A 67,635-nucleotide genomic window follows, 5' to 3' on the forward strand; every position below is an offset into this window, starting at 1 on the left:
GGTTAGATTGGGGGAGTTGTATAGAGAGCTGGCCCCTTGTCCAAAGGTGGCCAGAAGACTCCACGTGCTGAGACAGAGACCCTGCCCCTTGTAAAAACCTTCCAGCAAGGCCTGGACAGGTCCTTCAGGAACAGACACTACCCCTCAGGACACCCAGCACCTCCTTTCCAGAGACCCTGCCCCTCCTGGATCCAGAACCGCTCAACCCTCAGAAATCATTTCCCACAACCCCCAAAGGAAATCAAACCCCTCCCATCTAAGTCCCTAAAGTCTCCCATTGCACAAGTCACCTCCCTCTATTCCCAACCCTTCCCCTTATGAGCCCTTGTCTTTAGGAACTAGGTCCCCTACCCTCTGCATCGCCTTCCCACCCCCCTTCCCACTAACCCCACTCAGCCTTCCCCTCCAAGGGCCACGCTTCCTTCCCAACACCCGTTTTCCACCCAGACCCCTTCCTTCTTCCCCCCTCTCAGTACCTTCTCATGCTGAGACCCTCCCCACCTCACCCCCACTTTTGAGGATGCCATGACCCCCTCACAGATACCAAACTCCCAACCTTCCCCACTGAGACCACCAAACCCTTCTCACCCAGTACCCCAGCCTCTCTATTCTGTGACCCTCTCCTTCCCTTTACAGATCCCAGATCCTTCTCCCCCGGGGAAACCCACCATCTCCTTTCTGGGGTCCGCCCCCCCTCTCAGGCTTGCTGGGGTGGGTCTCAAGAGGCCTGCTCAGCACCAGGTGCAGCCGGGGGCCACCCCTGCGAATCCGCTCCACGACCTGGGCGTGGGTGAGACCCTGAGTTGACTCTCCGTTGACTTGAAGCACCAGGTCACCAGCCTGTGGGAGTACAAGGCGAGGGGTGTTGTAGGAAGGGCAGGTGGAGAGCACCCTGACCGAGGAAGAGGGCAGGCTCACCTGCAAGCGACCACTGCGCTGTGCTGGCCCGTCCTTCAGCAGCCCCCGCACCGCTAAGGGGGTGTCCCTGGCCGCATCTCGGCCTCCACTCAGTGTGAGGCCAAAGCCTGCAGACCCACGCACCAGCTCCACACAGAACGGACCAGAGGCCTGGGGCGGCTTTGAAGCATAACGTGGCTTCATCTGAGTCACTTGGGGCGGCACAGTGCGTGTCCCCAAGGTCTCTGACCGACGATGCTAGAGTAAGGACAGGAGTGTACATACATTGCCAGTCTCGAGGCAGGTGCCCTGGATTAGGAGGACTAGGTGGTACCTGGGGCCGGTGTTCCACGAAAGTGGGATTAGGCAGGCGACTGTCCGTGACCTCTATGTCCGCAGAATCCAGCTCGATAATGGCTGGGGGGTGAGTGGAGGGAATCCAGGGTTGACTTCCATGTAAACTGCCTAGGTCCTGCCCCGTGAGTTGCCATTCTAGCCTCATCTCATTGACTTGCCTCTAGACTGCACAGACAGAATTGCCTGCCCATTGAACTAGTCTCCACACACTCAAATGACTGTCCTGATCCCGATTTAATAATCCCGGCCCTGGCTCTTTGAATCATTCCCCACACCTTCCTACCTCCTTCTAATTACACTGGGACCTTGCACCTCAAATAAACCACAGGCCCACCTTGGAGAGTGCAACTCCAGGATTTGACTCCTGAACATTCCAGGCTCCACCCTCTAATAGCCTATAAATCTCAACCAATTCCTGACATTTTGAAATCCCAGCCACAATGCATTTATAGGCTCCGCCCTCCAGGCCCGCCCTTAACTCAGTGCTCGCTCTCCACATTCTCCAGGCCCTGCTTCCTCAGGAATGACATTCAAAGCCTCCCTGCTGGGGATCCTCGCACCCTCAACCAATCTTCCAACACTCACCTACTGCCATAACCCTCCCGGTGTCACCTCCTAGGAATATTCTAGAATAACCCAAGGCCCCCCGCCCTCGAATCTCCCTCCAAGCCCTGTCCTCCTAATTCACACCGGCCCCCTGGGAGCCCAGATCCAGTCCGCCCCCGCTCCCGCCGCCCCCCGCCCCGCACTCACCATCTTTGGGGCGTAGACCCAATGTGGCCCCCGCCCTGCGTACCAGCGCCGCCACATCGGCCGCGGCTCTGGCCGCCAGGGGGCGCGCGTCCAGCCGCGCCAGAAGCTGCCTAGCGCTGGGGCCCACTGGCTGGGGAGCGCGGCGGCCTGTTCCGGACGGATGGGGGAGAACGGTTGAGCGAAACCCCGAGCTCGGCGAACCCCCACACTCCCCGACGTCCAAAGACCTAGAAGGCCTCTCAGGATCCCCGGAGCCCCTCCCACTCCCGCGGGAGTTCCGGAGGTCGCTGACTGTCCCTCTCATCCTCTGTGAACCCCAGCATTTGCGGGTACGCGTGTGGACCACCCCCACCCCCGCCTCCACGACATCCCTGGGGACAGCTGTTTGGCCCAGTATTCCTGCACCCTCCGAAGGCCCCATGACTGTCTCTGCAACTCTCCGAATGCCCCTTCCTCACCCTCATTCCAAACTCTTACCCCGCAATACGACAGGGACCCCGACTTCCCCAGATGTCCCACGAGAACACGGTCTCTCCCCCCCCCCCGTGGCCCGGGACTCCCGACTCCCCCTCCAGATGCCCTGGGCAATGCCCCGGATTGCCCCTCTGCTTATCCCCACGGGCCCGCGCCTAAGCCCCCGAAATTCACCAAAGACCAGTAACCCTGTGCAGGCCCCTCCCGCACATCCCCCCAGAGGCTCCTGAGAGCCCCCCAACTCCTAAGCTGGCGCGCAGCCCCGTGGCGCGGGTGCGGTAGGGGGCCTCGAGCTCAGCCCGGGTCGCTGGGCCCCTGCCTGCCGCCGCCGCCCGGGTACCAGGCTGCTGTTTACCACCTGTCAGAAGGCACGGGAAGGAGCGCACAGGCGGGGCGGGGTGTGCGGGAGACGCGCCTACCCTCCCCCCTCTCCCCCCCCCCCCGCCCCCCGCCACCGCCGTACCTCCTCTGCTCCCCCTAGGGTCCGTGGCGCCCCTCGTGCGCGCCTCCATGACCCAGAGTCGCCCCGGTGGCCACACAGCCTCCCGCGACGCGTTCGGAGCGCCCGCGCGCACTCACCTGGCTGCCCGCCCGGCCTGGCCGAGGTGAGGCCGGCCTGTTCCGTGCCTAGCGCCCCAGCCGGCGGGGTGACCTACCTGGCGGCAGGCAAGGAGGCCTGGCTGTGGGCGCCAGCGCTTGGCCTCGCTCTGCCTTCTGCCTGAACCCAACCTCGCCAGCATTCTCTGGGACCCGAGCACCGCTCGCTCAGCCCTAATCCTTGTTACTTTCCCCAGGTTTGCAGCCCTGGTGGCATGCCTCTCTGAGAACCCCTGCCCATCTCCAGGGCCCCTGCCCCTACAATTCATCCCCGAGGCTGTCCTTGTACCCCCCATTCCTTCACAAAATCCCCAGGACTAGCCATCTTCCAGTTGAAGAAATTCCCCACCTGCAGACCCTTGAGCACCCACCCATTGGCAAGCTCCCCGTCCCATTTCTTTCTTTTTTAAAAAATATATTTTATTGATTTTTTACAGAGAGGAAGGGAGTGGGTTAGAGAGTTAGAAACATCGATCAGCTGCCTCCTGCACACTGCCTACTGGGGATGTGCCCACAACCAAGGTACATGCCCTTGGCCGGAATCGAACCTGGGACCCTTGAGTCTGCAGGCTGATGCTCTAACCACTGAGCCACACCGGTCAGGGCTCCCCGTCCCATTTCTGAAGCATTGAGGCTTCCCGTGCTTGGCAGCCTGCCCTCATCATCCATGCATTCTGGCCTTTCAATAACGCCCCAGTTTGCAAGTCCATCCCACTCAGGGATCTACAGAGCCTCAATCTCCCGTTCCCCAACCTGTAAGGACCTCCCTACCCTATCCACCAGTTCAGGAAACCCCCAGCACAGGAATGGAAGCTGCCCTCTGCACCTTTAGAGCTGGGAATATTGAGAGTGGGGTAGAGCAGTGAAGGAGGTTCAGTGTGCCCCCCCCTCGGCGCAGGGGGCTGAGCTTGAGGCCCCTTGAGCAATCTGGGGCCACAGCTTGGGTCTTGAGGATTGCCTAGGCCCTAGAGCCATGGTCGGCAAACTGGCTCGCAAGCCACATGCGGCTCTTTGGCCCCTTGAGTGTGGCTCTTCCACAAAACACCATGGCCTGGGGCCTGGACGAGTCTATTTTGAAGAAGTGGCGTTAGAAGAACTTTAAGTTTAAAAAATTTGGCTCTCACCCTGACCGGTTTGGCTCAGTGGATAGAGCGTCGGCCTGCGGACTCAAGGGTCCTAGGTTCGATTCCGGTCAAGGGCATGTACCTTGGTTGCGGGCACATCCCCAGTAGGGGGTGTGCAAGAGGCAGCTGATCGATGTTTCTCTCCCATCGATGTTTCTGACTCCCTATCCCTCTCCCTTCCTCTCTGTAAAGAATCAATAAAATATATTTTTTAAAAAATTTGGCTCTCAAAAGAAATGTCAATCGTTGTACTGTTGATATTTGGCTCTGTTGACTAATGAGTTTGCCGACCACTGGCCTAGGGTATCTGGTCAGGTCAGAGGTGGGGGAGGCAGGGGACCACAGGGGGAATGAAAGCAGAGACCATGCAGCCCCGGTCACCTATGACAGCACTGGGACCAAGAAAGGTGGATGAGAGAGGTTGCCCAGCCAGCCAGAATGGACGCCAGGACACCGTGCATCCACAGCCTATAGTGAAACAGTCAGGGGCCAAGTGAATGCTGGGGATGAGTTGCCGGAAGCTGGTGCTGTTGTCACCTGGCTGCTGGGCCCTGGGCAGGTGCCCGAGCCCCTGCAGCCCTGCTTCTTCCTCCATGAAGTGGTAGTCACAGGCTGTCTCTCACTGTCCCCATTTCCCCTTCCACCTCAGTAGCTCTGCGCCCAATTGCTCCCCCTCTCGGGCCTCTGTCCCCAGACATCCCACACCTTTTCAAATCCGGAAAGAGCTTCATTTCTCCCCTCTCATTGGCTGGTGTCCCCTTCCACCAAGGTGCCTTTAAAGCGTCCTCAAGTCCAGGACCCAACTGCCTCTCGACTCTCCAGGGGACCTGCCCTTCCCCGGTTTTTGAGCCCCCAACCCTACCAGGCTCAGGGCCCTAAGCCCTCCCATGGCCCCAAAGGTTCCAAGGGCAGCCCCTCCCCAGCCCACTAGTTCCTCAGTAGGGACTGGCTTAGGCAGACATTCACTGCACAGTTACTGAGTGCCTACTTGTGCTGAGCTGGCATGACCATGGGTGAACCTGAGAGGGGGCGGTGAAGGATGGAGAAAAGACAGACAAGAGAATAAAGCTGGGGCTAGGTGGGACGCTCCTCTCTGATGGAGAGACAGCCTACAGCCTGCAAGCCCAGTCTTTATTTTATAGCCAGATTCCAGGAGGCAAAGTAAGGGCGTGGTCAAGATGTTTACAATGTTCTGGGGGTGGGGGGGGGGAATCTACTCAATTACATGCACCTGATCAAGCTTTGTTTCCTTGCTGCACCTCCCACAGCCCATGTCACTTAGCGAAGTGGGACCACGGGTTCGGACCATAAGGATAAGCTTACAACTATAGCCTTTGGCTATAATTGTGCTGGGACTTGCACGTGGCTTTGCCACAAGAGGATCGTGCCCTCTCACTAGTCCCAGGCTTGAACCTGTCCAAACGCTGTAACCGCTCTCCACACCTACTATGTGCAAAGCTCTGTTGGAGGCTGCAGAGTTCCCAGGTAACTTGGGCTCCAGTTCTGCATCTCATTTTTAGGTGTCAGGTCTGGGCACGGAGTCTTTAACTTCTCTGCACTCGACTTCCCGACTTCCCCTTCTTACATGTGGAATAACAACGTCCCCTGGGTGGAAGAAGGGCCCCAGCCCAGGGTCCAGGCATAAGAGAGGCACCCCGGGGTAGAGCGAGGCCAAGCGCTGGCGCCCACAGCCAGGCCTCCTTGCAGAACGCCAGGTAGGTCACCCAGCCCGGCTGAGGCGCCAGACAGAGAACAGGCCGGCCCCACCAGGTCCAGGCCAGAGCGGGCGGGCAGGTGAGTGCGCTCCAAATGCGTCCTTGGCGGCTGTGCGTCCACCTGGGCGACTGGGTCATAGAGGCCCGCACGGGGGAGGGAGGGCAGGCGCGTCTCCCGCACACCTCGCCCCGCCTGTGTGCTCCTTCATGTGCCTTCTGACAGGTGATACACAGGCAGCCTGGTCCCAGCGACCCGGGCTGAGCTCGAGGCCCCCTACCGCACCCGCGCCACGGGGCTGCGCGCCAGCTTAGGAGTTGGGGGGCTCTCAGGAGCCTCTGGGGGGATGTGCGGGAGGGGCCTGCCCAGGGTCACTGGGTCTTTGATGAATTTCGGGGGCTTAGATGCGGGCCCGTGGGGATAAGCAGAGGGGCAATCTGGGGCCAGGGCGTGGGCCTGGGGCATTGCCCAGGGCATCTGGAGGGGGAATCGGGAGTCCCGGGCCACGGGAAGGGGGCGGGGGGAGCGGGAGAGACCGTGTTCTCGTGGGACATCTGGGGAAGTTGGGGTCCCTCTCGTATTGCGGGGTAAGAGTTTGGAATGAGGGTGAGGAAGGGGCATTCGGAGAGTTGCAGAGACAGTCACGGGGCCTTCGGAGGGTGCAGGGATACGGGGCCAAACAGCTGTCCCCAGGGATATCGTGGAGGCGGGGGGGGGGGGGTGCATGTCAAGGCTGGGGTTCACAGAGGATAAGAGGGACAGTCAGCGACCTCCGGAACTCCCGCGGGAGTGGGAGGGGCTCCGGGGATCCTGAGGGGCCTTTAGGTCTTTGGACGTCGGGGAGTGTGGGGGTTCGCCGAGCTCGGGGTTTTTCTGACCCGTTCTCCCCCACCCTCCCGGAGCAGGCCGCCATGCTCCCCAGCCACTGGGGCCCAGCGCCAGTCAGCTCCTGGCGCCCCCTGGCGGCAGGAGCCGCGGTCGATGTGGTGGCGCTGGTACGCAGGGCGGGGGGGCCCCAATGGGCCTGCGCCCCAAGGATTTGCGTGTCATTGTTCCCTACTGGACTATAAGCCTCTAAAGAGGAGGAGGTCTATTTTATTTATTTATTTTTTAAATTATTATTTTATATTTTTATTGATTTCAGAGAGGAAGGGAGAGGGAGCGGAAGACAGAAACATCAATGATGAGAGAGAATCATTGATTGGCCGCCTCCTGCCCATCCCCTACTAGGGATGGAGCCTGCAACCAGGGCATGTGCCCTTGACTGGGAATCAAACCCGCGAACCTTCTTTGCGCAGGCCGACACTCTAACCACCGGTCGGGGCTATTTTATTAATATTTGAACCTAAAGCTTGTCAAGTATTAAATCTTGCATCGGTGGGCATTATTTACAAGTCTATTTTGTATTATTTTACACAACTGGTATTCACAGATCCCCCCCCCCCTTAATTATTTATCTTACCTACACTTTCCACACCAGTAGGGCACAGTAACATGTACACAGTAGGCGATCAATAAATACTTGCCAGATACCTACACGAAGAAATAAATGCAGGGCAAGAATGACACCACTCGTATCACGCCTACCTCCCGGAGGAATTACATTTCCCGGCATGCTTGGCGCTAAGTGCGTCTCTGAAGTAAAAGCGGCAATTACTTCCCACGGCCCCTGATTCGTCTTCGCGGGTAGATGCCGCGGTGCTTCATGGGAAATGTAGTTCAAGCGCCCGTCCTCCGGCCCCCGGCAAACTGGGCCCAAACTAAACTTCCCAGCAAGCAGCGCGCGGGCCTGGGAAGAGGAGCAAGATGGCGGACTCAGAAGAAGGTGTTTCGCGGCCCGTGGGACCCTCTACTGCCCCAGTTTCGTTTAGCTTCAGTCGTACGGTTGCCCGAAGACGGCTGGCCGACCGGGGAGACGACCGGGGTACGGCTGCGGAAGAGAAGGATTTCTTGAAGACCGTGGAAGGGAGGAAGCTGCAGAGGTGAAGCGCTGGTTCTTTCAACCCTTGGAAATCGGTGCGGTGGGTGCAAGGGGGAGGGTGCAGTCTGAGTTGGCTGTCTCGGTGCCAGTGGCCTGGAAAGCCTGAGTGCCGCGTGAGGAAATTCGTGGAGGAGAGAAGGCGGGAGTTTGTAGGACAGGAAGAACTGAGCCTGATGGCCCTGGGGATTGACGAGAGAGAATACATCCTGAGAGGGGGGCGTCTTTAGGATTTGGGAGCCCTGAGGTGTGTGCGTTCTGAAAGAAGAAAAGGAGAGAATGACAGGACCCTAGTGTCTCAACTGAAATGGTGGGGCTTCTCCGATATGGGAACGGAATGAAGCGGCAGATTGAGGTTGGGGGAGGCCATCCACGGCCTAATTTGGAAAGGCGGGTGTGGAGCCTGGAGCTCTGGAGAGAGTCTGGACTGAAGATGGTGATTTGTGGGTCATTGTGGAAGCCATTGACTGAGGACTGATTACTGAAAGGCACAGGTAATTGTTGGGGGTGGAGGAGGGGATCCAAAGAAGGTTCTCCGGTTATATCCAGAGATGTAACTGAAGAACCAGACAGAGCCTGGTCCGTGGGCCTGTGGGTGAGTTTGGCTCTGTGTTTTCTCTGAATGAAGGGTTGTGGCTCAGCACCACTGATCATGCTACTCTTCCGACTTAATCCCTCTGTGTTCACATCAGCGTGAATCCCTCAGAAGCCCCCAAGGAGCTCGTCATCCCTTTGATCCAGAATGACCTTCGAAGGCAGCCACTAACCCAGGCCCCTGGCCTATCCACAGATACTGAGGTCACTGGGGATGGGGTGCTGACCCAGGCTGTGAAGGAGCTCATTGAGGGTGAGTGATCCCTCTTTGCCTTGCCCCGGTGAAGGAAGAACACTAGAAAAGTGGAAGGGTATGGTGGGACCTCATTGCTCCCTCCCATTCTTCCTTAGAATCCAAGAAGTCTCTGGAGGAAAGAGAGAATGCGGGTGTCGACCCCACGCTCGCTATCCCCATGATCCAGAAAAGATGCACCCCCAACGAGGAAGGGGCAGGCAGCGAGCCCCGGGCTGAGACAGTGAGCTGGCCCCTCACCCCCCTCCTGCCCCAGCTGCTCTTTTCCCTATCTGCCAGGCCTTCCCTGCACAGAGCAGGGAAAGTCTGTGTGTGTAGTAGAGGCCTGCTGCCTACCCCTTCCTCCCATCCTTTGGAGTGTTTGAGGAACACCAAGGAGATTGATGTAACGGGATTGGAATGAGTGAAGGGGAGGGGTAGTAAATGAGGTCAGAAATGGTAGCTACATCAAGCAGGCCCTTGTGGGCCATGGTGAGGGCTTTGGATTTACTCTGAATGGGATGAGAGCCATGAGAGGGCCCTGAGCAGAGAAGGGACAAGGCATGATTTCTCTGGCTGCTGCGAGCAGAACAGACTAGTAAGCAGATGGAAGCAAGGAAACCTACTGGCTACAGATGATGAAGACTGAGACAAGAATCGTAGGAGAGAGACTTGGAAGGACAGCTAGGGTTTAGTGAGAAAAAGAAGAGCAGGGTGAGTACTCCTAATGGCAGCAGCAACCCAGACAATGGCATTTTGGCAGGAAATCTATGTGATAACGTATCTGACATGGAGGCAACTTGTGTGTCTGGAGTGAGTATAAAGAATTGAGGGAGCCCGGCCGGCGTGGCTCAGTGGTTGAGCGTCGACCTAGGAACCAGGAGGTTACGGTTCGATTCCCGGTCAGGGCACATGCTCGGGTTGCGGGCTCGATCCCCAGTGTGGGGCGTGCAGGAGGCAGCCGATCAACGATTCTCTCTCATCATTGATGTTTCTATCTCTCCCTCTTCCTTCCTCTCTGAAATCAATAAAAATATATTTTAAAAAAAGAATTGAGGGAGTGATGATGAGAGGTAAGACCATGAGAGGTGAGGGTTGTGTCTACAGAAGGAACCAAGTCTGTCTTTCATACCCAGAGACCTACATTTTACCTCTTCACTCACAGTTTTTTGCAGTGCCTTTTGTTGTTTTGTTCTGAAATTTTTATTTATTGGTTTTAGAGAGGAAGGGAGAAAGAAAGAGAGAAACATTGGGTTGTTATTCCACTTACTTATGCATTCATTGGTTGATTCTTTATGTGTCCTGACTGGGGATTGAACCCACAACTTTAGCATAGCAGGATGATGCTCTAACCCAGTGGTCGGCAAACTCATCAGTCAGCAGAGCCAAATATCAACAGGACAACGATTGAAATTTCTTTTGAGAGCCAAATTTTTTGAACTTAAATTTCTTCTAACGCCACTTCTTCAACATATTCTCGCCCAGGCCGGGGTGTTTTGTGGAAGAGCCACACTCAAGGGGCCAAAGAGCCAGCCGCATGTGGCTCGCGAGCCGCAGTTTGCTGACCACGGCTCTAACCAACTGAGCTACTCGGCCAGGGCTGCAGTGCTTCTTTGAAGCCTAGTTTTCTTTTCTTCTTTCTTTCTTTGTTTTAATGCTCACCTGAGGATATTTTTCTACTAATTTTTAGAGAGAGTAGGAGGAAGAGGGAGAGAGAGAAACATCAATGTGAGAGAGACACATTGATTGGTTGCCTTCCCACACTCCCCAACCAAGGCTGGGGATTGAGTCTGCAACCCAGGTACATGCCCTTGACCGGAATCAAACCTGGGACCCTTCAGTCTGCAGGCCGACACTCTTTCCACTGAGCCAAACCAGCTAGGGCTGGAGCCTAGTTTTCTTACAGCCCCAGACCACCATCTCTTTTGACTGAACTGTTCTCATCAGCCTTCAGATGTCTTCTGGTTTCTCTCATCATAAAAAACAAAAAACTTTCACTTCACTCTCCATCCTGTTCTAGCTTTGGCCTCATTTCTCTCGTTTTCCCTCCTCTTGCAGTTTCATCCATCCTTCCTCTCACTCAGCCTAGAAACCTTATCACCACCTTTGACTCCCATCTTTATTTCATACCCTGTATACAATCTGTCAGCAGAATCCTATCATGTCCCTTTTCAAAATACATCTAGAATCTGACCACTTCTCCCCATCCACTACTGGCATGCTGGTCTGAACCACTAGCATCTCTCATCTGATCTATTATAGTTACTCACTAGCTGGTCCCCCTTGGACCTGCCACCCTCTTGTGACTCCTGACCAGCTCTCTTAATTAATTTCTTGCCAGCCCTCTCTGCCTCTGCATCTCTGTTTCAGTCAGGTTGACTTACTTTCATGATGGTTTACACACCTACCAGATCTTATCTGCCTCAGGGCCTTTGCATCTTCCTTCTCACATCCTCATGGCTCCCTGTTATCTCCGTCTGGTCTCTCCTCAGAATGTCAACTCAGTGACACTCCCTTCTTCATCTTTCTCATCTCCTTAACCTGCTTTCCTTTCCTTCATATACCTTATTGCCACCTGACATACCATGTTTTATGTATTTTACTTCTTCTGTGTCCTACAATTAGAACATAAGCCCCACAAGGTCAGGATTTTTTTGTGTGTCTGTTTTGTTCATTGCCTTATCCCCAGCACCTAGAACAGTACCTGGCACTGAATAGGTGCTTTGTAAATATCTGTTGAAGGACTGAACTAGAGGCGTAAAGTGAGGGATGGCAAGAGTCAATCAAAAGTTACACTTAAGCTGATTGGAAAAGAAGCATTGAGGGTTACCCAGTAGGGGGTAGCAAATGCACTTCAGAGGCCTGCTACTGTGAGCAAAGTCTGACTGTTCTTCCTCCTCCTGAACCCGCAGGTGCCCAAGGAGGCCGATTACGAGGCGGTCCCTGTGGAGGCGTATGGGCTGGCCATGTTGCGGGGCATGGGCTGGAAACCTGGCCAGGGCATCGGTCGCACCTTCAGTCAGTGAGTTCTGGGGTAGGGCCATGGGGACAACAGACAGAATAGTAAACGAGACCCTTGCGGTTACTGCCCACCCAGCACCATCTAGGCATGGGAAGGGCACATTACCACCCTAACCAATTCAGGAGTCTCTCACACTGCTGTTTCAAACTCCTTTTTGCCCTTTGAAACTCCATGATTGGATCCCATTTATGGAAAGATTGCCTCTCTGGGCATCAGCTTCCTTGTCTGAAAAACGGGCATAATAACAGCATTGACCTCCAGGGTCTGTTGTGAGAAATTAGTGAACTTATACATGTAAAGCACTCGCAGGAGGTCCTGGCCCCAAATAAGCATAGACTAGACATTTGCTATTACCACACAGACTTACAATCCCTCTCCACAGTTCTAAACTCCAAAACAATTCTGAAAACCAAACTTTTTATCGTAATTGTTTTGGCAGCCAAATGTGACCTGAATTGACATTGTTTTGTATTTCTCCTGCTTGGTATGAATATTTGTATGATTTCCCCTGTACAAATATTAGTGTATTTGGTTATACTAAGGATCTTCTGTAATGGGTGGCATATGTAACATGTTACTGGGTTGAATCTAATGAAATTGCCATTTCTGTAGGTCAAAGTGCTCCTACCATCAGATGGGGAAGTACACTCTTAAACATTTTGAAAGGGTGGGACTTGGGTAGGGGTTGGGGGGGAATGGAGCATTGAAGACCTTTACATACCCCACCACGCCCATATTTTGTGCTCTCTACAGAGTGGTGAAGCCCCCTGTCAACTCACTGAGACCTAAAGGGTTAGGACTGGGCGCCAACCTGGCTGAGGTCCAGGCCCTGGCCCCCTCCGGCCCCCACCGCCCGCCGAGGCCAGGTGAGGAGCAAGAGAAGGATAAGGAAGACCAGCCTCAAGGACTGGTAGCTGGAGGAGCTGTGGTGGTTCTTTCTGGCCCTTACCGAGGACTCTATGGGAAGGTAAGGAACCGAGATGTGCCAGGAGCCAAAGACGGGCAGCAGGAAATATTGATGTGAGGGTCAGAACGGAGAAGAATTGGGTTTGGGATGGAAAGGCTGGGAGTCCTTGTCTTTTAGGCCTTATTTGCCTTAGTTGGTAACTTGGGGCCACTTGCTGGGCCTTTCTGAGCCTCAGTTTCTAACTAAGGGGGAGAGAATGCCATATGCCACAAGTGCGTAAGGATTAAATGCTTAAAATATGTCCCAAGCCCCACAGTCTGGTGGGGGGAACACAGGGACTAGGCCTGGTCCAAGCCCTCAGGGGTCATAGTCTGGTGGAGGAGACACAGGGACCAGTCCCAGACCTCAGGGTCAAAGTCAGCCTTCAGATGTCAATGGCCATCCGTCAGACTCACCTTCCAGGACCTGGCCTGGGCCAAGCTTGGTCCCCACTCTCAGGGGTCACAGTCTGCTGGGGGAGACACGGGTCAGGCCGATTAGAGGTAAGGGTGGAAAGCTTGGTCCTAGGAATGTAGGTCGAGTCCACTCAACCTTTGCCTAACTACTTCTTCCCAACACTTTAGGTGGAAGGCCTGGATCCTGACAATGCCCGGGTCATGGTTCGCTTGGCCATGGGGAGCCGCATGGTGACTGTTAGTGAGTACTGCCTACGGCCTGTCTCCCAGCAGGAATTTGGCAAGAACTCCAAGAACTCCTTGGATCCCAGTGAGTGAGCCTTTTACCTAGCTGGGGATGAGAGGGCTTGTCTTGGGCTCGCATGGTGTGTGTGTGTGTGTGTGTGTGTGTGTGTGTGTGTGTGTGGTGTGGAAACCATTTCCTACCCTCGGGAGGTCTATTTAGGGTGGTGAACCTCTCTTTTGCTAGGGGGTGAGAGCAGCTAGGACTATGGCATAACCATAACGAGGCCGAGACAGTTGAGAGGAAGGGGAGAGCGTTCTAATAGTCCAGGCAAAGGCATGCTTGGAAGAAGGGACACTTTGGCAGATGGGAGGTGGTCTGAGGCTGAGGTGAGACATTGAAGGTCTTTCCTGGTTCTCCCCCTTGAACAGGCAAAACTTCCTCAGGGCAACAGAACGGAACAGCCTCGTTGCGGAAGGGTTCAGAACTTTCCACCCGGCAGGGAGCAGAAGAGAAGCGGAAACACCTTCCAGACCGGTGGGGCCCTGGGCATCTGGGGTGACAGAGGAAGGTAGGGGTGTGGGGAGGCTCCGGCAGTCAGAGAAGGCTTCCAGGGCAAGGCAGGTGCATAGAAGGAACTAGAAACGGTACTCTGGGTGGGTTTTACAGCATCAGCAAAGGTGGGGCGGCCAGAACACACATCTGACCAAGCCTGGTGTCTGCCCTGTCTCCACAGACAAGATGAGCCTCCAGCCAAGAGTGAGAAAGCAGCCTCGAGGAGGCAGCACTGGTTGCACAGGGACCTGCGTGTGCGCTTTGTGGACAAACTGCACAAGCGCGGCCAGTATTACAACACCAAGGTAGGCACCCGCAGCCTAGGTCCCCTTCCTCCCCCAGGGACTGGCCCCCTTCACTCGCTAACATTCTCATGTCCCCTGACCCTCTCCCCAGATGATAATCGAAGATGTCCTCAGCCCAGATACTTGTGTGTGTCGAACAGATGAAGGCCAGGTCCTAGATGGTGAGTCTGAGGGATGGCCACTGGGTCATCATCCTGGAGGCTGATCAAGAAGGCTGTCTTAGCCCTAGCCAGTTTGGCTCAGTGGCTAGAGCATCAACCTATGAAGAACTGAAGGGTCCCGGGTTTGATTCCAGTCAAGGGTACATGCCTGGGTTATGGGCTCGATAGTAGGGGGCATGCAGGAAGCCACCAATCAATGATTCTCTCTCACCATTGATGTTTCTCTCTCTCTCTCTCTCTCTCTCTCTCTCTCTCTCTCTCTCTCTCTCTCTCTCTCTCCCTCTCTCTCCCTCTCTCTCCCCCCCTTTTCCTCCCTCCCTCCCCCCTTCCTCTCTGAAATCAATAAAAAAAAATATACACACACACACACAAAAAAAAAAAGAAGGCTGTCTTAGCCTGGCTGCCATGGCTCAGTGGTTGAGCATCAACCTACGAGCCAAGAGGTCACGGTTCGATTCCTGGTCAGGGCACATGCCCGGGTTGTGGGTTGTGGGCTCAATTTCCATTGGGGAGCATGCTGGAGGCAGCTGATCAATGATTTTCTCTTATTGATGTTTCTTCCCCCCCCCCCTCTCTCTCTCTGTCTCTGTCTCTCTCTCTCTCTCTCTCTCTCTCTCTCTCTCTCTCTCCCCCTCTCCTCTCCTCTCCTCTCCTCTCCTCTCCTCTCCTCTCCTCTCCTCTCCTCTCCTCTCCTCTCTTCTCTCTTCTCTCTTCTCTCTCTTCCCTCCCCCTTCCTCTCTGAAATCAATAAAAATGTATTCTTTTAAAAAGGCTTAGTCCAACAGCCTGTCCAGGCGAAAGCTGGGAGGTTGGGCAGAGTTGAAGTTTTTTGCAAGGCCCAGCATCCTCTAACACGGTGTTAGATACTTATCTGAGCCCCGCTTTCCACATCTGCAAAAGTAGCCTGGAAATGACCCATGTCTTCCTATTGTGACTGAAGCCTTATGTGGGTGTGTGTTGAACTCCCCATGCAGGGCAGGGCTTAAACATGGTCATAGTAGGCAATGTCTTGTTATCACCACCACCCATCATCCTTGTATGTAAATGCTCCCTTTGGTACAACATTGCTAGGAACTGCTCCTTAGGTATTCCTCGTCTGTGAAATGGGTATAGTAGGACTCCCATCAGTCAACAGGGTACAGGTGGCTCCAGGGAATACATGAAAGACCATTCTGACAGGACCCTGGCTGGGCTGGCCCTTGGCTGCCGCCCTCACCCCCCCTTTCCTTCTCTGCAGGCATCAGGGAAGACATGCTCGAGACCCTCATCCCCAAGGTCCAGGGCAAACGGGTGATGGTGGTGCTGGGGCCACAGGCTGGAAGGGTGAGTCCCAGACCTGGGAATGGGCAGTGGGAGCATGCAAGGGGTGTCCCAGGGTCTGGGTTGGCCTGGCTGACGTCAACTCTCCCTACTCTAGGTGGGCCATCTGCTGAGCTGGGACAGAGAGAAGAGCCAGGCTGTGGTTCAGCTGCGGAGAGAGAATCGGCTGCTGGAGCTTCACTATGATGCTGTTTGCGAGTACATAGGCCCCACTGACTCAGATGAAGACTGACCCGTGGACCCATTCCATTCCCCAGTTGCCACTTATTGTTTGGTGTTGTTGTTGTTTTCAGTTACCAGTTCTGTACATTGTCAAAAGCCTGCCTTGTCACTGCCCTGTCCTGCACTTGCAATTCAGCCCTGGGACAGGGACAGGGCATGAAATGGATGGACCAGAAGGGAGGCCGGAAACAAACGTAGTATTTATCAGCAGTTTGTATAAAATAAAAAGCATTTCAAATACTTAGACGAAGAGCTCATAAATGGTATGCTGAGCTGTGAGTGGAGGTGGGAGGTGCGCCGAGGTGGGAACCACTTCATTTTTTCAGCCCTACTGCCCTGCTTGGGCTGCCAGACCATTTAAAGGATCCATTCGCTCACAAACTCACTCAGAACACGGAAGCTATGAAATCTGTCCCCTAAGCAGATACTATGGAGTCTGGAACACCACATCTCTGGACAATTTTCTGAGCAAGAATCCTAGCAGTGGCTCTGCTTCTCATCTTGGTTCAGAGCATAACTTGAGTCCAATGATGGCAGTGAAGAGGAACGGAAGCATCTACCCATGAGTGGGATATGTTAGCACTCCTTTCCAAAGGAGCCAGTTATTTTCATGGACCCCATTTTAGCCCCAAAACTTTGGCTTGAAGGTAAAAAATCTTTTGCCTTGCGGCTAGGTAGCTCAGTTGATTAGCGTCATCCCAATAGGCCAAGGTTTTGGGTTTCATCCCTGGTTAGGGCACATAAAAGAATCAACCAGTGAATACATATATAAGTGGAACAACAAATCGATGCTTCTCCCTTATGTTCTCTAAAAAATAAATAAATAAATAAATAAATAAAATAAAATAAAATAAAAAAACTGAGAAGGGCTCTGTCTCAGGTAGAATTTGGTTGCTCCAGGTAACTGGATTCTCAAAAAGGTTATTGTCAAAGAATCCTCAAACTTTTCTGTTTAATGGTCTGAGATACAAAATCAACAAGGGAAGTCGGAGTTTAGGCACAATTGCTTTTTTTCTTTTTTAAAAATTGTTATTGAGCCCTAGCTGGTTTGGCTCAGTGGATAGAGCATCGGCCCGCAAACTGAAAGGTCCCAGGTTCGATTCCGGTCAAGGGCACTGCCCGGGTTGAGGGCTCCATCCCCAGTGGGAGACTTGCAGGAGGCAGCCGATCCATGATTCTCTCTCATCATGGATGTTTCTATCTCTCCCTCTTCCTTCCTCTCTGAAATCAATATATATTTAAAAAATTGTTGATTTTAGAGAGAAAGAAACATCCATTTGTTATTCCATGTATTTATGCATTTATTGATTGATATATGTGCCCTGAGCAGGGATGAAACCCAAAACCTTGGCCTATCAGGATGACCCTAACCAACTGAGCTACCCAGCCAGCGTGGCACAATTGTTTCTAAATCATCCCCAGTCACTAAGTCATAGATGTAATAAGTAAGATTTGAGTTAGATCTAGGCCACTGGTACAAAGTCCTGATGGGTCAGAATGCGGCACAGTGCTAGAGAACTTAAAACACCCCTAGAGCAGGATAGTAAAGATAAGTTGCTGCCCCCACTGCCAAGCAGGGGCAGACTGCTGTTTAGAGCCACAATGAGAATAGCCATGTGCTCCTAAGGTAAGAGATGATTACGGAACCTTCCAATATTGACTAACCCCAACATGAAGTACACTTGCACAGACTGACTTTTTTGTCATTCCCTAATTCCAGAACTCCTCTGTTTTCAAGATTGACCAAACAGGCTTGTTAAGGGAGATAGCAGGCACAAACCCTACTCCTAGTTCACCTATATCCAGTCATTGTGAGTGCATACACTACCCTTGGAATTCCAGGCTTGGTAGTATTTTTTTTTAATTTCTTTATTGATTAAGGTGTCACATATTTGTCCTCATCCCCCCATTCCCATCCCCCACCCCTCCCCACGGATGCCCCCACCCCCCTGTTGTCCTTAACCATTGGTTAGGCTCGTATGCATGCACACAAGTCCTTTGGTTGATCTCTCCCCGCTACTCCCACCCTCCCCTACCCTCCCTCTGAGGCCCGACAGTCTGATCGATGCCTCCTTGTTTCTGGGTCTGTTCTTGTTCATCAGTCTATGTTGTTCATCATTTCCCCTAGATGAGCGAGTTCATGTGTCACTAGAAATATACTTATAAGAACCGAATGTGAGACGAGCAATAATAGTTATGCTGACAGGCAAATGAATCAGTCTGTAGTAAGTTTCTTTCTGGACCAACAGTTCTTTGGAGACCCAATTTCAATGTCCACCAGTTCCTTATGTGTACTTGTCGGCACTGACTTTTCAGCTCTGGATGGTGGATAAATGGTGGTAATGCAGGTCCGACTCCCTCTGGTTTGGTCTCGCCCGGACTCAGGGGCGCGCGGCCTCACCCGGACCTGGGACCTAGCATCACCCAGGCCCCGGGGCGCGTGGCCCCACCTGGACCCAGGTATGCGCGGCCTCACCCGGTCCCAGGATCCAGCCTCACCCGGAACCAGGGGCGCATGGCCTCACCCGGACCCAGGGGCGCGGCCTCACCCAGACCCAAGACCCAGCCTCACCCGGATCCAGGGGCGCACGGCCTCACCCAGACCCGGGATCCAGCTTCACCCGGACCCGGGACCCAGCCTCACCCGGACCCAGGGGCGCGCGGCTTCACCCGGACCCGGGATCCAGCTTCACCCGGACCCTGGGGCGCATGGCCTCACCCGGACCACTTGGTAGTATTTTTAATCCGGGGGAAGGGTTGGGATTCTAGAGTTTGAGGATTCTTTAACAATAACCTTTTTGAGAATCCAGTTACCTGGAGCAACCAAATTCTACCTGAGACAGAGCCCTTCTCAGTTTTTAATAATCTTGGCATAGCCAGACAGTGCTCTAACCAAAGGCCCTACCCAGCCAGGGCTTCAGAGCTTTTCAAATACCCCTCTGGACATTCTATTCCCTAGCTCTGACTTTCATGTTTATTGGTCAACCTCTTGTTTGCTCTAACTCTTATCACCAATTTGGCATGTCCAGTACTCAGCTTCCTCTGCTGTGTGTGCTTCACCCAGTCAAGAAGGCCTACTCCTTTCTCCAAATCATAATAAATCCATCTTGGTAACACCCTTGAGAAGGGCTCAGATCTCCCTGGGGAAGGGCACCAGTCCCCTGTGTCTGCCCTGCAACATGGCATAACCTGGGAGTTGTGGACAATCCCTCCAACTCCTCTGTGCACCATGATACTTAAAATAGATCTTTCATCAGATTCTGATTTCCTGGAGTTAACATTTCTCCCAAGCCTGCCTTTGAAAACGGGGCCTAAAGTTAGTGAGTACTGCCTTATGTCCAGAATGCCTAGCCTACTCTGCCTCAGCCTTCACTCTTGCTCTCACAGAGCCTCAAGGTTACACAGAGGTGAGAGCCTAGGGCCGCCTCAGTTCTTTTCTGGGTCTGCTTACAGCCTTGCACATGCACCTGCATCTGTCCTTCCAGATCCCCAGGAATATGTCAGAACTTTTCTCTTTTTAAAAAATTTTATGTATTGAATAGAGAGAGAAAAACATCGATATGTTGTTCCACCTATTTTTGCATTCATTGGTTGATTTCTTGTATGTGCCCTGACTGGGGATCGAACCCATAATCTTGGCATAGCCAGACAGTGCTCTAACCAAAGGCCCTACCTAGCCAGGGCTTCAGAGCTTTTCAAATCCCCCTCTGGACATTCTATTCCTTGGCTCTTACTTTCATGTTTATTGGTCAACCTCTTGTTTGCTCTAACTCTTATCACCACTGCAGGCAACTGTGGAGTTAAACAATGACCACCAACTGTTTTTGAAATGGCTATGCAAACAGTTCTGTGTCAGGTCAAACAAAGATGAGTTCTGTAAGGGGAAGTGTCTCAGGAACTGCCATACAGGTGACAATTATCTGGGTCTCACTCCCACTAGGATGGGTTCTATTTAAAAAAAAAAAGATAAGTGTTGGTGAGGATGTGAGAAATTGGAACCTTTATGAACTATTGGTCGGAATATAAAATGGTGCAGCTGCTATCGAAAATAGTATGGCATTTCCCCCCAAAATTAAAAAAACAGAATTACTATTTAATCCATCAATTCCACTTCTGGATATATAGCCAGAAGAATTGATTTTGCACACCCATGCTCATAGCAGCATTATTCACAATAGTCAAAAGGTGGAAGCAATCCAGTGTCCATTAGTGAATAAGCGAAGTGTGGCATATATATATATATATATATATATATATATATATATATATATATATGCCTAAGTGACCAGAACAACTGGAATGACGGGTCGCTATGAAGTGCACTGACCACCAGGGGGCTTAATGCAGGAGCTGCCACCTGGTGGTCAGTGTGCTCCCACAGCCAATATCCTGCAGCTGGCCAACCTACCACCGTTCCTCTCCCCTGCCAGCAGGCCTGGCCAGCAGCTGACAGGAACGCCAAAAGGCCCTGATCGGCCTTGATCACCGGCCAGGCCTAAGGACCCACCCATGCACGAATTTCGTGCACAGGGCCTCTAGTATACAAAATAAACAAAAAAGGGGGAAATGTGGTAATACATGCAATGTTATTTACCTTTTAAAAGGAAGGAAATTCCAATTAAAAAAAAAACTAAATAAAAGGAAGGAAACTCCAACACATGCTGCAACACAGATGAACCTTGAAGATATTTTGCTAAGTGGCATAAGCCAGTCACCAAAAGACAAAATTTGTGGTATCTAGAGTAGTCAAATTCATAAAAATGTAAAGTAGAGGGTTCCAGTGGCAGTGACTGCAGCGCATGGCGACCCTAGGACATCCTGCTCAGGAGACACCAGCGGCCCCAGCCCCAGGACACCCCATGTGCAGTGACACCTCCAGGGTGAAGGCAACGCAGCATCTAGGAAGCAAAAGAAGAAGAAAAGCCAGATCGGGGCCTCTGTGTCGAATGGAGCCGGGAAAGCCTGCTCAAAGCCGGCCCCAGAGGAATCCCCTCCAAGTCCGGAGGCCCAGGCGGAGCAGCTGGCTCGGGAACTGGCCTGGTGCGTGGAGTAGCTGGAACTGGGCCTCAAGATGCAGAGACCCAGCCTGAAACAGAAAGAGCAGGCTATTGGGGCAATCGGAACCCTGCACAGCTAAAGAATCCCTCTGCCCAGGAAGAGGCAGCTGATGCGCTCCTTGTTTGGGGATTACAGGGCTCAGATGGAAGCCGAGTGGTGCGAAGCCCTGTGGGCTCTCAAGACAGCAGCCCACTCAGCCCACGTGCAGCCTGCAGGTGAGGCCACCAGAAAGAAGAGCTGAAGGGTCTGTAGGCCCCGCCTAGAAAGGGGAACCAAGGCCACCCTGGACATTCCAGATGAAGAGTTTAGGTTCCATTTCTTTTAGTCTCTCCTCCCATCCCGCAACTGCCCCCTTGCCCTCTAGGGTGTAGGGGTTTGCCTGGAGTGCACTTAGAAGGAGGGATGTGGGGTTGGTCTGTGCGTGGAGTGTCAGTTAACCTGGTGCCATGGCTGCTGGGCAGATGTGAGGCCAGCGTATTGAATACTGTCTGACAAGCACAAGACCCCATTTGTAGGTTTTCAGATGAATGGTTCCTGCTGCTAGAAGAAGATTGTCCATTTAAAGGGCTTCTGCAGTCAACTGAAGTGTCAGCATGTGACAGGAATGTCTTGCTCAGGTTTCAGGGTTAGACTTTGTGGCTGAGGGTGAGGGGGAAGCTGCATAATTGCACATTGGTGCTCACTTAGGAAAGGCATGCTGTTATACCGGATGGTGCTTAAGTAAAGAAAAAAATAGTAAAAACAAAAACAGAAAGAAACAAAACAGTAACAATGTAAAGTAGAATGATGGTTGCCAGGAGTTAGGGGAGAGGGAAATGGGAGTTGTTTAATGGGTATAGAGTTTTGCAAGATGAAGTTCTGGAGATTGGAAGTAGAACAATGTACCTGGTAAATATCCTTAACACTACTGCCTAGCTGGTTTGGCTTGGTGGATAGAGTGTTGGCCTGTGGACTGAAGGGTCCCAGGTTCAATTCCAGTCGGGGGCATGTGCCTTGGTTTCGGGCACATCCCCAGTGGGGAGTGTGCAGGAGGCTGTTGATTAATGTTCCTCTCTGATCGATGTTTCTAGCTCCCTATCCCTCTCCCTTCCTCTCTGTAAAAAATCAATAAAATATATTTTAAAAATATATATCCTTAACACTACTGAACTGTACTCTTAAAAATAGTTAAGATGGTAAATTTTATGTAAGGTGTATTTCATTACAATTAAAAGTACATGCCCTAACCAGTTTGGCTCAGTGGATAGAGCATCGGCCTGTGAGCTCAAGGGTCCCAGGTTCGATTCCGGTCAAGGGCATGTACCTTGGTTGCGGGCACATCCCCAGTAGGAGGTGTGCAGGAGGCAGCTGATTGATGTTTCTCTCTCATTGATGTTTCTAACTCTCTCTCCCTCTCCCTTCCTCTCTGTAAAAAATCAATAAAATATATATTTTAAAAATATATACATGAGCCTAGTCAGTGTTGCTCAGTGGTTGAGCATTACCGATGAACCAAGTGATTTCCGGTATGATTCATAGTCAAGGCACATGCCTGGGTTGCAGACTTTATCCCCAGTGGGGGGCATGCAGGAGGCAGCTGATCAATGATTCTCTTTCATCATTGAGATTTCTTTTTTTAAAATATATATTTCATTGATTTTTTATAGAGAGGAAGGGAGAGGGATAGAGTTAGAAACATTGATGAGAGAGAAACATCGATCTGCTGCCTCCTGCACACTCCCTACTGGGTATGTGCCCACAACCAAGGTACATGCCCTTGACCGGAATCGAACCTGGGACCCTTCAGTCCGAAGGCCAACGCTCTATCCACTGAGCCAAACCAGTTAGGGCTCGGCTCATCATTGAGATTTCTATCTCTCTCTCCCTCTCCCTTCCTCTCTGAAACCAATAAAAATCTTTTTAAAAATAAAAAGTGTACAATTGTTTTTTTTAGTATACTTACAGAGTTATACAAACATCACCACAATCATTTTTAGAACACTTTCATAACCCTGTTAACATAAAAAACCATTGAAACCTGTAAAGAATTTTTGTGAGTTTATTTGAGCCAAACTGTTGACTTAGGCCGGGAAGCAGAACCTCAATGAATTGAGATAATGCTCCGGAGAATGGTGGGTTACATTTGTATTTACCGTATTTTCCAGCGTATAAGACGACTTTTTAACTCAGGAAAATCTTCTATACGCCCAGTTGTCTTAAAGATTTTCCTGAGTTGAAAAGTTGTCTTATACACTGGAAAATACGGTATACATTGCAATCAAAGGAGGGACAGAGGTGGGTTACAAGAAATCCATTGGTGATAGATTAAGGAGGTGGGATAAAACAAAGCGGGGGGGGGGGCTGGGATTGGATAAAAAGTAAAATGATGGACACATACTTAGGTGGGTGAAGGAACAAATAACAAGATAATGAAGGAATTTGTGGTATCTTTCCTGGGACCCACCACAGTTGGTTGTGCCCCAGGGGCTCCAGAAAAAGGGAAGTTACACCAGGGGCTCCAGAAAAAGGGAAGTTACAAGTTACCTAGATATTTCAAGGGTATCTTATCATAGATGCAAAAAGACAGATAGGCTCAGTTAAGGTAAAGGTTGACCTTGTCAAGGAAGATACTGGCCTAGGATCTAACTGGCCACCATAACTGCGTTGAGTTGAAGTTTAATTTCAGACCATCCTTTGTGGTTACTTTAAGTTTCTGAGTTTGCAAGACTGCTATGCAGGCCTCCCCTGAGCTTGTTATGTCAGCATATGTCCCCTTTCGTCCACAACCCTCAAAAGAAACCCCATACCTCTTTTCAATCATTGCCCTTTTTCTTCCTCCTCCTACCTCAGCCCCAGGCAACCACTAATCTACTTTTTGTCTCTATGGATTTGCCTATTCTGCACACTTCATACAAATGGAGTCATACATGTGAGGTTCGAGGGGCAGGGAACAAAGACAGAGTCCAGGCCAGTCAAAAGGAAGTTTAGTCTTGCACTCCCGGGAGAGGTTCACCGGTCCTGAGGGTAGGGCCGGAGAAGTCTCGCTGGACGGGAGCTGAGGCACTTTTTTTATACAGGTGTTCAGTGAGGGTGGAGGACCAGGAGCTGAGGGTGGGTGGAATTTCTGCCGGGGGCAGGGGTTCCAGGAATGGAGCCAATATCTGCGTCACCATTTGCCTGGAGCACTGGTCCATCACGGGTTCCAGGAAGGGACCAGCATTTGTGTCGCCATCTGTCTGGTGCACTAGTTTGTTATCTGCCTCACCACCGGTTGCATGCATGGCTTCTGGAATTCCTCTGACCTAACAATACAATATGCAAGTGGTACTTTGTGACTGGCTTCTTTCACTTAGCATACTGTTTTCAAGGCTCTTGCCATTGGTTGAGATGACAGAGACAGGAGGGTATTTGAGCCAGGGAAATTCCAGAGATCTGTTTGGATGGTCTACATTTGAGATGCCTTGAGACATCCATGTAAACATGTCAAACAGGCCATAGCATATATGAGTCTACTGTTCAGGAGAGGTCTGGCATAGAGGCCTAAATTAGTGGATCTCCCCCAAAAATTGCAATAATTAAGGCTATGATACAAGATGAAGTCACTTCAGGGACAATATTGTCTACAAAATTAAGGGGGCCAGGATCATCCCAAGGATACTCTAATATTTGGAAACTGGATAAAGATGATTAGCTAGAGATGTCAGAGAAACCCAAGAGAGTTGAGAGCAAGAGACTGTGGAATGTGCTGGGCAATCACAGGAGAGGATAGGGAAGTAAATGCTGCTTTGGCAAGATTATTACTCATCGGTGATCTGGTTGAGCCATCTCAGAGATATGGGAGTGACAGAAGCCAAACTGAATGGAAGTTAAATATGATCTGGGACACGAAGAAATGTAGGATGAAGAAGGCTAGAAGCCTGGCTTTGTTGAGGAGCATAGCAATGGAGTCCTCCATGATGTTGACAACACAGTACATGAAAGCATTTGGCCACAAGCAGGGTAACAGCTGAACACTGCTACATTTATTCCATGGAATGCCATGAATCAGCTTAAAAGGATAAATAAAACAGATGTCCACTAGATATAAATAACTTTTGAAAGAGACAGACAGACACATTGACTTGTTGTTCCACTTATTTATGCACTCATTGGTTGATTCTCGTATGTGCCCTAAACCGGGACTGAACCCGTAACCTTAGTGTAATGGGAGGACGCTATAACCAACTGAGCTACCTGGGGAAGGCAAAACACCATTTTCACTTTGTAAATAAAGAGCTGGGTGGGAGAATTCCATCCCAGGTTTCTCACAGCCAAGGGTGGATAGTCTCAGCTTTCAAGCTCTCCAAGACAGCCCACCTCCGCCCGAGGGTTCCCACCCTGTCTTCTCTCTAGGAGTCTGGGAAAACAAGGTATTAACAGAGCGCGGCCACTCTAGCCCACCTCGGAGGTCCAAGTCTCGTTTGCCCAGAAAGTTAACTCCTCTAGCTCTCCAAGCTGAACCAAGTGGGAAATCCTCGGCCCTTTCCCACTTAGCCAGGGGAAGGCTCCCTCGCCCACCCCTCTTCATTTCCCTCAAACACTCATGACCATGCGAAGCTTCCTCCACTCTCTGCGCCCTCTAAGAAGAACGCAGTTTTCATTCGCGTTGCTCCAAACCCGGAACAAGGAAGGCTGTGGCCTCACCTTCTAGCCAGGATGTGTCATTTCCGGTGCCAGGCTCCCTCCCCCGGAAGTGAGACCTGATGTAAACAAGGGAGCCGGGTGTCAAGGCCCTGGAGGTCAGAAAGCTGTGCCGCGGGCGGCACCCAGACCTGGGCCTAGGATCGGGAGGCGGGAGCGGAGGTCAGGTCAGTACAGGTGGCGGGGAGCTGGGACATAACTCCAGAACTGGTCGGAGTTTGGGGGGGTGAGCTGGGAGGCCTTTTGAGCAAGGGTCTTGGTGGTTGAGGGGATCTGTGACAGCGATCTTGAATGGGTGCTGGTGGTGGAAGGAGTATGAGTGCTATCTTGGACATGAAGAAATGCTGGGGAGGAGGGGTCATTGTGCGAGGCATCCCTGGGCAAGGTTCTTGGGTGGTTCGGATCTTTGGAATGGGAGTCCAAAAAAAAGTGTGGTCCTGGAAGGTGGGGCTGTCAAAAGAATGGGTCTTTGGGGAATGAGGTGGTACGGGGCAAGAACGGAGGTTTGGGCTCCTGGAGGATGGAGAAGGGTATGCCTGGGCAAAGTTCCTGGGGAGATCAGGGTTTGAAGGGAGTATGGGAACTCTAGGATGGGAAACTTAAGGAAGTCCGGGGCAGGAGCGGGGGCGGGGGTAGGGGTTTTGGGAGGTGTGCCTGGACAATGGTCTTAAAGGGGTAGATGTGCTCTGGGGCAGGATCATGGGGAGAGGATAAGTGGTATGGCGGAAGAGTCTGTCGACATAAGAAACGTCCAGACCTGTTGAATTTTTATTTTACTTAAGCCAAAACTGACTGCAATTGCCAATACACAAGATCTCAAATGTTTCGGAGAATAACAGTTTGCAGTTTCTTTCATGCATTTGAGATTCAGGCAAGAACATAAGGAAGATTACATGAAGGTGGGAGAAAGCAAGGTGGAGTTCGGATTAGAAGGAGGGAGGGGTCTGAAAGGTGGCATTTCAAAGGTATGTTATCCTAAATTAGCAGAAACAATGGACAGGGCTTGCTTAAGACAAAGATAAGCCTTTTACTGAAGAAGTTATATGCCTGTGGTGTGACTACCCACCATGACCTGCCCAGTTAGGAATTTATAATCAGATTACCCTGTGGGGTTACTTTCTGTAGAGCCCCTTTTTTGTCCACAAAGCATAGGGGCCCTGGCTGGTCTGGCTCAGTGGATAGAGCGTCGGCCTGGGGACTGAAGGGTCCTGGGTTCGATTCCAGTCAAGGGCACATGCCTGGTTTGGGGCTCAATCCCCAGTAGGGGGCGTGCAGGAGGCAGCCAATCAATGATTCTCTCTCATCATTGATGTTTCTCTCTCTCTCCCTCAAAAAAAAAAAAAAAAGAGAGAGAGAGAGATTAACAAAGCATAGGGGACAGGATTCCTGGGGGTAGGTCCAAGCCAACCCATGTTGGAGTCATGGACAATAGAGCACATGGAAGAAGCTGTCCTCCAGGGTTAGGGGACTTGGAGTGATAGGGGATTCTGAGGTAGGGTCTTTAGGGCATAAGGGGATCTAGGGAAACATCCAGGCTGGTCCTGGTGGGAGGAAGTTAGCATGGCATGAGAAGGGGTCATCTGGAGGTAGGCTGGGATCCTGAAGGAGTTTGGGGAAGCCTGTGAGGAGGGAAGGTGTGAGAACACTAGAGTGGTGGAATAGGTTGCAGGGGTTCTGGACAGTGGACCAAACATACTTGGTCTCAGGCCCAGGTCATGGAGGTGCAGGAAGAGATGGATGTTCTAGCCCCCTCTCCCCATTTGTTGACTTGTGGAGTTGGGTGCTAGGTTCAGGTGTGAAGATGGGAAGTGGGTGGAGGGTTGACTCCAGGCCATGTTGGGTATTGGGGCCAGGATTGCCTGGGTATAGGGAGGAGATATCACTGGAGAAATTACTTTCTTACTACTTTCTGACAAGAAGCTTGTGAGGGCTGGGGAATAAGAAGGAGGTAAAGGGTCCAAGTCAGGGTAGCCAAATGTGAGAGGTTCCTGGCCATGCTGTTTGGGGTCTTGGGAGCTTAGAGTGGAGACCCCAGGACTCTCTGCCCCGATTTTGTCTTCTTTGCAGTCATGCTGTGGTTAGTTGGTAGCAGAGTGGGAGGAGAAAGAAAAAAATTAATTAGGGAAAGGAGTTCTAAGACTTGGAGGGCAGACCCCAGGACTCTTTCCAACCCTATCCCCATTTGTGTCCAGGGAAGCAATCCTGAATCATGACTCAGCAACCACTTCGAGGGGTGACCAGCCTGCGTTTCAACCAAGACCAAAGTAAGAGACTCATACCTGTAACCTTGTGGGAGAGAGGGAGGAAGGGATAGAATGGTTAGAGATGGGTGTTAGGCAGCCTGTCCTAGCTTCCCACGTGGACATCTTTTGAGGCAGCCTGGATTCCTCCTCTTCCCCAGGCTGCTTTTGCTGTGCCATGGAGACAGGCGTACGCATCTACAACGTGGAGCCATTGATGGAGAAGGGACACCTGGGTGAGCCATTGGTGGGGAAGAGGCAGTGGGTAGAAGGGATGGACTGGGCATTAGCTTTCACCCTTGCTGACACCCTGGTCCTTGTCCAGACCATGAGCAGGTGGGCAGCATGGGCCTGGTGGAAATGCTGTACCGCTCCAACCTGCTGGCCCTGGTGGGCGGTGGTAGCAGTCCCAAGTTCTCAGAGATCTCAGGTAAGTGCCCTTATCTCATCTGCCCTTGGCCCAGATTCCCTGGAATCATGGCCCCCTCCAGGAACCCCAAGGCACTTGAAGATGAAGACATCAGAGCACCTGAAAGTCTAACAGTGAGGCCTACAGCTTAGAAGTCATGACTATTATAGCTTAAGAAGCTTGATGTTTTGTCTTAATTTAACAAACATTAATTGAATGTCTCCTGTACACCATGTCTTTACCTATAGGGTACTTGTTGTGAGCCTGGTACTGTTCTAAGCACTTTATGTGTATTAACTCATTTAACTCTCACTGTAACTCTATATGGTAGGAAGTATCAATATCCCATTTCTACAGATGAAGAAACTGAGGACCAGAGAGATTGAATGACCTATCTAACCAATAGGTTTTAACATAATTTTTTATGTATATGTTTTTATTTATTTTTAGAGAGAGGAAAGAAGAGGGATAGATAGAAACATCAATGAGAGAGAAACATCATTGATTGGCTGCCTCCCGCATGCCCCCTACTGGTGATTGAGCCCACAACCCGGGCTTGTGTCCTGACTGGGAATCGAATTGGTGACCTCTTGGTTTCTGAGTCAGTGCTCAACCACTGAGCCACACTGGTCAGGCTAGGTCTGAATATCTTGAAGCTGTCTCCCCAATGCTCACTTGTCTTGAGTCTCAAGTGCCATCTTGTTTTAAAGTGTTTTTTTGTTGTTGATCCCATTGGGACATGGCAAGAGACTTGCCCTAGGCAAGTCAGGGAGTCTAGGATTTCTCACAAATCTCGGGAGTATAGGGGCTAGGACCCTGGAGGCAGAAATAGTGAAAGGATTAAGTCCCTGCTTGCTGGCTGATGGGCCGTGAGGTCCTTGAGTGAATACTCAATCCCTTCAAGCCTCAGTTTCCTCACTTGTGAATGGGTATAACAGTTCTCATGCTGTGTGAGGCTCACATCGGATGTTAGTGAAAGGTTAAACAAGTGGGTGGAAGTCCCATGGGGAGTAGGGTGGGTTTTGTATCAGCAGGGCTGTCCCTCAGCTTAAACCTTGGCCCCCACAATGCGCCCAACTTCCCAGCAGTGCTGATCTGGGATGATGCCCGGGAGGGCAAGGACTCCAAGGATAAGCTGGTGCTGGAGTTCACCTTCACCAAGGCAGTGCTGGCTGTGCGCATGCGCCATGACAAGTGAGCCTGAGGAGGACTGGGGGTGGGGGAGGTAGGAGGTCCCCTTGGCAGATGAGAGGGTTAGTTCTGCCTGAACATCTGCCCTCCCCTCATGGCTGTTGTGTTATGTGATGCCTACAGAATTGTGATTGTGCTGAAGAACCGCATCTATGTGTACTCCTTCCCTGACAATCCCCGGAAGCTGTTTGAGTTCGACACCCGGGACAACCCAAAGGGTAAGAAGACCCAGATATGCAGGAGTAAGGGCAGGAGGCAGGGGATGAGGTGGAGGGGAAGAAATGAAGAGAACATGGGAGGGGTACACAGAGAGAAGCGGGGGGAAAAGAGGCATGGAGAGTCTTTGCACGGAGATACTCAGATGGCCTGGGATGAACATACAGGGGTGGGCAAAAGTAGGTTTACAGTTGTTCATATGAGAAAAGACATGCAAGTTCTGATAAGTACAAGAGACAGGATTCCTCAAAAGAATGTCACAATGCAGCTGTAAACCTCCTTTTGTTGCCAACCCCTGTACTCCCCATCTATTCATCTTCCCATCCCTTAGCCAGTTCTCTCTCCCAACCCTTAGCCCTGCCCCACTCATGTGCTCCAGATGGTAGAGCAAACATACCTAGTAAGCCGAAACCGGTTTGGCTCAGTGGATAGAGCGTCGGCCTGCGGACTCAAGGGTCCCAGGTTCGATTCCGGTCAAGGGCATGTACCTTGGTTGCGGGCACATCCCCAGTAGGGGGTGTTCAAGAGACAGCTGATCGATGTTTCTCTCTCATCGATGTTTCTAACTCTCTATCCCTCTCTTCCTCTCTGTAAAAAATCAATAAAATATATTTTTTTAAAAAAACATACCTAGTAAGCACGTGGGTGGGTGGATCAGGGATCCTTGGGCCTCCCGGGGCTGCCACAGCTGCATAGGGAAGAAGGGGATCTAGTGGGGATCACAGCTGAGGACAGCACCCTGAGGGTTCTATAGGTAACATGTATCATGGAAGGTTCAAGTCCAGCCCTTACCCAGCTCTGTCCATTCTGAGACCCTGCCTGGCCACTGCCTCCCCTTCACCAGAAACCCTCCCCCTACTTCATCCTCACACCCTAGGGCTCTGTGACCTCTGCCCCAGCCTGGAGAAACAGCTGCTAGTGTTCCCAGGACACAAGTGCGGGAGTCTGCAACTTGTGGTGAGTTGTCCAGTGGGCAGAAGTGAGTAGGGGGTAGGCAAGTTCTCCCTGTAGACTCTGGGACCCTTCCCTCCATACTCTACCCCAAGCACAAACTGCTCCTTCCCATCATAGGACCTGGCAAGCACAAAGCCAGGCACTTCATCTGCGCCATTTACCATCAACGCACATCAGAGCGACGTGGCCTGTGTGTCCCTGAACCAGCCAGGCACCGTAGTGGCCTCGGCCTCCCAGAAGGGCACCCTTATTCGCCTTTTTGACACACAGTCCAAGGAAAAACTGGTGGAACTACGCCGAGGCACTGACCCTGCCACCCTCTACTGGTGAGCACAGGGTATACATGGTGGGCCAGCGACTCCACGCCATATGACAGGTAGGCATAATGGCTGGTTTCTCTTCCAGCATCAACTTCAGCCATGACTCTTCCTTCCTGTGCGCTTCCAGTGATAAGGGCACGGTCCATATCTTTGCCCTCAAGGATACCCGCCTCAACCGCCGCTCTGCGTGAGTACCCCCTGCCCCTGCCCCACCCTGCCATGTACCCATACCCCTGCCCATGTACCATACCTGGGCTTAGTCAGTACTGCCTGCAGGCTAGCTCGAGTGGGCAAAGTCGGGCCTATGATTGGACAATACGTGGACTCTCAGTGGAGCCTGGCGAGTTTCACAGTGCCTGCTGAGTCGGCCTGCATCTGCGCCTTCGGTCGCAACACTTCCAAGAATGTCAACTCTGTCATTGGTAAGTGGGACGAACCCTTGACTGGGGGTATTGCATGGGCAAAGGCCTGCAGGTTGGACCTGAAAGAATTTTAGGGAATAGGAAGCCTAAAGAAGCTGGAATGGGTGGTTCAACTCCATTATCAGTGAGGGGAGTGGCATGCGGGCAAAAGCCTGGAAGGAGATTTGTAAGCCATGGGATGCCTGTATTCAAGTGTGTGGCTTTGGCAGCCTCTAACTTTTTTACTGATCTTCCCCCCCCCTCCTCCAGCCATCTGTGTAGATGGGACCTTCCACAAATATGTCTTCACTCCTGATGGAAACTGCAACAGAGAGGCTTTCGATGTGTACCTTGACATCTGTGATGATGATGACTTTTAAGGACCCCGTGGGTTGTGCTAGGGACCTGCAGTGGCAAAGTGCAAAGCATTTATGGGAGTGGGAGTGCCGAAAGCCACCAGCCAGCAAGCACTAATGGGGCAGGTGCACACTTTCCACTCCTCAGAGCAATGCCTAAACAGCTCATTTCTCCCAAGCACTTCTTGATTGTGTCCTTAAGGACTGTGTGCACACAGGGCCAGGCCAGAGACCCAGAGGAGCAGCAGATGCCCTGGGGCTCCCAACCTGGAGAAGAGTACTAGGTCCCCAGAGGAAGTGCCCTAATCCAACCTGTGGGGATAAAAAAAATTTTCCCAGAAAGAGCCAATCAATGATATGATGAATTTGAATAAAAATGAATAGTATTTATGGCTGGACCTCGGGGGTGGGGCCTGGAGGAGATGAGGCTGAAAGGTACTGCAGAAGTGTCCAGGAAAGGTGTGACCTACTTGGACAGGAAGGAGGTGGGATCCTGCTCCGGTCCTTCTGACAGTCCCTGCCCTCATCCCTGCTTAGTCCGGATGTCTGGCTACGGTTGTGCTGCCGGCGCCTCCCAGAACAGGGCCCCTTGGCGCCCCCACCTGGGAGTGGATGGGAATGCCACCCTACGCTGCCTATATTTAGTTTCATGGCAGTTCCGGTTTTGGCGGTTGCATTTCCGGTCACGTGTTTTGCGCCTGCGCCGTCCACCTGGGTGGATAGGGTAGCAGAAGCCCCGCCCAGACTCCATTTCCCAGTGTCCAACGCGGTGGCGTGGGGTGTAACGGGTGTTGTAGTTCGGCTGCTCTCCTGGCTGGTCCAGCTACATCGACTAGCAGGATGTCGGAGGTGCGGCTGCCACCGCTACGCGCCCTGGATGACTTCGTTTTGGGGTCGGCGCGTCTGGCGGCCCCGGATCCATGCGACCCGCAGCGATGGTGCCACCGTGTCATCAACAACCTCCTCTACTACCAAACCAACTACCTTGTCTGCTTCGGCTTCGGTCTTGCCCTGGCTGGGTGAGGGAGGGAGGGAGGGAGGGAGGCGCCACTTGGCCGGGGACGCCTGCAGGGCATGGAGGGTGGGCCCGCGGGATTCTGAGAACCGGGAAGGGTAACCTGGGGTGGGGTGGCTGCAAGGCACGGAAGGGCAAATTCAGCAGAGAGAGAAAGCCTGAGGGCCTTGGGAGTGGGGACTTGGAGGGAGTGGGACCTAAGTTATAAAGAGGCCCTGGGGCTGGTTACAGCCTAGCCGAAGGGGTTAGTGGGACTGGAAGGAAGACCTGGGGAGGATGGAGAATGTGGAGCTGAAGGGGAAATGCCTGGAAGGTGGACCTGAAGATAAGGAGGACTTGAAAGTGGGACGTGAGTGTGTCTGGGATGGTGGGGCTATGTGAGTGACGAGGCTGGAGGCCTTAGGGCAGGGACAGGGATCCCTGTAGGAGCAGATACTTGGGGAATTTGGGCCAAGAGGGAGGATCCAGGGACTGAAGGCCTGAGACCAGACGGGGTTGGAGAGCCTGGAGGCGGGACTTGGGTGGGGATGTAAGATGAGAGTAGGACCTAAATCCTGGAAGAGGGTCCTGTAAGGACCCAGGGCCTGGGAAGAGGGAAATAGAAGGCCTGGAAAAAAATCTGCAAGGGTTGTGTTCCAAGGGTGGGTTTGGGGGCAGGATGGGGTGGAGTACTGGAGGGACAGAAGGAAGGAGCCTATCTGGATGGGAGCGCCTGGAGCTCAAAAAGATGGGGCTGTAGGATTGAAAAGAAAGGGCTCAGGGCTCCTGGGAGTCGGAAGTCCTGGAGGGTGGACTTGCAGAGACAGGGCTGGCCAGAGCATTTCTCCGGCTGGCAGGGTCCGGAAAGGGGGGGCCCAAAGCTCTATCTGGTGCACGGTGGCCTGGGAGGCTTGGAGGCCGGGCGGCCCTCTCCCAACTGGCTGACTAGCTTAGTTCTATTGTCCCCGCAGGTACGTGCGCCCGCTGCACACTCTCCTAAGCGCGCTGGTAGTGGCAGTGGCCCTCGGGGTGCTGGTGTGGGCGGCTGAGAGTCGCGCAGCCGTGCGCCGCTGCCGCCGCAGTCACCCCGCCGCCTGCCTGGCCGCAGTGCTTGCCGTTGGCCTCCTGGTTCTCTGGGCGGTGGGCGGCGCTTGCACCTTCCTGTTCAGCATTGCCGGGCCAGTCCTTCGTGAGTCTCCCCTACCCGGAGATACCCGGGAACAAGGCCAGCGCGTGCGCGTGGCGCCAGGCCGGCCCTGCCCTGGTTCTTGGGGGAGGAGAGGGGGCTGGGAGACTCAGCGGGCATGGCCACACCCCTTTACAAAGCACCTTCCTTGGCTATGTTCTCCTCTTCGGGAACGACTCTTAATACCGCCTTTCCGGGCCTCCTGGTGTTAAGTGCCTTCCACCAGCCACGTCCCGGTTACCGCCAGCCCTCCCCAGGCCACAGCCCTGTTACAAAGTGTTCCTCAGCCACAGTTTCAGGATCAGAGGTGTCCTGTCCGCTGACCATTCTATTGGCCTGACTACTCCAGTTCTCCTCTGTGGGCCCCCATTGGCTACAGGCTGATGTCCCATTCCACTGACCCCACTCCTTTTGGTATTGCCCACAGTGATCCTGGTGCACGCCTCGCTGCGCCTGCGCAACCTCAAGAACAAGATAGAGAACAAGATCGAGAGCATTGGTCTCAAGCGGACACCAATGGGGCTGCTACTGGAAGCGCTGGGACAAGAGCAGGAGGCTGGATCCTAGGGCCTTGGGATCTGTACCCAAGACCTGGAGAATCCCAACCCCAACCCATAACCGGGATTTAGAGCCTTTTCCCAGTCCTTAAAATAGGAGCCCCTTGCCCAGTTAAAAAAAAAGCAGGGCATCTGTAATGCTCCCCCACCCCACCCCTAGATCCAAAACTGGGATATCCCTCATACCCAGTCCCCATTGCCTAGGGGAACTTGGGACACAGAGCCACTCACATCCAGCCCAGAAGTGGGGCTTAGAGATCGGAGTATCCATGGCCAATATCAGATTCTGGATGGAGACACTCCCACAAACCTAATCTGGGACCCACTTGTCTCCCATGCTCAGTCCCAAAGCTGGGGTGTGGGACTGAGACATTCTCAAATCTTGAGTCTTAGATCAAGACTTTTCCAGACCACACCCCAGCTTTGAACCCAGAACAAGGCATTGCCAAATCTTGACCCCAGGACCAAAGTGTTCTACGTCCCCCCTCTGGGTAGAAGTCAGGTATCCTGATCCTATTGAACCCTTGGTCCCCAGTAACCCCAACACTCACCAGTCCCATTTGCCTCCCTTCAGCTCTGCTTAGGGATTCTGGCCCTCATCCCCCCCCCACACACACACATACACAAGTTCCACAGTGGTGAGGACCGTGGGGTGGGGGTAGCCCTGACCTGGAATGAGGCATATATATCAGTGTTGTTGCAACAATAAAAGCTGTTACATCGCTCAAGCCAATTGGGCCTATCGTAGTGGCCTCTGCTTTTCCATTCTGCTAGATTCTTTATGACTGGGTCGGTCTCTGTCATATATGTGGGCTGATGGGGTGATCTCTCCTTCCAGGAATTTGTTAATCTCTGGCATTAACACAGGCAGTTGAGGGCATGCAGTGCTCCCATTTCCATTTGTATTACTAAGGGCTCTTGTTCAGGGTTGGCTAGCAATCTGACCACAGACAGGCAAAGAAGTTGCCCCACATCGCAAAACCAGTAAAGCCAAAGCAGATGACAATATCACAGGCTGTTTCCATGGTGTTCTATTTTTCATAACATGGTGTTATAAAAACATATCTGGTCTTAACTATGGGTGTGGGCCCCAAGGCAAGGCAGGGGGAAGAGCAACACGTGGGTTCGGTTTACACATTTATTCTAAAAATCCTCTTCCAGTGTGGGTAGTGTCTTGGGCCCAGATCGGTTGATACAAAAAGAAAAGTTTTAACACCAGGTAAAGGGGGTATGGGGACCCCCCCCCAGCTCCAGAAAGTCACAGACAGGTATCATAGAAAACACAGTTTGTGTAGATTTGTTTAAAAAGTGGTGGATGGAAGGAAAGTCCAGGAAGATGTGACGCAGCCTGTGGCCAGGCGTCACCTGAGGATTTTACTGGCATCGCTCTATCAGGTGTGCCAGGTTCCACCCCGGAAGCATCCCAGGACACAGCACACCTGGTGGTTCTGTCCTCGGACCCTCCTGTGGAGCCCCCAGAGTGGGGATAGGATAGAGGCTGCCACCAAAGGCTGGGTCATCTCACCCTGGGGGCAGAGGAAGCGGGCACAGACAGGCAGACAGGGACTGGGGCTCCTCCCTGCACCCCTGGGGTGGGAAGATGAACCCAAGCCCCCCACCAGATGTGGGCAGAGAGCTCACCTCCCCAAGAACTACCCTGGTGGGGGATGGCAGAGAGTTCTGTTCACACCAGAGTCCCTAGCTGCCCCATACAGGGCCATGTGACTATACGGTCCAGTTCATGGAAGGGTTCCTGAATGGAACAGGCTGGGCAAGGGACAGGAATGAACCCAACCAGACAAGATCACAGTTTCCCTTTTATAAAACGTCTAGTGTTGGGGAAAGACAGTGAAAACCTAAATCACAACTGTAAACAAATGGAGGAAGGGGCTTGGAGCCCCCATTACACCATCCCCCACTTTTAAGCTGGCTGAGGGCCCCCAGTTCTCAGCACAGTATGAGAGGAGAAGCGGGGTGTCAGACACCTTCATGGGTCCACAGGGAGCCGGGGGCCTTGGAAGATCAGGTTGGCGCCCCCTGCCCAGGACTAAGAGCAACCGTGCCCCGGGGCTCAGCGAGGTCAGCATGTGCTCCCCAGACTGGAGTCATGCCCAGGCCAACAAGGAGCATATCGGAAGGGGTCAGACCAGTGTCCCCGGGGTCTGAGGGTCAGAACTGGAGGACTGCTCCCCCTCTAGCGTCAGGTCACTTAAACGAGCGCTCAGCTCCGGGGGGTACAGGAAGTCCGCGTAGTATCTTTGGAAGGGGTAGCAGGAATCCGGAGGACAGGGTGGGAAGACAGAGAAGAGAGGAAAAGACGTACAAGACACAGAAAGAGAGGAAAAGAGGCTCGTTAAAGAGGTGGAGAGAGGCACAGGACAGCACCTTGAGGCTGGCAAGCAGGGGGCGTGGTTAAAAGAGGAAGAGAAAGGCCAGGGCACAGGATGGCCCTTCCTCCCAGCACCCTGGTTCCAAGGTCCACTTGCAGCTGACATGCACTGCTTGTTAAAATAGTCAAATGCTGCCACAGCTTGGCAAGGAACTGCTGCTCCCAGGGCCCAAGATACCCCTCCACCGAGACCCCGTGGACTAATGCAGGTCAGGCAGGGCCCAGAGACCCTGTGCTAAGGCTGAAGCTAGCGCTCATGGACCAAGCCATTGGCGCTCACCCCCTTAGCCTGGAGACCTTCGCCCTCTATACCTGAAGAGACCCCCCTACCCATCAGTAAAAGCACCCCCCATACCTGCCGGAGACAGGGGGCGCCGTGAAACTCCTCGAATGCGGGAGGGGTGCCTGGCTGGGGGCCCCGTACAGCGTCTGGCCCACCTCATAGCAGCGGGCGTGGAGGAACGGCGGGTGTTGTGGGCCCATGTGGGCCAGCACAGGCCGGCGCTGGGGCCCCGAGGCCAGTCCCGAGTTCCGGATGTACCAGTCCCGGAGTCCCTCCAGGGCAAGGTTCTTGTGGCCACTGCGCTCACCAGCTGGAGGGAGACGGGTGGGTGGGGGCATCCACAGCAGGGGGTTTGGATGCACCTCTGGACCCTCTGCGGCATCCAGGGGCAGGCCGCAGGGCTTGGTGCGGGTGGCCCGGGTGTGGGGGTCCTTGCTGCGGAGGAGGGGGCTGCTGCCGTCAGCTGCATACACGGGTGGTGGGCCAGGGAACATGGCGAGGAGCCCATCCCGGCGGGAGAAGGGTCCTGGGACCTCAGCTGCAGGCAGCAGCTCCCCCCAGCCTGGCCCACCAAAGCCTCGGGGCAGGCCCCGGTCCAGGGAATAGTCCAAGAGGAAGTCCCCGCACACAGGTGGGAGCCGGGGGGCCCCACGGGAGGCAGGGGCAGCTGAGCTCGGCCGGGCAGCCCGGGGAGGATCTGGGGGGCCAGCTGTGCGGGAAGAGAAGGCAGGGACTGGTTGGGGGCGCTCATACAGCACCTCACTGCTCTTGCAGACTGGGGGACCAGGGGCAGGGGGAGCCAGAGGCACAGGTGGGGAGCCAGCGCCCCCCGCAGCTGCCCGGTCCACTAGCAGGGCCTCAGAACTGTTGCTGCGGCGGGTGCGAGCTGCAAAGAGCGAGGCGCGGTGGTCCGAGGCCGGGTCCACCCGGGGGAAGCCCATCTGGGAGTCCTGGCTGCCAGACCACTGGCGTGAATGGAGGCCTTCAGGTCTGGGGGAGGAAAGTGGGGGGGATGGGAGGAAGGTCAGACATAGGCAGATGGGCTGAGCGCCCTAGGTCTGTATCATGCTTCTCTCTGAGCCATCACTTCTCCATCCCCCAAGCGGACCCTGGACTAGAAATTGTGTGTATGAAGGTGTTCGGTAGAGGCATGTAAAGGGCAGAAGAGGTTCTGTCCCAGACTGAAGGAAGAGGAATGAAAAATGTATGGGGGCCCAGGGCTGTTGGTGCCAAGGGAGATGCGGGTGCGTGCAGGGCTAGAGAGGAAATGCTGGCAGGGGAACACCAGATGAGGGCTCTTCCGAGCACATCTGACCAGCACCCCTTGCTAAGGCGATTCTCATGGCTCCCCACTTCCTCCACAATGAGGTACTAATCCTTAGGCCTCAACTTCAAGGCCCTTCCTAAATTCTCTGCTCTCCCCACCCCCATGTGTATGAACCACCCAAAACTATCAGCCCACTACACCGCATGCAAGTACCATGAGGACCCGGACTTTGCTTTGCCTGAGAGAAGCAGGCACTGGGTACTTAAGAATTGGTAGGGGACAGTGGTTAAAAGCACGGACTCTAGAGTCAAGTTTTGGGTTGAAATACCAGGCCTTTGGTTTGCTAACAAGTCACCTAGCTTCTCTGTGCCTCAGTTTCCTCATCTATAAAATGGGAATAACAATAGCACCTCCTCATAGAGACCTTGTGGTGATGAAATGAGTTGCCACCAGGCAATACACTGATCCCTAGCAGACACTCAGTACTCAGTACAAGTTAACCAGAACTTAGTATGCCCACATCAAAGGTTGATATTAGTATTCCCATTCACAAATGAGGAGACCAAGATTCAGAGATGGGAAATGATACGTTTTTTTAAATTGATTTTAGAGAGAGGAAGGGAGAGGGAGAGAGAGAGATAGAAACATTGATCCACTGCCTCCTGTACGCCCCCTACTGGGGATTGAGACTGAAACCCGGGCATGTGTCCTGACTGGGAATCGAACCAGTGACCTCCCGGTCCATAGGACGACGCTCAATCCACTGAACAACACTGGCCAGGCAGGAAATGACTTGTCCAAAATACATAGAAAAGCCCACACTCAATCGCTGGGGCTTCTGCCTTCAAATCCTCACCCCCTTCTTCTCTACCAAGCAATTCCTATTCACCTTTCAAAGCCCAGCCTCTCATGCCCCACACCCTTTGGGAATGCTCTCCCACTTAAGCTAATGGTTCCCTCCTCTGGTCCTCAAACCCACCCCCCAATCCCCCTTACTTGCAGAGCTGGGGGCCAGCGCCCCGGGTGAGGACAGGGGTGGCAGGCACACTTCGCCCCTCAAAACTGGAGGCACTCCTGGGCAGTGAGCGTGTAGGGCTAGACAGAGACGGGCAAGCCCGGGTAGGGGTGCACGTTAGAGACTGTGCCCGCCAGCAGGCCCTCCTGCCAGCCCAGGCTCAGGACCCTACTCCCAGCTCACGGGGAAAGGAGGGAAGGGGCTCATCCTCACCTGGTGGGGCTGGCCACGGAGTTCCTTCGGCTCTTCAGGTCGCCATAAAGATCTGACTGGGGTGGTTTCCATGGGGTTCGCCGCTCAGGGCTGCCCCCAGATACCGCCCGCAGCTGGTCCCAGGTCTTGGGCGGCGAGGGGCGCTCAGCCAGAGGGAAGCAGCTACGAGGATCCTCTGGGGAGAAGAAAGAAAGTGGGCGAGAATTCCATGAGAGGGGCCAGATCGGTTGTGTGTAAAGCAACGGGGAGGGGCTAGGGAGGCAGGAGGGGAAGAGGGCTTGGCAGGGCTGAGCAGGCTGAAAGTGAAGAGGGGAGCCCCACTGGAAGATGGGACGTGGCTAAGGAGAAGCTGGAGAGGAAGGGGAGGAGCTGAACATGAAAGGGTGGTGGGTTTGGGTGAGGGAGTCCTCACCATTATCGTGGCTGGCCCCAGACTCTGAGAGGGAGCTGCTCTCTGAGTGGAGAACTACATCCTCTACAGGCGAGAAGGGAGAGACCCAGCCCATCAATGCCAGGCCCGAGGTCATCCCCTTATACCACTGGCCGGTCTCCGCACCACCCTGCACCCTCCCCAAGAACCCACCTTTACCTAAATCCCAGACCACCAGAGTCCTGGCTCCAAACTTTCCTGGGGCCTATGGGTCAGTTCCCAATCCCCGCCGCCCCCCCTGCCCGGAGCCAGATTACCACCACTCCTCTCACTGTTCAGGTCCCTCAGGTCCTGCCTGGCGCCCACTTTTCCCTATCTGTCCCCCCCCCCCCCCCGCCACCACCGCTAGCCAATGCCCATTCCTCTGCTTTCACTGGGCAGGTGCCCAGAGCCTGGCTCACCTTGGCTGAGCTGAGCGAGGCGTGTGCCCAGGCAGACACCCTGGGCTGTGATGACTGCCCCCGTGGACAGCGGGAGCATGGGGAGACCGAGGCGGGCTCGGAGGTCCCCGAGCTGCTCCTCCAGCTCATGCAGCCTCCGGAGAGCATCTGCCTGGACCTGGCGCCGGCGCCGCCGCTGCTCGGCGCTCAGCTCAGGGGCCAAGGCCAGGCGGCGGGCGGCGGCCGCGATCTGCTGCTGCACCGACACCTCCCGCTCCAGAGCCTCGAGGGCCAGCTCCTGCGGGGCCCACCGGGATGGTGGGATACAACCAAACGTCGGAAAATGCCAAGCACAGGAAGGAGGCGCTGGCAGAGCCCATCTAGACCGGAGGCGGAGCCTGTTCTTCCCGGGGGGTGGAGCTCATTCCCTGGGCAGGTACAGCCTGTCTTGATTAGAGACTGGGTCTATCCATCTTCCAAAGGCTAAGAGGCTCTTCCCCACCGGTGGGGACCAGCATCTTCTCTCAGACCAGGAACCCACCCGCCTCCTTTTCATTCTGGCCTCTCCTTCCCCTGGACACAACCCTACTCCTGGTCCAGGCTCCTCCTCCTCTGTATCTGTCTCACCCCCAACCTGTCCTCCCTGGCCATCTGCTCACCTCAGCAGGGCACAAGGAGTGATGCACTGGGTTGGGAGGTGGTGGCGGGTAGGCTCGGGCTGCAGGGAGCCGCCGTCGGACCAACTGCGGCCGTTCGCCAGGCTCCAGCGGGCACTCAGGGGGCAGCTGGCCAGTTAGCTCCTGAGGGGGCAAGCAGCAGGGGTCAGAGACTATCAAGGGTTAGTTGCGGGGAGGGGACAAAGCAGTCAGGACTCCGGAAGCTACAGAAGTCCTACTAGGAGCCCAGTCCTGCTCAGCATCGCTTGCCTGTTATTTCTCTTCCTTTTCCCAATTCTCCACCTGGCAGGTGTGCAGCCTGGACTCTCACCCCTTGACCCAAATCCCGGGCAGTGGGCATGGGAGGCAGGGAGACTTGCTTTGGAATCCAGAATTTCTGAGTTTTTATGAAGACACACAGTCTAGTCCTGGCCAGGTGCTCAGTGGTTAGAGCGTCGACCCACTCACTGAAGGGTCTAGGGTTCAATTCCCGGTCAAGGGCATGTACCTGGGTTGCAGGTTCCATCCCCAGCCTGGGCCCTGGCCAGCAACCAATCTCTCTCTCTCTCTTTCTCTCCCGCCCCCCCTTCCCTTTCACTCTCTCAAAAAATCAATGGAGAAAATGTCTTCAGGTGAGCATTAACAGCAACAACAACAAAAAAGACCCATAGTCTACACTGAGTGGCCAGATGATGATGATCTCTGAACGCATAATAATCTGGCCACTCAGTGTATATCCTATATAATAAAAGGCTAATATACAAATTGTCCCCTCGACCAGGAGTTCGACCAGCAGGCAGGCCGGCCAACCGCCCATATCCCCTCCCCCTGGCCAGGCTGGCCAGACCCCACCCATGCACGAATTCATGCACCGGGCCTCTGATATATATATACTGAGTGGCCAGATTGTTATGATCTCTGAACGCATAATAATCTGGCCACTCAGTGTATATCCTATATAATAAAAGGCTAATATACAAATTGTCCCCTCGACCAGGAGTTCGACCAGCAGGCAGGCCGGCCAACCGCCCATATCCCCTCCCCCTGGCCAGGCTGGCCGGACCCCACCCATGCACGAATTCATGCACCAGGCCTCTAATATATATATATATACTGAGTGGCCAGATTATTATGCGTTCAGAGATCATAATAATCTGGCCACTCAGTGTGTATCCTGTGCATTACAGAACACTCCTTCAGGGCCTGGTGCTGTATGCTCTGACCTGCATTATTATGTCGGGCAGACTGTGTGCACATTCACACCAAGAGGGAATAACCACTTTAAATCACCCGGTGTCAGGTCAGGTTTTACTGCCAAATTTTGGAATGAATGATTGTTTTGCATTTTATTGAACTTCAAATTGTTGATGGGGGGTGGGCCCCCATTGCCATATTTCATTGATTCTAAGACATCTAAGCTGAGCTGGAGGGTGACAGGGAATTGGTAGCTCAGATAGATGTCTCAGCAATGGCCACCCCAGTCTGCCTACCTAGGGGCCCTGGATTCTCCATCCCCTCCCGCACCCGACACTCTTAGGGCCAGGCTCTCACCGCCTCTTGGAGGCACACTTTGCGTAGCTCCTGAAGTTTCAGGCTCAGGGCCTCCTGTAGAGCCCGCTGCCGGTCAAGCAGTCCCCGCAGACGCTCTGACTTCACCTGGGGAGCGGCCTCCCCAAACAGGGCAGCTGGACACAGAGGGAGCAAAGATCAGTGGGGCAGCCACGCATCCTACATCCTGTAGGGCCAGAGACCAACCCTTCCCAAGTGGGCGGGCAGGTGGTGACTCAGAGCAGGGGAGGAGGCAGCAGGAGGGAGAACCAGATACCGACCTGAGGCATTGAAAGTGGGAGAGGTGATCAGCTGACCTTTGACTTCCATCCTGGTGTTGTCAAGAAGCCGGGGCCGTGGCTTATGGTGGGATAAGGCCTGGTAGTGATGCATGGGAACCATGAAGGAAGCACATGTGTGGTCCCTCACCCAGCTTCCCACACCCCAGGAAGAAGGGGTACCCTGACCCCACCCACCTGCTTGACCTGCCCTCTCAGAATCTGTGTTAATATCTGGCCTCCACCAGGCCCTCATACCTTGGTTCCCTTCCCATTGAGTGGGAGCACAGCAAGTGGGGAGCTGGGCAGACTTATGATGCCTCCTCAGAGGCCCATGGGCCACAGTCAGGAATCTCACCTGGAGGGGGAGAATTAATGTCACAGATTCAACCAACTAGAACAACGTGGGCATTGCATTAAGCACCTGAGTGCCTGGAAGAATTACCTTATATGCCACTTTCAATCTTCACAACCATGGCAGTTCTGTAATTATCACTACCCCCAGTTTATTATTTATTTTTAAAAATATATTGTTATTGATTTCAGAGAGGAAGGGAGAGGGGGAGAGAGATAGAAACATCAATGATGAGAGAGAATCAATGATGAAAGAGAATCCTGCACATCCCACACTGGGGATGGAGCCCACAACCCAGGCATGCGCCCTGACTGGGAATCAAACCATGACCTCCTGGTTCATAGATCGACATTCAACCACTGAGCCACACTGGCCGGGCCACTACCCCCCCCCCCCCCCCCGTTTAGAGATAAGGAGAGGAAGACACAGAGGTGAAGAAACTTGCCTCTGGCTAAGGATAGAGCCCAGGCCAACCCTTTGGTCCAACAATCTCCATCACTAGAGCTGCTCCAACCCCACCAATTCCTCATAAGGTCACAGCCGATCTGACCTCAGGGCCTTTGCCCAGGCTATTATGGCTGCTGTCTGGAGTGCTCTTTTCACCTATCACCAGACCCTGGTTCTCACATGCTGGGACTTAAATGTCACCTCCAGAGTTGGGCCTCCACATTACATCCCCTCACAACTGCTGTCCAGCAAGAGACTGTCCCTCATACATTCGGGAGGACAGGGAATGTGTCTGTCTTGTTTTCATCAGTGTCTCCGGCACTCAGAGCGATTCTGTGTGCACAGCAAGTGCTCACAGCTGGATCTGCTGGGTGAATGAAAAGATGACGAGCTCTAGCTCAGTGGATAGAGCGTCAGCCTGTGTACCGAAGGGTCCTGGGTTCAATTCTAGTCCAGGGCACATGCCTGGGTTGCGGGCTCGATCCCCAGTAGGGGGCATGCAGGAGGCAGCCAATCAATGATTCTCTCTCATCATTGATGTTTCTGTCTATTTCTTCTTCTCCCTTCCTCTCTGGAAACAATAAAAATAAAATATATAAAAAATTAAATTAAATTAAAAAAGGGTGACGAGGCAGCTGGCCCAGGGATTGAGCCTAGATCTGTAGGTTGCTACTCGTCCCAACTCTATCCTGAAGCTGGGAGGGAGAAGAGTGTCCACTTGGCTCCAGGACCCCTCCAGCCCCTCTGCCCATCCCAGTCTGTCCCGCACCCAGCAGAGGGAAGTCACCCTGCTGGGATTTTGAACAGTGAAGTCCACAACTACAGATAACAAGCCGACTGCCTCCTGCCTCTCTCTCTGGCCCAAGCTGCCCTAGCTGACCATAGGGCCTGCTTTGGCAGGCTATCAGCCCTGCCCTCATTCCCTCCTCTGGAGTTTGCTCCCTCCCTCCCACATCCTGCTCGGTCCCCAGCAGGGCAACCAGGTGACATCACCTGCCACCATCTGGCCTGACCTCAGTGGCAGGCAGCTGGGAGGGCCTCATGAGGTCACAGACGTCCCATCCCCATCAATCTCAAACCTACCAGCTTGTTATGAAATGCTGGCTGGGTGTGGAGAAGACCCAGGCAACTGAGCAAGCATGGGTTCAAGCCCCCTCCCCATTGGGAGATGTGGCCAAGCCTCGGCAGTCCTCCTACCCGCCCCATAGGATCTGGCCCCTCCTGTGGTTCCCTGTCTTCAACATCAGGGGCAGGGATCACAACCTAAAGCCCTTCCGCATACCCAGGCAGCAGCGTGTGCTTTGCAGAGGCGCTCATTTGTCCATCCTCTGAGGTCTGACATTGCTCAGCACAACGGGGTTTCCTGGAGGCCCCAGCCCAGCCCCTCTGGCCCTTGGCTCCTGGGGGTCCTTCTACCCAGCCTTCATTTGGGTTTGAGGAACCCACCCAAGGCTCCCCTAAACCTTCCTTCGCCCTCACAGAAACCTCCACTCCTCCCCGGTGGTCCCATTGGCCAGGACTGGTCCTACATCTCACACGAAGCTGTCTCAAGCCAAGCCGTCCTTCCCTTGGAGCTCACGGCATCTTGGAAGTCAACACGGGGTCCAGAAAGGAACCCCGACTCCACCCTGTCAGCCTGACCTTGGGGACATAGCTAAGGCCTGAGTCATGGGGTCACTGGGCAGGCTAGACACAGGGTCCACGCCCCACACCCCCACACCTGGCTCCCGAACCTCCGCCTCTGCATGTCTGCCCTGGGCATATTTGCCTTGGGGCCTGGGGTTGCCAGGTGCCCACCCAGAGATGATAAGGGGATCCCAGCAGCCCCCTCCCCAACATCCTCCCACACCAGCCCCCGGGTTTCCCCACGGTGGGCCTGTGCTGTCCCAAGATGGGCTGCGGAAGGAGAGTTGCAGAGAACACTCCCACACCCAGAGGCGGGCCCAGCAGGTTTTTCAGGTCTGCCCTTCTGACACCACAACCAAGAAATTCCTGGCTATAATGACTGTTTACAACCAAGACACCTCACCTGGGTGGCACCCCAACACCTTCAGTAGGACCCCCATTTCCACATCCTGCCACCATGGGAGCAAATAAACTCTCAGTGTCTAGACTGTTCACGCTATCCTAAGGGCCCCCGGCCCCAGGTGAACAGATGCGGTCGGCGGCAGGGGGGGGGGGGGGCGGAGGCGGGTTCTGGGCTTTCCTGAGAGGCTGGGCTCCAGGTTAAGGGAGGGCAGAGGCTATTCCCACAGAGAAGGAAGGGGGAAGAGGAAGTTGGGGGAGTGGAGAAGGAGAACTCTGGCTTCTCTTCTCCCTGATCCCTTCCCTTCCTCCATTTCCGGCAAGGGATCAGCTTCATGCCAGGAAAGGAAATTGGACATTTTGGGCTTCACCCATCTACTCAGGCCCTCCCTTGCTGTCCTCTTGTGCAGATCTAGCTCTTTCCCGCAGAAAACATTAGCACACCCCATACCCTCCTCACCCCAACCTGTGGGCCCATGTTCCCAGGTGCTCACCAATACCAGATAGGTACTGTGGGGTGGCTTCAGGTACCTGAAAAAATAGTTGTCTCCACCAGGCCCGGCTCCCTCTGGTAGTGGCGGTGAGCAGTGAGTGCAGTGGCAGCTGCCTAGACCGCCTCCCACTAGGCAATGGCCCAGCCTACCTGGCCAGGGACTGGGCCGGCCCATACCTTTTAACCCTTGCTTGCCTGCCACTGAGGCTCAGGTCACCCTTAGAGGCAGTCTCAGGGTCAGGTACCCTCAGGGTGTCCAGCACAGCCAAGAAGAGAGCCTAGACCTTCCTCCTCACCCCATACCCCCAGCAGAGAACTGGGGAAGAAGGGCTAAGGATGATGGCAGTGGTAGCTGCCTCTGGGGCTGCCCAGTTTCCCAGATGAGACCCTGCTCAGCCCTGGGAGCTGGGGGATGAAGGTCTGGTGAGGCCCAGAGTGTAAATCAGTGTGTGTGTGTGTGTGTGTGTGTGTGTGTGTGTGTGTGTGTGTGTGTCTCTTGGCAGTCCTCATCACATTCCTGAGGCCCCTACCCTTCCCGCATCCGCCACCCCCCCTGGCCCCGGGGCAAGGCATTGGTATGGGAAGGCCTTAGAGCAAGTCCTCCCCTCACTGAAGTAACAGTGGCCCAGTTGGGGAGAGAGGTTAACTTTTCTAAGGAGAGACCAGACCTCAAGACACTCCCACCTTCTGCAGCTCCAGGAGAAATCATCCCAGCAAAGATATGCTTTAACCCCTTCCAGTCCCTACAAACCTGGGTGGATGGTGCAGACCCAGCTCCTCATAGCCAGCTTGTAGATGTGGAAGTGGGGGCTTGGAGAGGTGATGAGGCCTGATTCTGATCACAGAGGCATGAGAGCAGGCCGCATCAGATCTTGGGAGGCTGGGTCCTGGGTCAGAGGCCAACAGAGGCTACTCCTGCAAGGGAGGAGTGGGAAAGGGGACTCATGCTGCTTCACACCCATGCTGCCCACTCCCCCCCCCCCCAATTTTTCCTCCTTGGGCAAGTCAAGGAAATTGAGGGCTCTGAGTCCCTGAGATGTACTGTTTCCCCCACACCACTGCCTGGGCTCTGGGCCTGCACCAGCACGTACCACACCTCCTGCATTCCTCTTGGGACCATCTGTCTGTGACCTCAGGGCCCAAGCCCAGCCCAGGCCCCTGCAGCAGTCCATGCTGTGAGATGAAAGGGCAGCTTAAGGCAAGTTCCCTGCCTGCTTGGCAGGTGGGCCAAGCCTGGAGAGGAGTTCTCTCTGTTCAGCAACACCCCACATACATGCCTCCTGCCACCCTGACCACCTTTCTTCCTGGGTAAGAGATTTCCGGCACAGAACACAAAGGCCCATTTCATCTCCCCCTTCTTACCCCTCCACCCCCACCCCAGGCTGCCTGGGTGTAGCTGGATGTTGGTGGGGAGTGTCCTCTCAGCCATGGCCTCTCCTGTCTCTTGTGGGACACCAAGGATGTTGAGAAGAGGGATGTTTATACAATCAGACATGAGAGGGACAAGGGTATCTGGCTGACAACGCAGATTGAGTCTCAAGACTTAGGTTTCTTCATCTGAAAAATGGGTAACTGGCGCTTACAGAGCCAAGAGAGGTCAAAGACACTTTAAAAGGCATTTCACAGTGCAAGATCACTCACACCATGTCATTAATGACTGTCAATAACAACAACAATAACCTCACGCAAAAGTGCAGGAGTAAGGAGGAAAGAAATGGTAACTGGGCCTCTTGGGTCAGTCAGACAGGCAGGGCAGAGTCACACACACACACACACACACAGACACACACACATCATTGCCCTGGTACACAACTTTTAACAGCCTGGAAGCTGGCCAACCTCTAAGCCCCGCCACAATTGGCACTTGAGCCTCAGGTGGCCTCATGAAGGGGTAACAAGTGGTAGACCTGGGTTCAACCCAGCTCTGCCACTAACTGGCTGTGAGACTGCTTGGACAAGTCCCTTAACCTCTCTGGTCCTCAGTGTTATCAACAATAAAATGGGAGCGATGATGAAGAGGGTTGTTGTGAGCATGTCTTGAGTTAATACATTCAAAGCTTGCTTAGGATAGTGCCTGGCCCGAGCTAAGTGCGCTATATGTACTAGGTGTCACAATTACAAGTATTCCTCCCAACTCAAAGTCAGAAATCAAAATATATCAACATATATATCTGATAGGGCTGATATCCCTCAGCCTCACCTGATAAATGCGAAACAGAGCTGTTTTCCCTTGAATAACTTGTCCGAACTCAGGAATTAAATATAATCAGGTGAATTTCTGAGACAGAGCTAGTATCCCTCAGCATCAAAACCCTTCCAACTTGCTACTCAGATCTGGATCCCTCCCTACTTGCCAAATCAGACATATTTGAAACAGAGCTGTTTTCCTTCATTGTTTAACCTCTCCCTACTCAACAGAAAAAATGCAGGAAACAAATATATTTACACAACACAGTATCTTTACTATCCCAATTCTTGCCACTGGAGCTCAGGAAAATGAAAAGATTTGAATAAGTTTTTGAGTTAGAGCTGATATTCCTCATTATCTGAACTCTTCCTACTCACTATATAAAATGCAAACATTTATCAACATACCACCAGATCCGTGTGACAAAGAGAAAGAGCAAAAGAGCTGGCAGAGCCTGGCCGGCGTGGCTCAGTGGTTGTATTGACCTATGAACCAGGAGGTCATGGTTCGATTCCTGGTCAGGCTTCATGCCTAGGTTGCAGGCTCAATCCCCAGTGGAGGCTTGTGGGGGGCAGCCAGTCAATGGTTCTCTCTCATCATTGATGTTTCTGTCTCGTTCTCCCTCTCCCTTCCTCTCTGAAATCAATAATATATATATATATATATATATATATATATATATATATATATAATTGATTTTTTACAGAGAGAAAGAGAGAGGGATAGAGAGTTAGAAACATCGATGAGAGAGAAACATCGATCAGCTGCCTCTTGCACACCCCCTACTGGGGATGTGCCCGCAACCAAGGTACATGCCCTTGACCGGAATCGAACCTGGGACCCTTGAGTCCACAGGCCGACGCTCTATCCATTGAGCCAAACCGGTTTTGGCAATATATATATATATATATATATATATATATATATATATATATATATATTTTTTTTTAAAGAGCTGGCAGAAAATCACTGTGTATACATGGTGTCCCAAAAAAATGTATACACACTTTAACAGCTGATAGTTCAATTGATGTTTCGTTCTTTTCAGACTTAACCTATTGGAGTTAATAACGGGTTAAAAGTATATATTGCAAAACCAAAATACCTTCAGATAACTTGGGGATCTTTCACTGTCTGAACTATCCAAACTCTCCCTCTCATAACTCAGGTACCAAATAGATTGGGACAGCGAGGGATGCTTGTGCTGTTATTAACAGGTTTGGATAAATGTTTTAGGTAAATGAGATGGGTATGGTATCTCGTTCCTCAAACTCTCACTACTCTCTATGAAAAATGCAGAACAAAACATAAATGAAGAACACATTACCTGCTCACTATCCAAATTCTCTCTGACTGTCCCCCGAATCAAGGAGATTCTTACAGCAAGGGAACCTTGCTGTTGTTATTGTTACTATTGGATGGGCCTGATTCTAACACTTGATGAAGAGGGTGTTAGACCATCCAGTGACCACCCCCCCCCCAGACCTGCCCACAGAGGTTAGATGGACTTAGCACAAAATACACTTACTGCTAAGAGAAGGGGGATAAGCCCCTGTCCCATCCTACCCCTACCAAGCCTTGAAGTCTCTACCTGGAATGGATTTTTTTTTTCAGGCCAGGAAAGCAGGGATCATGTACCCAGGGTCAAAATCAGGAGATGGGGGTGACATGACCTAGAAGAATAACACATACCCTTGAGTTTCCCACCCCCACATATTTACTCAGCCCCATGGGGCAGTCCCCAACCTAACAAGGCTGGAAATCTGACCCAGACCTCACAGACTCCCAGAGAGTCACTGAATAATTTAGGGTGTTCTTCCACACTTAGGGAGGGTGGGGAGCATAGGAACAGTTCTATGCCCTCCTAGGGCAGGGAGAGAAACGCAAGCTCTGTGTGAGATCACTGGGTGGGGGTGGGGGAAATCACATGCAAAAACCACTTTGGCCACACGAGGCCCAAAAGGCTGCTTGTTCTTGTTCATGTTAAGAGAAGCATTTGGGATGAACTTCAGAGACAACGGGATCGGCGGAACCCCCTAGTTCAGGGCAGGGTATAATGGGACCCCTTTCCTTCTGGCTCAGAGGAGATGGAAAGTGGGTGCTAAGAAGGAGGGAGATGAACAGGGTAGGGGAGTATGGAAAGGGGTAGACAGGGGTCTGGGGTTGAGACAGGGTGAAGGGACAGGACAGGAAGGAATGTAAGGAACAAAACAAAATCAGTTATTGTAGGACGGAGGTCAGGAGGTTGGACAGAGAAGGAGCCAGGACACTGGCCAGGACATAGGATGGAGTGAGGCTCAGGACAAGGGTTAGAGAAAAAAAGTAGGGGACAAAAGAGCAGAGCAGGGATCAGGGTCAGTATAGAACAGTAATCAGAAGACATGATGGGGGACACATCAAAACAGATTAAAGGCAGGGATAGGAAAAAGGGCAGGTGCAAGATGGAGGTAAGAAACAGGAAAAGACTGGTGTGGAATGAGGATAGGAATGAGGACAGCAATGGGACAAGAGAAGACAGGGGAAAACAGTACAGGTTTGGGGGCAGGGATAGGGCAGGAGACAAAGGGATGGTCTAAAGGTGGTTAGCCAGGATGGAGATTAGGAGTCAGGAGAGGGACCAGGGGGTTAGTACAGGGTGGGGAGAAAGTAAAGAAGTCAGATGTCAGGAATCTAGACAGACATGGATCCGATTGGGGTTAGAGGGACAAGATAGGACTGGAAGGGGTTCAGAGACTGGATAAGAGTTTAGGGAACAGGCAGGTCGAGCCTCGGGACAGAAACGGGGGTGATCAAGACAAGGCAAGATGAGCTTCATCGATAGAACAGGGTCAGGCAAGGACCTGGGGTCAGGGCAAGGATCCTGGGAACTGGATGGGCTTTGGGGTCAGGACTAAGTTTAGGGTGACAAAACGGGGTGGCGGATGACGCCAGGCTAGAATATGGCTAGGTCCGGGGTCAGACCGGAGGTCCTCGGGTCAAGACTGGCCCGGGTTCGAGATTTTTAAAAGATGCAGTCAGGTTCGGCAAGGGTCCAGAGTGAGACCACGAGGTCAGAGGTGGAGGGGGGCGTGGGGGCGGGCGTAAGTACATCCCCGGTTGGCCCTCACCCCGCCCAGTCTCCTCCCTTTCTTTCCCAGCGGGCGTTACTCACCCAAGGTCCTCGCCCGGCGGCATAGGCGGGGTCGATGTGGGCCGGGAGGGATGGTGGGCGCGCCCCTTCCCTCGCCGCCTCCCGCTCTTCCCACAGCTCGCGCCCGCTCCTCTTCCGCGCCCTGCGGTGGGCCGCGTTTGGTCGCGCCACTGGTAGCCTTGGGGGGCCAGATGGAGGGTACAGGGAGGGTGGGAGAGCAGCGCCGGCTCCGACGCGGGCGGGGGACCCCGGCCCCCCTACAGGTAACTCGGGTCGGTCCGCTCCTGGCTGCACCGCCGTTGGTCTCCAGCCTGCGGGGAGGAGGGGTGGCGGCTGACAGGGGGCGGGGTGCAAGACCACAGGCGGGGTGCGAGACCACAGCAGCGGCGGCGATCGATTGCGCAGGCGCCAGTTCAGGTCTCAGAGCCTGGGAGCACCGGGAGCGATCCAGCTGGGAGCGCGTGCGCACATGCTTTCTCGAGGGCGGCTGAGCTCTCCCCCTCCCCTGGCCACGCCCCCTCAGTGATCAGACTGGCGCCCCTCACCCCAAGTCAACCCCTAACGAACCACCAAGCAGTACCTTAAACTGCCTTCTATGAGACACCACTACACCTCCAAACTCCCCCAATACCTTCCGTGCCCTGAATGCACCTCAAACCACCCCTTATCATCTCCTAAGTTGTATCCCCAAACTGCTATCCATTGATCCGAAGCAATAGTTCCAGTCCGCCCTCCATGGACACCCAAGCTGTGCAAACTACTCTCCACTAACCCCAACTTGTTCCCCCAAATGATCTGCAATAGGCCCTGAAACCATTAACCTCCAAAAAACACTTTTAAATCATCCTCCATCTACCCTCAATACACACCCCCAAACACCCTCCATTGACCCCAAATTGCTCTCCATGTACCCTCCTAACCATACTCTACACCCTCAACACCACCCCAAGCATTATCAACTACCTTTGGTGTGGCCCCCACTTGCACCCCAAATCAATTTCAACAGTCACCGACCGGTTCCACCTCCAAACCATGTTCCATGAACCCCCACCAACCTTTCATTGACCAACCCTATACCCTGCAAAACAACCTTCCAACAGCCCCTGTCACTATCCCATATACTCCCAAGTACTCAACGTGATCCTCTAACTGCACTTCAAACTACTTTCCACCAGCCTCTCCTCATCCAAACTACACTCCACTGATCCAAACTCCACCCCCAAAGCACTTCCCAATAGTCCCCAAGTACCTCCAAATAAATGCCAATTTTCTCTCTGTAGTTAGCCAATCAGACCCCCCAAATCATACATCAGTGACCCAAATATATTAAAAAGCACTCTCCAATGATCTTTTCTCAATTGAGGTATATTTTACATACATAAAAATTGCCCACTTTAAGCATGCAATTCAATTATTATAGTAAATTTACTCAAGTGTGCAAAAATCACCACAATCCACTTTTAGAGCATTTTTATTATTCCAATGAGATATCTCATGCTTGGGAGCATTTGAGACCCTGATTCTCAACAATGTTGTCAGTTTGGCTCAAATAAACTCATAAAAATTATCTAAAAAATATCTCTCCGGGGCAGGTTGGAGGGGATGGGAGGAAAAGGGGGACATGTGTAATACTTTCAACAATAAAGAATTATTTTTAAAAATTAAAAATAATCTTGCACCCTAGCCGGTTTGGCTCAATAGAGTGTCAGCCTGCAGACTGAAGGGTCCTGGGCACATGCCCAGGTTGCAGGCTTGATCCCCAGTAGGGGGCGTGCAGGAAGCAGCCAATCAATGATTCTCTCTCATCATTCATGTTTCTCTCTCTCTCTCTCTCTCTCTCTCTCTCTCTCTCTCTCTCTCTCTCCCTCTTCCTTCCTCTCTGAAATCAATAAAGATATTTTTTAAAATATCTCTCATGCCTGAATACAGTTAATCTCCATTCCCATTCTCATTCCCAGTCCCAGGGAACCTCTAATCTACTTTCTATCTCTATAGATTTGCTTTTTATAAACATTTCATCTAAATGCAATATGTAGATTTTGGGTGTTTGACTTCTTTCACTTAGCATAATGTTTTTGAGGTTCATGTTGTAGCATTATCAGTGGTTTGTTCCTTTTATTGCTGAATAATATTTCATACAATAATCTTTAATGGCTCCCCAAACCACCTACTAATAGCTCCCCAACTATAACTCATGATAGCCCTCTGATATCCAGGTCCCCAAATAGCATCTGAGACGGTACCCACCAGCCCTCAACTATATCCCCAAACCACACTACTGACCCTCAAACTTCATCACTAAACTATCCTCACAAAGCCTCATATTCACCCCAAATCTCCTTCCAATAGATAGTCCCCACTCTACCATCAAACTGCTCTGTAACTCCCCAAAGAATATCCCCAAGGTGCTCTTTCAATAATACCCAACTCTAACCCCAAACTACTCTCCAACGATTATGAACTTCGCCCCTAAAATTCTCCTTCCAAGAGCCCCCAAATCCACTTCTAAATATCCCTTAACTACCTTCGCTTGGCCCCAAACAATACCCCCAAACCACTCTTTAATGATCCCTATACCCAATCTTGTCTCAAATTACATGCAGCTACACCCACAAAACATCTTTGAATTTTTCCCAATCATACACCCTAACCACCTTCCAAGAACTCTCAAACTACAACCTAAACCAGCAATTTTCAACCCTTTTCATCTCATGGCACACATAAACTAAGCATTTGCCCTAGCAGGTTTGGCTCAGTGGATAAAGCGTCGGCCTGCAGACTGAAGGGTCCCCAGATTCGATTCTGGTCAGAGGCACATGCTCCGGTTTCAAGCTCGATCCCCAGGGTGGGGCGTATAGGAGGCAGTTGATCAATGGCTCTCTCTCATCATTGATGTTTCTCTCTCTCTCTCTCCCCCTCCCTTGCTCTCTGAAATCAATAAAAATATATTAAAAATAAATAAATACACTAATTATTAAAATTTTGTGGTACACCAAAAAATATACTTTTTGGCCATCTGACAAAAAAAATAGATATAATTTTGATTCATTCACATCGGATGGCTACTGTTGTGTTGGCTGTTGTCATTTTTTTATTTGACAAGCTAAGGGAAAAGAGATTAGTGCTCCTGACTAAATAGTCAGTTATTGGATGTTTTTTTAAAATATTTGTATTGATTTCAGAGAGGAAGGGAGAGGAAGAGAGAGATAGAAACATCAATGAAGAGAGAGAATTATTGATTGGCTGCCTCCTGCATGCCCCCTATTGGGGATTGAGCCCCTAACCCGGGCATGTGCCCTTGACCAGAATCAAACCCGGGTCCTTTCAGTCCACAGGCCAACGCTCTATCCACTGAGCCAAACCGGCCAGGGCGGTATTGTATGTTTTAAAAATCCTTTCACACACCAGTGTGCTGTGGCAGGCAGATTGAAAATCACTGCTCTAAACTTTCCTGTAATACCCCAATACTATTTGAAAACATCCCCCATTTATCTTCCCAATCTCCCAACTGTTCCTCCAGACCATCCTCCAGTGACCTCCCACCCCCACCTCAATCTTGCCTTTGATGGCTCCAACTGTACCCAAACACTTTCCAATGGCCCCTAATTATGCTCTCAAACTGCCCTCAATAAACCCCAAGCATACCCCTAAGTCCCTCCAACAATCCCAAATTTACCCCCAAGCCATTTGTGGCTGCTATAACAAATTACCACAAACTTGATGGCTTAAGACATAAGAAATTTATTCTCTCACAGTTCTGGGGGACAGAAGATCAGAATCAAGGTGCCAGCGCATGCTCCCTCCAGAGGCTCTAGGAGAGAATCTGTTGCCCCTTCCTCTCTTGGTGGCTGTCAGCATTTCTTGGCTTGTGTCTGCATCACTACAGTCTCTGCCTTGTTTTTTTCTTTCTGTCAAATCTGCCTCTGCCTCCCTCTTTTTTTATTTTTTATTTTTTTATTTTTTTAAATTGATTTTAGAGAGGAAGGGAGAGGGAGAGATAGAAACATCAATGATGAGAGAGAATCATTGATTGGCTGTCTCCTGCACGCCCCCTACTGGGGATCAAGCCTGCAACCCAGGCATGTGCCCTTAGCCGGAAACTAACCTGGGACCCCTCAGTCCGTAGGCCGATGCTCTATCCATTGAGCCAAACCAGTTAGGGCCCTCTTTTTTTTTTAATCCTCACCTGAGGATATGTTTTATTGATTTTGGGAGAGAGAGAGAAACATTGATGTGAGCAAGAAACATCCATCCATCGGTTGCCTCCTAAACTCACCCCAACTGAGGATCAAACCTCTAACTGACTGGGAATTGAATCCACCACCTTCTGGTGTATGGGAAGATGCTCCAATCAACTGAGCCACACTGGCCAGGGTCACCAGCAGCACCATTAACGTTCATATTTCTACCAACACTCTGCTTATGATGCTATATATATTCTCCAAGGCAATATATGCTTTTCTACTGTGCTCCTTCCCTTCTGAGCCGTCACCAGCAGTGCTTTTAATATTCGTATTTCTACTAACAGTCTGTTCGAGGCAATTTAGGCTTTTTCTTTTTCTATTTTCTCCTTCTTCTAGGCTTTTTTTCTTTTCTTTTCTTTTCTTTTTTGGTTAATCCTCACTGGAGGATACTTTTTTTCCCCATTGATTTTTTTTAAGTGAACATATCAAGGTTTTATTGTCATATAATAAAACAAAATATGAAGCTTAGAACTGGATCCCTTGACCCTTTCTCCTCTTCTCTCCTCCCAGTTCAAAATGCTCGCATCTCTTAACGGCCAGCATTCTCTTAGATCTGCCGTTAGGCTCAACGCATTCAAGCCTCAGCACAACCTTCTTTGTCGTTTTAGCCTTTTTTTTTTTTTCCGGAAAATCTGCTTAGGCCGAAACTGGTTTGGCTCAGTGGATAGAGTGTCGGCCTTCGGACTGGGGGGTCCCGGGTTTGATTACGGTCAAGGGCACGTGCCTTGGTTGCAGGCACATCCCCAGTGGGGGGGGTGCAGGAGGCAGCTGATCGATGTTTCTAGCTCTCTCTCTCCCTTCCTCTCTGTAAGAAATCAATAAAAAATATTTTTTTTTAAAAAAAAAAAGAAACTCGGCTTAGACTCTGCTTCCTATCAAAACGCCGCTTTCCCTGCGCACACAGAGAATCCTTGGCCTTCTTGTACTGTGTTACTTTGTGGGGTTGATGCTTGCCACACTTCTCACAGAAAGTTCAGTAGGTTTAACGAACGTTCACCATGTTTGCAAGCGCTATCAGCAGGGGGAAAAAGCTCCCATTGATTTTTTAGAGAGAGGGAAAGACAGAGAGAAACATCGATGTGAGAGAAACATATCGATTGATTGGCTCCTTCCCGCACCCGGACCAGGGTCTGGGCCAGGAAGGAGCCTGCTGCCAAGGAATGTGCCCTGGACCCTATTGGAACCCGGGACCCTTTGGTCCAACGGCCTATGCTCTATCCACTGAATTAAACAGGCTAGAACTAGGCTTTTTCTTTTGTTGTTGTTGTTGTTGTTGTTGTTGTTGTTGTTGTTAATCCTCAATGGAGTATTTTTTCCATTGATTTTTAGAGGGAGTGGAAGGGAGGGAGAGAGACACATCGCGATTGGGTGCCTCCCACATGCACCTTGACTGGAATCGAACCCAAGAGCCTTCAGTCCAAGAGTCAATGCTCTATCCACTGAGCAAAACTGGCTGGGGCTAGTCTAGGCTTTTTCTATCACGTGCCTCAAAATTCTTCCAGCTTCTACCCACTATCCAATTCCAAAGCCATTTCAATGTTTTTAGGTATTTGTTACAACATGTTATAAACTGAATTATGTCCCCCCCCAAATCCATATGTTGAAGCTTTAACCCTCAATATGACTGTATGAAATAGCACCTGTAAGGAGGTGATTACAGTTAAATGAGGTCATCAAGGTGGGGCCCTAATGCAATAGAACTGGTGTCCTTATAAGAAAAGGAAGAGACAGCAGGAGTGCATGTGCCCAAAGGAAAGGCCATGTGAGGACACAGCAAGGGAAGCCATCAAGTCAGGAAGACAACCCTCATCAGAAACCAACCCAGACGGCACGCTGAACTATGAGAAAATACATTTATGTTGCTTAATTCACCCAGTATGTAGTATTTTGTTATGACAGCCCAATCAGACTAAGACACAGCAGCATCTCACACCTAGGTACCAAAATCTATATTAATTTCCTGTGGTTGCTGTAACTAATTGCCACAAATTTAGTGGCTTAAAATATAAGAAATCTGCCCTAGCTGGTTTGGCTCAATGGATGAAGCGTCAGCCTTCGGACTGAAGGGTCCCGGGTTCGAATCTGATCAAGGGCACATGTCCAGGTTGCGGGCTCGATCCCCAGTAGGAGGCATGCAAGAGGCAGCCTATCAATGATTCTCTCTCATCATTGCTGTTTCATCTCTCCCTCTCCCTTCCTCTCTGAAATCAATAAAAATATATATTTTTAAAAAGAAATCTATTCTTTCACAATTCTGGAAGCGAGAAATCCCAAATCAGTTTCATTGGGTCAAAATGAAGGTGTCAGCAGGACCATACTCTCCCTAGAGCAGTGATGGGCAACCTTTTGAGCTCGGTGTTTCAAACTTCGCCAAAACACTGAGCATAACTCGGGTAGTGTGTCACTTTGAGGAAAAAAAACATTATTTCACGATATTTATAGTTTAAATAGCATAAATGTTTCATCCTTGGCATGCGGCCGCCTCAGCAGCCGCGTGTCATCAGAAATGGCACTGACACGCGTGTCAGAGGTTCGCCATCACTGCCCTAGAAAATTGAGGGGGAGAATCTGTTTGTTGCCTCTTTCAGCCTCTGGTGGCTGCTGGCATTGCTTGGCCTGTGGCATCACTACAATCTCTGCCTTCAAGGTCGCATTGCCTTCTCCCTTTCTGCCTGTCATATTTGCCTCTGCTTTCCTCTTATAAAGAAACTTGTGATTACAATTAGGTTCCATTCAGATAATCCAGGATAATATCCCCATCTCAAAACCCTTAATTTAATCACACCTGCAATCCATATAAAGTAACATTCACAGGTTCCAGAGACTTGGACATGGGCATTTAAAAAAAGAATTTTCTTGTATTATTATTTTTTAAATATATTTTTATTGATTTTTTACAGAGAGGAAGGGAGAGGATAGAGAGTTAGAAACATCGATGAGAGAGAAACATCGATCAGCTGCCTCCTGCACACTCCACACTGGGGATGTGCCCGCAACCAAGGTACATGCCCTTGACCGGAATCGAACCTGGGACCCCCCAGTCCACAGGCCGATGCTCTATCCACTGAGCCAAACCAGTTAGGGCTATTTTTTTTAATTTATTGATTTGAGAGAGAGAGAGAGAAAGGGAGGAGAGAGAGAGAGAGAGAGAGAGAGAGAGAGAGAGAGAGAGAGAGAGAAAGAGAGAGAGAGATTTGTTGTTCCATTTATGCATTCATTGGTTGATTTTTGTATGTGCCCTGACCCGGATCAAACCAGCAACCTTGGCATATGGAGATGATGTTCTAACCAACTGAGCTGCCTAGCTAGGGCAGAAGACATGTACATCTTTTGGAGAGTCATTAGTCAGCCTACCATACCATCCTACGACAGTTAACAGCTCTAATCCTTAAACTCCTTTACAGAAGACCAAACTCTATCTTTAAACACTCACTGTCTTCTTATAGTCCCTCCAATTGCACCCCAAACCATCTTCCAATCCCAACTCTATTCCAAATTTACCCTCCAATAGCTACCATCTGCATCCTTAAACGGTCTTCTAGCAGTCCCATTCCTCCTGATGACCTTCACATGATCATTTAGTTGCATGAAAACTGTCCTGTGGTAGCCCCCAACCTTACCCCAAGCCACCCTCACCACTCACATCTATCCTTAAATATCACAGCGTCACCATCCAATTGCCCTCTTTCTTTCCTCCATATCTCCCAATCGCCCCACCCTGCTGTTGTCTCTTAATGAAACCCCAGCTGTACGAGAAAAGGAGGGAGAGAGGAAAGAAAGGAGAGAGAGAGGGAGAGAGGGAGGGAAGAAAGGAGAGAGGGAAGGAGGGAGGGGAAGAAAGGGAGAGAAGTGTTCAAAAAAGTTGTGAGCAAGTAAGAGTTTAAGAGAGAGGGGCTGACCAAGAAGCTAGAAACACCACTCAGAAAGGAGATATGCACCCCTATGTTCATAGCAGCACAATTCACCATAGCTAAGATTTGGAAACAGCCTAAGTGCCCATTAGCAGATGAGTGGATTAAAAAACTGTGGTACATCGACACAATGGAATACTATGCTGCTCTAAAAAAGAAGGAATTCTTACCATTTGCAACAGCATGGATGGAGCTGGAGGGCATTATGCTACGTGAAATAAGCCAGTCAGAGAAAGATAAATATCACATGATCTCATTCATTTGTGGAATATAATGAACGGCATAAACTGATGAACAAGAACAGATCCAGAGACTGAGAAATGTCGATCAGAACGTCAAACCTCAGTGAAGGTGGGGGTCGGTGGGAGTAAGGGGGAGAGATCAACCAAGGGACTTGTGTGCATGCATATGAGCCTAATCAATGGACACAGACAACAGGGGGGTGGGGCATTAGTGGGGGGTGGGGGGTAATGGGGGAATAAGGACACATATGTAAAAAATAATAAAATTAATTAAATAAATAAATAAAAAGAATGAAGAAAAAAAAGAGGGGCTGAGAGAAATGGAGGATGGGTTTATTGTGCAGGATATGTGATGGGGGAAGCACTAATGGAAACATTTTGGATGTGTATATGAAACTCATGTTTATAGGATTGAGGTGTGTTATAGGATAATTAACCTGTGGATCTAATGCTGTAATTTTCCCTCCCACTTTGCCACACGTCTTTTTTTTAAATATTTTTTTATTGATTTCAGAGAGGAAGGGAGAGGGAGAGAGAGAGATAGAAACATCAATGGTGACAGAGAATCATTGATTGGCTGCCTCCTACATGCCCTCTACTGGGGATCAAGCAGGAAACCCAGGTATGTGCCCTTGACTGGAATCGAACCTGGGACCCTTCAGTCCGCAGGCCAACGCTCTATCCACTGAGCAAAACCAGCCAGGGCGAGAGAGAATTATTGATCGGCTGCTTCCTGCACACCTCCTACTGAGGACTGAGCCCACAACCCTGGCATGTGCCCTGACTGGTAATCCAACCATGACCTCTTGGTTAATGGGTGGATGCTCAACCACTGAGCCACACCAGCTAGGCTACGAGTTCCATTTGGATTTTTTTTTCTTTATTGATTAAGGTATTACATATGTGTCCTTATCACCCCCCCCACTCATGCCCTCACCCCCCTGGTGTCTGTGTCCATTGGTTAGGCTTATAGGCATGCATGCAATTCCTTTGGTTGATCTCTCCTCCTTACCCCCACCCTCCCCTGCCTTCCCTCTGAGGTTGGATGGTCTGATCGACATTTCTCAGTCTCTGGATCTGTTTTTGTTCATCAGTTTATGTTGTTCATTATATTCCACAAATGAGTGAGATCATGTGATATTTATCTTTTTCTGCCTGGCTTATTTCACTTAGCATAATGCTCTCCAGCTCCACCCATGCTGTTGCAAATGGTAAGAATTCCTTCTTTTTTACCACAGTGTAGTATTCCATTGTGTAGCTGTACCACAGTTTTGTAATCCACTCATCTGCTGATGGGCACTTAGGCTGTTTCCAAATCTTAGCTATGGTGAATTGTGCTGCTATGAACATAGGGGTGCTTATACCCTTTCTGACTGGTGTTTCTAGTTTCTTAGGATATATTCCTAGAAGTGGGATCACTGGATCAAATGGGAGTTCCATTTTTAGTTTTTTGAGGAAACTCCATACTGTTCTCCACAGTGGATGGCTGCACCAGTCTGCATTCCCACCAGCAGTGCATGAGGGTTGTGCTGGTGAGGATGCAGAGAAAAAGAAACCCTCGTGCATTTTGGAATTTTTATTGGTAATGTATTAATTTTTCAAAAGTTTATTTATGGAGGCATTGTCTTTATTATGTGGATAATAATTTTTAAAATATATTTTATTGATTTTTAAAGAGAGGAAGGGAGAGGGATACAGAGTTAGAAACATCAAAGAGAGACAATCATCCATCGATTGGATGCCTCCTGCACACCCCGCACTGGGGATGTGCCCGCAACCAAGGTACATGCCCTTGACCGGAATCGAACCTGGGACCCCCCAGTCCGCAGCCCGACGCTCTATCCACTGAGCAAAACCGGCTAGGGCTGTGGATAATAATTTTGTGTGAGCCTGTAGGAATGTTCGTGTTGACCAAGTCAACTTGGCATGTAAGGGTGCCAATACCAAAAGATGCAAGACAAGTAGGAGCTCAGTGAAGTTCCCAGAGGTCCCGCTGATGGGCAGGATCTTGGGATATTGGAAAGAAGGAAGGAAAGGTTGTAGATCCAGGGGTTCTGTGAGCTGACTGTGCACCTGGAGGTATGGGTGGAACCCTTCGCTGTGTGCAAGCTGGCTTGCATGTATCTGGCACACAAAGGAGCTCAACAAATGTTTGTTGAATCTGTGCACAATCAAATGAATCAATTATTTTTTGGAGAGCCTATTGTATGTCAAACAACCTGCTAGTACTTTACATAAATTCTCTCTAATCCTTATAACAACTCTGCCAGACAGTTACTATGACTCCAATTTAATAGGTCAGGAAAGCGGTGGCTCAGAGAGGCGAAGTCCCTTGTCCATATCCAAACCCTGGTCTTTAGATTCCAGTAGTCATTCCCCAAAAGGATCAGATCTAATTTCCACCCTTCCACTCATTCATCCATGTGTCAAGGATTTATTAAGCACCTATTGTGTAGCCCAACGACCTAGTACAACAACTGCTCCAGTGCCATAGAGTAGGCAGAGCACTCACAGGAAGACGGGCTGAGCGGCTGGACTGTGGGTACCGAAAGGGCGGGGTTTCTGGTGCATATCTCCAGGGTAGGTAGCTGCCTAGGGCTAGGCCAAGTAGTTATTATGGCTTTGGCTAGATCGAGGTTAAAGCGAGGTCTAGGAAGCCGATGTTAGGCACATTGGCCGACAGGGGGCGCAGTTCCGCAGCTAGAAATGTGGCCTGAAAATCTGGGCACCTACTGGCCATCCGTGCGCAGGCGCAGAAAACCCAAGGAGCGGCTTATTGGCCAACCGAGGGATACTTTCAGAAGAGAAGGCGTGGCTTGATTAATTACCTCTCGTTGATTTGCTTCGATCTCTGAGGGCGCGGCCTCGGCTCCCTTCTCTGAATGAGAGCCGGCCAATCTAGTTTTCCCTTCGCATCAGAGGCGTGTTTTAGGGCGGGCTCTTGAAGCAGCCCTTGATGATTGGCCGCCTCGATCAGCGGGCAGAGCCAGGAGAGCTGTCCATCTTTCTTGCGCTCACTTCCTGTGGAGTTTCCCCAGCTCAGGGAGGAGGGGGAAAAGGACGAGGGGGAGGAGGGCGGTCGTCCGGGGTTAGGTTCTGAGGTTGGGGGGGGGGGGTGGTGTTGGTCCGTTCAGGGCGGGGGATGACTCACAGCCCAGCCCATCTCCCCGACGTCGCCCGCCCGCGCAGAGCTCGCTCCATGGCTTAGCGGAGGAGGCGGTGGCGAGCAGGGGGAGGGGGACTCTTATTTTGTTAGGGGGACCGGGCTGAAGCCCGACCGGCCTGGCAGGGCTCGCCCGGGGCCGGGCGTCATGTCTCATGTGGCCGAGCCAGCTCGGGACGGCGGCGTAGAGGCCAGCGCGGAGGGCCCTCGAGCCGTGTTCGTGCTGTTGGAGGAGCGCAGGCCGGCCGACTCAGCCCAGCTGCTCAGGTGCGGGGCCGCTTGGGGCCAGTAGTGCTGACTGGGGGTTCCCGGGAGGCTGATTTGGGTGCAGAAGGGGCCCCGGTCTGGGATGGGAGGGCCTCGGCCTAGGGTTGGAGGACGTCGGGGCGCCCGTCTTGGGGGGGCACCTAAGGAATCCGGCGGTGGCCTGCTTGGACTGAAGCTTAAAAAGAGTCCTGGAAGTGCATTAAGGGAAGCCTGGTTCAGATCTGGAGGGGGGGGGGATTGACTGGGTCTCTAGAGGGACTTATTCTGATGTGTCCAGAAAGGTCCAGGGTAGCTGAACTTGGGCGACTGAGGCTCTCATTAGAGGCTGAATTTGGGGTCCTTGAGTCGGGCATGAGGGGGATGAAGTTGAGGGGGCACTCTGTAGGGGAGGCACTGATTTTAAGGGACTCTTAGCTCAGTGTCAGAGAAGGATTTCGGGGGGACAGAGGTGCTATCTTGGGAGCTTGGTGATTCTCAATGGCTGGTTGCTGGAGGCTGTGTTTGGGGATCATATGAGTCTGGTAGGATTTGGGGGTGTCTCAGATAATGCTGCGTGAGACCAGCCTTGTGAGTGTGTGTGAGCTAGAGAAGCAACATTCATCAAGACTTGACCAGAATAATCTCTTCACTCTTTACTATCGACCCAACTGGATCAGATCCCAAGGAGAGTGAAAAAGCACCCCCCCGCTTCCCCCCCCCTGCCGCCCCCCCCCCCTGGCCCTGGCTTCATTGGGGCTTGAATGGGAGACAGGCAGACAGAGGTGATGGAGATGGTGCTACCTCTTAGCTCAGTGAAGAAGGCTTCAGACTTTTGATTTGGGAACCCAGAGGAGGGTCTTGTTCCTATTGCCACTTGCCCTCGCCTCTTAGCAAGCCAACCTCTGCTCACTACACACACACACACACACACACACACACACACACACACACGTTCTTTTTATCTCACCCTCCTAGTCTATCTCTCAGACGACCCTGGGGATAATCTTGAATCTGTCACCAGAGCTGGAATGAGCACCAATTGCACCATCCCTATCTGGGTGGGTCCTATCATCAGCGGCCTTGGAAGCCCCAGCCCCCGTTTCTCCCAAGTTCTGTGCAATGGGTGTGTAAGCATGGGAGGGGGGCTTGAGCTACTTTCTGCCTGGAATTGTGCTGAGCTCCGCGGATCCTGGAGCTTCCTCTTCCCAACTTCCTGGGTGGTTTTAGGGCCCCGTCTGAGGGTGAGGAAAGGAAGGAAGACAGATCTTTGGGGAGGGCAGAAAATTCTTGCCAAGTGAAGTCACCCACAATCTCAGAATTCTGAATCTTTGACTAAATTCAAGGACGCATATCCATCTGCGTGCATGATTCGGTCCCCTCCACAGTAGGGTCTTACTCCCAGCATGGAGGCCTGAGCAAGGAGCCTTTGCATATCTTCGGATGCCTTTATAACAACGTAGATCATCACAGTAGTTGAAAGGGAGGGGTGTACATGACTTGTGTGCCAGTGGGTGTTGGTATTGGAGGCGTGTGCCTTTTGATCTATTCCCAAAAAACTGGAGAGCGGTGGGCCGGCTCATCAGGCCAAGAAAAGAAAGCTCACGTAAAGTGGATCTCCCACCCAAATGCTCCCTCTTGTAAATCCAGATTGTTGCTCCAAGGGCAGCCTTTGATGTTTCCATTTTGGATTTGGGTACGTGTTGGCATCCCATGAACTCTGGCTGGGGAGGGGGGCAACTCATTTGCAAAGTGGTGGATCCTTCTATAAAGCGAATCATTGACCCCGGTTCTCTTTGTGATGCATTCAGTTGGTGTCACAATGGGCTGTTATACTGAGGGATGCCCCTACCGTGCTGCATGTGTGTGGACAACGTGGGCTCACATTCAGCAGCCTGAAAAACAGGAGGGGGTGTGGGGGGCTGGGAGAGCTCTGAATGCAAAGTCAGGAGGCCCGCAAAGTGAATCTGGCCTTCCCAAATTCTTCATTTGCATTTTCCTCAAACCCAGGTTGTGGTAACACGTGAGTGTTAGAGCACGCTGTTGGGATCCAGGCACTCTTATTGTTTCCAATCTTAAGGGACTGTGGGTAACACAGCAAAAGATAATGGGGAGGAGGAGAGGGCGTGGGAATTGCTGGTGGTGCTACCCAGCGCAGTGGCTGAATGTTAGAGATACACTGTTTTCCTTCTTATCTCCTCCCCCTCTTTCTTTCTTTTTCTCTTTCTTGGAGGGGATTGAGGTCTCTCTCCATACAATAACTGACCACCACCCCTACCTCACCCTCACCCTCAGCCTGAACTCTTTGCTTCCGGAATCCGGGATTGTTGCTGACATCGAATTAGAAAACGTCCTTGATCCGGACAGCTTTTACGAGCTCAAAAGCCAGCCCCTATCACTACACTCAAGGTAATGTCTCCTCTGACGCCTCTCCCAATTCCTCAGGGCCCTCCATTCCCTCTTGGTGGGCAGGGGCCCTCAGTGCCAGCCCAACCCATTCCCTCTCTCCACCAGTTTGTATTTTCCAGTCAGTAAAATAAGGGGCCAGAAAAAGCATGTTATGTGAAAGCAGGTGGCCAAGCTAGGATTCTAGTATCTCGGACTAGACCTCAGCTGCCTTCCCCGACCCCACCTGCACACCCATTCATTCACAAATATGGCTGCAGCAGCATCCCTCGAGTGCCCAGAGACTGGGTGTGGCTTGCTCTAGCTCAGTGCCCAGATAGGCCGAGCCATACCCACAACCCCTGCTCACCCCTCCCCCACTCAACAAACTCCCCCACCCCCAGCCCTTGAGGAACCCCTGCTGGTCTCTTCTTTCCCCAAGCTGGGGAAGTCTAAATGTGCTGAGTCATGGGCTTGGGCTCTAAGCGAGGGGAGGGGACCTGGAAGAGGGGCAGGAAGAGAGGATTGTGAAATTTCTGAGATTTTCAAGACTGAGTAGCTCCTGGGACCAGAGGCCCAGGCAGGGGAGGAAGAAGGTACTGCGATTGTCCTGCAGCCGGATGCCCACCCCCAGGAGCTAAGGAAGCATCTCCAGCCCCAAATTGAGCTGTTTCTACTGCCACAGCCTCCCTTAAATAGGGTAAAGCCCCTTGCCCAGAGCCAAGCAGTGGCATCTCTGCTCAGTATAGGAACAGACCCAAATTGAGGCTTCACCGTAAGGAATGAAGGCTAAAATTCCCCCCCACCAGACTGACCCCTGAGGGCTGCTACCAGGCCTGGCTCCTGTGCTTACTCCATCACATTAGGTTTGGGACGAGACTTTTAGCTTACTTGTGGCCCCATATTTCCCATTCCACAGCCTCCCAATATCACTGCAGGCCACACCAGCCACCCCAGCTACACTGTCTGCATCATCTTCTGCAGGGGGCTCCAGGACCCCTGCCATGTCCTCTTCTTCTTCATCGCGGGTCCTGCTGCGGCAGCAGCTCATGCGGGCCCAAGCCCAGGAGCAGGAGAGGCGTGAGCGTCGGGAACAGGCTGCAGCCTCTCCCTTCCCCAGTCCTGCACCTGCCTCTCCTGCCATCTCTGTGGTTGGTGTCTCTACTGGGGGCCACACGTTGGGCCGTCCTCCCCCTGCTCAGGTGCCCAGGGAGGTGCTCAAGGTAAGGTCCAGAGTCCCTGGGGAGTGATCCTGGTGACTTTTAGCTGAGGTCCTGGAGCCCCAAGGAAGGTCTTTAGGTGCTGTTAAAGTAGGCTTTGCCAGTGTCCCATTGTGTTTTGGGGTTCTGAAATTTTCTTGTGGAATTGTGAGGGGCTCTTAGGGGCCACAGGATGTCTTGGTGGACCATGGAGGGTAGTGAGTGCCCCCAAGTGGGCCCTAGGGTCTGTGGAGTGGCGTTGGAGGAAGAGCTGCGTATATATGTGGTGCATTAGGAGTTCTGTGGCTTTTGGATGTCTTGGGAAGCAATATGTAGTTCCTGGGTATCAGAGACAAGGGTGGAGTCTTGGGGACTGTGACAGAGGGGGCTCCAGAAACCGAGGGGTTCATCCATCATGGATGGATCCTAGTGGCTGTGAGGGGTGTCCAAGAAAGGGAATTTGGGTGCTGGGAGAGACTTACCAGTATTTTGGGGGGTTCTCAGATTCTGGGCCTGGTTTGCCCACAGGTACCTCTCTGAGTCCTGTTCTACCTTGTCCCCTCCTGTCCCTCCTTCCCCTCATCCCACAGGTGCAGACCCATCTAGAGAACCCGACACGCTACCACCTGCAGCAGGCCCGCCGGCAGCAGGTCAAACAGTACCTGTCCACCACTCTTGGGCCCAAGCTGGCTTCCCAGGCACTCACCCCACCACCGGGGGC

General features: G+C 52.1%; 6 protein-coding genes and 1 pseudogene across 17 annotated transcripts in view; 5 read left to right on the forward strand and 2 right to left on the reverse strand.

Moving 5' to 3' along the window:
* MAGIX (MAGI family member, X-linked) overlaps positions 1–3,080 on the reverse strand; it is a 3,600-nt gene extending 520 nt beyond the window's left edge. Inside the window, exons 1-5 of one of the 2 annotated variants that reach the window (XM_079765701.1) lie at positions 2,945–3,080; positions 2,008–2,154; positions 1,232–1,314; positions 919–1,155; positions 669–840 (exon numbers count right to left, since the gene is read on the reverse strand). In XM_079765701.1, coding sequence (XP_079621827.1) covers positions 669–840; positions 919–1,155; positions 1,232–1,314; positions 2,008–2,154; positions 2,945–2,993 — 688 coding nt within the window. In that variant the 5' untranslated portion in view covers positions 2,994–3,080. Of the gene's footprint in view, positions 1–668; positions 841–918; positions 1,156–1,231; positions 1,315–2,007; positions 2,408–2,944 lie in introns of those variants that run through there. The other variant, XM_079765700.1, reaches the window with a different exon arrangement.
* A 4,632-nt stretch (positions 3,081–7,712) lies between these two features.
* On the forward strand, positions 7,713–16,124 carry GPKOW (G-patch domain and KOW motifs). The gene is made up of 11 exons (XM_079764803.1): positions 7,713–7,897; positions 8,586–8,740; positions 8,839–8,963; positions 11,632–11,741; positions 12,495–12,708; positions 13,272–13,413; positions 13,758–13,863; positions 14,063–14,186; positions 14,278–14,347; positions 15,585–15,670; positions 15,765–16,124. Exons 1-11 carry the CDS (start codon positions 7,722–7,724, stop codon positions 15,897–15,899), a joined length of 1,443 nt encoding a protein of 480 aa, XP_079620929.1. The 5' UTR covers positions 7,713–7,721; the 3' UTR covers positions 15,900–16,124.
* Positions 16,125–20,688: 4,564 nt separating this feature from the next.
* Positions 20,689–21,272, forward strand: LOC307096366 (UPF0488 protein C8orf33 homolog; annotated as a pseudogene). Its single transcript has one exon. The product of its transcript is annotated as a UPF0488 protein C8orf33 homolog (transcript).
* A 4,385-nt stretch (positions 21,273–25,657) lies between these two features.
* Positions 25,658–32,079, forward strand: WDR45 (WD repeat domain 45). Of its 2 annotated transcripts, none has more exons than XM_079765307.1 (11): positions 25,658–25,773; positions 27,799–27,870; positions 28,008–28,082; positions 28,172–28,276; positions 29,341–29,449; positions 29,570–29,664; positions 30,540–30,619; positions 30,734–30,942; positions 31,022–31,123; positions 31,213–31,358; positions 31,608–32,079. In XM_079765307.1, exons 2-11 carry the CDS (start codon positions 27,816–27,818, stop codon positions 31,715–31,717), a joined length of 1,086 nt encoding a protein of 361 aa, XP_079621433.1. In that variant the 5' UTR covers positions 25,658–25,773; positions 27,799–27,815; the 3' UTR covers positions 31,718–32,079. The 2 variants fall into 2 exon arrangements, with proteins under 2 accessions (XP_079621433.1, XP_079621434.1); XM_079765308.1 differs by having other exon boundaries at positions 29,344–29,449.
* A 141-nt stretch (positions 32,080–32,220) lies between these two features.
* PRAF2 (PRA1 domain family member 2) lies at positions 32,221–35,195 on the forward strand. The gene is made up of 3 exons (XM_079765310.1): positions 32,221–32,712; positions 33,659–33,876; positions 34,301–35,195. Exons 1-3 carry the CDS (start codon positions 32,534–32,536, stop codon positions 34,438–34,440), a joined length of 537 nt encoding a protein of 178 aa, XP_079621436.1. The 5' UTR covers positions 32,221–32,533; the 3' UTR covers positions 34,441–35,195.
* A 279-nt stretch (positions 35,196–35,474) lies between these two features.
* CCDC120 (coiled-coil domain containing 120) lies at positions 35,475–51,799 on the reverse strand. Of its 7 annotated transcripts, XM_079764657.1 has the most exons (11): positions 51,549–51,790; positions 46,961–47,124; positions 43,148–43,247; positions 42,893–42,989; positions 42,615–42,748; positions 41,067–41,207; positions 40,429–40,705; positions 40,010–40,072; positions 39,598–39,772; positions 39,366–39,464; positions 36,922–38,092 (listed from the first exon to the last, which is right to left on the reverse strand). In XM_079764657.1, exons 4-11 carry the CDS (start codon positions 42,939–42,941, stop codon positions 37,153–37,155), a joined length of 1,878 nt encoding a protein of 625 aa, XP_079620783.1. In that variant the 5' UTR covers positions 42,942–42,989; positions 43,148–43,247; positions 46,961–47,124; positions 51,549–51,790; the 3' UTR covers positions 36,922–37,152. The 7 variants fall into 7 exon arrangements, with proteins under 7 accessions (XP_079620789.1, XP_079620783.1, XP_079620788.1 ...); XM_079764663.1 differs by lacking the exons at positions 46,961–47,124; positions 51,549–51,790 and adding an exon at positions 35,475–36,686 and having other exon boundaries at positions 37,175–38,092; positions 43,148–43,180; XM_079764662.1 differs by lacking the exon at positions 40,010–40,072 and having other exon boundaries at positions 51,549–51,799.
* Positions 51,800–63,063: 11,264 nt separating this feature from the next.
* TFE3 (transcription factor binding to IGHM enhancer 3) overlaps positions 63,064–67,635 on the forward strand; it is an 11,811-nt gene continuing 7,239 nt past the window's right edge. Inside the window, exons 1-4 of one of the 3 annotated variants that reach the window (XM_079765154.1) lie at positions 63,064–63,354; positions 65,626–65,739; positions 66,635–66,938; positions 67,505–67,635. The exon at positions 67,505–67,635 is cut by the window's right edge and continues 115 nt beyond it. In XM_079765154.1, the coding sequence (XP_079621280.1) occupies positions 63,236–63,354; positions 65,626–65,739; positions 66,635–66,938; positions 67,505–67,635 (668 nt within the window). In that variant the 5' untranslated portion in view covers positions 63,064–63,235. Of the gene's footprint in view, positions 63,355–65,625; positions 65,740–66,634; positions 66,939–67,504 lie in introns of those variants that run through there. The other 2 variants (XM_079765155.1, XM_079765156.1) reach the window with 2 other exon arrangements.

The sequence above is a fragment of the Cnephaeus nilssonii genome (genome assembly GCF_951640355.1).
Source record: "Cnephaeus nilssonii genome assembly, chromosome: X".
NCBI lineage: Eukaryota > Metazoa > Chordata > Mammalia > Chiroptera > Vespertilionidae > Cnephaeus > Cnephaeus nilssonii.

Coding starts and splice junctions, on each gene's coding strand:
- GPKOW (XM_079764803.1), top strand. CDS start 7,722: ATGGCGGACTCAGAAGAAGGTGTTTCGCGGCCCGTGGGACCCTCTACT. Junction 7,898..8,585: donor GAAGGGAGGAAGCTGCAGAG/GTGAAGCGCTGG, acceptor TGTTCACATCAG/CGTGAATCCCTCAGAAGCCC. Junction 11,742..12,494: donor ATCGGTCGCACCTTCAGTCA/GTGAGTTCTGGG, acceptor TGCTCTCTACAG/AGTGGTGAAGCCCCCTGTCA.
- WDR45 (XM_079765307.1), top strand. CDS start 27,816: ATGACTCAGCAACCACTTCGAGGGGTGACCAGCCTGCGTTTCAACCAA. Junction 28,083..28,171: donor GATGGAGAAGGGACACCTGG/GTGAGCCATTGG, acceptor GTCCTTGTCCAG/ACCATGAGCAGGTGGGCAGC. Junction 29,665..30,539: donor CACCCGGGACAACCCAAAGG/GTAAGAAGACCC, acceptor CTCACACCCTAG/GGCTCTGTGACCTCTGCCCC.
- PRAF2 (XM_079765310.1), top strand. CDS start 32,534: ATGTCGGAGGTGCGGCTGCCACCGCTACGCGCCCTGGATGACTTCGTT. Junction 32,713..33,658: donor TTCGGTCTTGCCCTGGCTGG/GTGAGGGAGGGA, acceptor TTGTCCCCGCAG/GTACGTGCGCCCGCTGCACA. Junction 33,877..34,300: donor CATTGCCGGGCCAGTCCTTC/GTGAGTCTCCCC, acceptor TATTGCCCACAG/TGATCCTGGTGCACGCCTCG.
- CCDC120 (XM_079764663.1), bottom strand. CDS start 42,941: ATGGAAGTCAAAGGTCAGCTGATCACCTCTCCCACTTTCAATGCCTCA. Junction 42,749..42,892: donor TCCCACTTTCAATGCCTCAG/GTCGGTATCTGG, acceptor CTCTGTGTCCAG/CTGCCCTGTTTGGGGAGGCC. Junction 36,687..37,174: donor GCGCCCCCTGTCTCCGGCAG/GTATGGGGGGTG, acceptor CCCCTTCCAAAG/ATACTACGCGGACTTCCTGT.